This window comes from Abrus precatorius, unplaced genomic scaffold (assembly GCF_003935025.1).
Source record: "Abrus precatorius isolate BTA unplaced genomic scaffold, Abrus_2018 Scaffold11, whole genome shotgun sequence".
NCBI lineage: Eukaryota > Viridiplantae > Streptophyta > Magnoliopsida > Fabales > Fabaceae > Abrus > Abrus precatorius.
The window spans coordinates 9,438,878-9,500,404 of NW_020874303.1; the positions used below are offsets into that span (position 1 = coordinate 9,438,878).

At 35.2% G+C, this 61,527-nt stretch overlaps 2 protein-coding genes and 2 non-coding genes across 4 annotated transcripts; all 4 read left to right on the plus strand.

Annotated features, from left to right (window-relative positions):
* Nucleotides 1-2,576: 2,576 nt before the first annotated feature.
* On the plus strand, nt 2,577-2,683 carry LOC113856771. Its single transcript, XR_003503004.1, has one exon. It is a non-coding gene; the product is annotated as a small nucleolar RNA R71 (small nucleolar RNA).
* A 17,511-nt stretch (nt 2,684-20,194) lies between these two features.
* Nucleotides 20,195-21,442, plus strand: LOC113855601. The gene has a single exon (XM_027487232.1). It carries the CDS (start codon nt 20,195-20,197, stop codon nt 21,440-21,442), a length of 1,248 nt encoding a protein of 415 aa, XP_027343033.1.
* Nucleotides 21,443-35,010: 13,568 nt separating this feature from the next.
* Nucleotides 35,011-35,117, plus strand: LOC113856686. Its single transcript, XR_003502917.1, has one exon. It is a non-coding gene; the product is annotated as a small nucleolar RNA R71 (small nucleolar RNA).
* Nucleotides 35,118-45,332: 10,215 nt separating this feature from the next.
* On the plus strand, nt 45,333-46,978 carry LOC113856171. Its single transcript, XM_027487886.1, has one exon. It carries the CDS (start codon nt 45,578-45,580, stop codon nt 46,544-46,546), a length of 969 nt encoding a protein of 322 aa, XP_027343687.1. The 5' UTR covers nt 45,333-45,577; the 3' UTR covers nt 46,547-46,978.
* Nucleotides 46,979-61,527: the final 14,549 nt, after the last annotated feature.

Below are 61,527 nucleotides of genomic sequence, written 5' to 3' on the forward strand. Positions count from 1 at the left end.
AGACTCCAAATGGACATGTAAATGCAGTTTTCTCTTGATCCAAAGGATCCACAGCTATTTGATTATATCCTGAATACCCATCAAGAAAACAATAAAATGAATGTCCAGCAAGTCTTTCTAGCATTTGATCTGCAAATGGTAGTGAGAAATGGTCTTTTCTGGTTGCATTATTTAATTTCCTATAGTCTATGTACATTCTCCATCCAGTCACAGTCCTAGTAGGGACAAGTTCGTTCTTTTCATTAGGTACAACTGTCATACCACCTTTCTTTGGAACAACTTGGACTGGACTTACCCAATTGTTGTCAGAAATAGGGTATATTATTCCTGCATCTAACAGCTTTATGACCTCTTTTTTAACTACCTCTTTCATGGCTGGGTTTAACCTCCTTTGTGGCTGCACAACAGGCTTCAAATTCTCTTCAAATAAAATTCTGTGCTTACAAAATGAGGGATTTATACCTTTCAGATCTGCAATACTCCAGCCAATTGCAGATTTGTGTTCTCTTAAGATTCTTAACAATTTTTCCTCTTGTTCTTCCTTAAGTTCATTGTTGATGATGACCGGATTTTCATGTTTCTCATCCAGAAATGCATACCGCAGGTGTGAAGGGAGTTGTTTCAGTTCTAGCTTTTGCTTTTCCTCTTCTTTAGCGTCCTTTTTTAGCTCTTCTTTCACCAAATTTTCTGCAGGTTTTTGCATCGGTAGAGCTTCCAATTGCTGCTACATTTCCATGATATCTTCTTCATTCAGAGTTTCAGATTTGTCATTCCCTGCAGATATTATTGCTTCTAACACAGCAGTTTCATCAAATTCTTTCATATGGTGTTGTGTAATAAAAGCATCCAGTATATCTACCTTCATACATGTATTATCTTCAACTGGATATTTTAAAGCTTCAAACACATTAAATATTACCTTCTCATCTTGAACTCGAAGCATAAGTTCACCTTTTTGCACATCTATTAAAGCTCTCCCGGTTGCAAGAAATGGCCTCCCTAGGATCAAAGGAATGTTAGAATCCACTTCCATGTCCAGAATCACAAAATCTGCAGGAAAAATGAACTTGTCAACTTTAACTAATAAATCTTCAACAACTCCATATGGATAAGTGTATGATCTATCAGCTAGCTGCAGTGTAATGTTGGTAGGCTTCACTTCCTCTATGCCAAGTTTCTGCAGAACAGCTAATGGCATCAGATTTATGCTTGCTCCCAAGTCACACAATGCTCTTCCCACAGTGCAGTTTCCTATTTCACAAGGAATGCTAAATGATCCAAGATCTTTCAACTTTTGAGGAAGTTTTCTCTTAAGAATGGCACTACACTCCTTTGTCAAAGGTACTGTTTTGTCATGCTCTATCTTCCTTTTTCTGGAAAGTAGTTCTTTCATGAACTTTGCATATGAAGGCATTTGCTCCAAAGCTTCTGCAAAAGGAATGTTAATTTGTAATTTCTTAAAGACATTCATAAACCTTTCAAATTGTTCATCTTGTTTAGGATTTTGGACTCTTTGAGGATAAGGCAGCCTCTTGTATTTTTCTAGGTCTATTGGCTTACAACCTTCCTCAAAGAGTTGCTTTTTGGTTTTCCTTTCAGAATTCATAGGAACATCTACTTTTTCTTCTGAATGGTCTTTCTTCAATAGCTTAAAATTTCCTTGTTGCAGATCTTGTTCAATTTTTCTCTCTGCTGCATCATTCACTTTCTTTTCTGCTGGTTTAGGGCTTGCAACTACAGCTCCACTCCTTGTAGTTATGGCTTGACATTGCTCTTTAGGATTGATTACTGTATTGCTTGGAAATCTTCCTTCATCCCTGCTGGATAGTTGTTCAGCTAATTGTCCAATCTGTGTCTCTAGTTTCTTCATGGAAGCTTCTTGGTTTTTGAAGCTTGTTTGAGTCACCTTCATGAATTGCAACATAGTTTCTTCCATCTCAGTCAACCTCTAATTCATAGGTCTGGAAAATTTCTGATTTCCTTGAGATTGAGTGAATGAATTCCTCTGAAAATAAGGCTGTTGTGTTGCTGGACCTGCATTAGAAAAAGGAAAATTTGAGTTAGAATTCTTTGCAGCAGAATATTGATTAATCCAATTAGAATACTGCTGAGTTCCATTATTTGAAAATTGAAATCCAGGGGGATATGATGGCTATTGTCTCTGAAAATTATTCATATAATTTACTTGCTCTTGTGGTTCACTTGTGGATGCCTCACATGCACCATTCGCATGGTTTCCTTCACAAAAATCACAACTTAGCTGACTGGTAGGCATACTCCCTGTTTGCAGATTGTTGATTTGTTGTGTTAAGGCAACTAATTGTTCTGAAAACATTTGATTTTGTAGCTGATTTTGTGCAAGAAAAGTTTCCAGAACCTTAGCTTCATGACCAGAGTTTCTTCCTTGATTCCTTGAGTTTGAATTCTGATACATTGAAGATGCCATCATGTCAATAATCCTCTGAGCTTCTTCCAAGGACTTTGTATTTAATGAACCTTCAGCAGCAGCATCAACCATTGTTCTTGTTACTGCATTCATCCCATTATAAAAAGTTTCCAATTGCATCCAATCTGGAATACAATGATGTGGACACCTTCTTAGCAATTCTTTGTATCTTTCCCAGGCTTCATACAATGATTCTCCATCTTACTGAACAAAGGATGTAATTTCTCCTCTCAGCTTAGCAGCTTTGGATGGAGGGAAGTACTTGGTTAGAAACCTGTTCACAAGTTCTGTCCAAGTTGTAATGCTTCCTTGTGGTTGAGCTTGTAACCAGCATTTTGCTCTATCTCTCAAGGAAAAAGGAAATAGTCTCAGTTTGATGGCTTCTTCACTAACCCCATTTATTCTTATGGTGTCACATAGCTGTAGAAAATTTGAAATATGTAGGTTAGGATCATCAGAATTTCCACCAGAAAACTGATCTTGTTGGACTAAGTGTAATAAGGCAAGTTTAATCTCAAAATGGTTGGCTTGAATAGTTGGCCTGATTATAGAAGAGTTAAAACCTTGCATGTTAGGAATTGCATAGTTCCCTAATGTTCTAATTCTTCTTTGTTCTACCATCTCTATTTCTGAATTTAGTTGTCTCAAAGATGTAGGTGTTCTTTTCACTCTAGGATTATTTTGAAATTCTGGAGAATGGACAACTTCTAATTCACTATCACTCCCTATGACTTTTTCTGCTCTAGACTCTTTTCTCAATCTCCTTAAGGTTATGTCTATGTCAGGATCAAAGACTAGAGTTGATTTGTTTTTGTTTTTGCCACGCATATACAAATCAAAATGAAGCAAACGTAAACTACAAGTTAGTATTCAGAACTGCACCACGAAAATTATGCAGCAAATATCAGTAAAAGTAATTGAAACACAAGTTTAAAAGCTGCAGAATTATGCAGAATGGACAAAATGTCTAACTACAGACTAATACTACAGAAATTCAGAGAAACAAAATACTCAATCTATCTATTCTTATGTTACTAATGATATTGAAACTCAAATTCCCCGGCAACGGCGCCAAAAACTTGTTGTTTGCAATCTAAACACTAGCAAGTGCACTAGGATTGCAGCAAGTAATGAGTAAATTTAAGATCCGAGTATCGTCTCAACAGGGAATTAGGAACTCAATTATCACTTCACAGAAAAATAACCATTTGAACCATACGAATTTGGGAAGAGAGTTGTATCATATAAAAGCAATAATCAGAGCAATCAAAAGTAAAGAACTTGCAGAAAAACAGAGTATAAGATTTGTGATGAAATGAAATAGCAATGAAGGATAGTTAGGAATTTACTTCACAAGAATATCAATATCAATCCAATTAAATCCTCTGAACATTCAAGCAATTGAATAATTGACAATCAGTTTCACATATACCTAGCCAAAGGTTTATTCCTTAACTCATTGACCCTAACAATCCACTAAACCTCCCTAATCCCTTAGGTGAGATTCAATTTCAGGTTGCATTAAGAATTAGAACTATAAGATTGCAAAATTAGGTCTCCTTATCCCTAAGAAATCCCTAAAATCTGGTTGCCAATTCAGATCGGAGCAAACAATCCAATTCCCATTGGTAAAGATTCCTCTTGATTAATCAAATGAATTTCCATTCAAAGATTGCATGAAAAGCAGAATTAACAACTCAATTAATCCAAGAACTTAAAGTTCAGAAGATAAAGTCGAATCAATACATCAATTTGAGTTCCATAAACCCCTAACTATGGGAAATTAAGCACACATTGCAACAAAAACAGAGAAAGAAGAAGAAGAATGCAGAGCAGCCATCGCCACGAGCTCCAATCCGATCCCTCTTCTTGGAGCTTCAAGCTTCGACCCCAATCTTCTCTCCACTCTTTCTCAACGAGAATCTAACTAACAAAACAGAAAATGAGCAAAAGACCCCAAGTTTCGCGCTTCAATCATGTATTTATAGAAACCCCAGTTCTGCGCGTTGTCACTTTTCTTCACAAGAGTAACCACGCAGAAGCTTTATGTAGTGTGCGTGTTCACTTCCAAGAGCAAGAGTAACCACGCGCAACTTACAGAGTTGAAGGCTTCTCTGGAACATTCACTTTTATTCATAAGAGTGGCAACGCAGGAGATCAAGGGCTGAGTGTGATCACTTTCGTGAGTAATAGTAACCACGCGCAAGCTGTCCTGATACAAGTGCCTCGGGAACGCTCACTTTCGTTGGCGAAAGTGACAACGCGCAGCTCATCAGGAATGGAGTCTTCTCTGGAACGTTCACTTTCGTTGGCGAAAGTGATAACGCACATTGGCAACGCTCACTCTTATAAATAAAAGTGATTACGCACAAGCTCTTCTTCTCCTTTAGGCTCTGGAATGATCACTTTCACTAACAATAGTGATCACGCCCAGGCTGCATCCCATAATTCTTGTATTTTGGAGTCCGACATTGCCATTCTTCCTCTTCCTTTCCATTGATAATCTATTTCCATGACTTTTGCTCAGATTATTCCTTCAAAAACAAGATAAATTCCTTAAGAACTAAGCATAAATTCTACAAATGCGAAAATAACTACAAATTGAAATAAAACTTTCAATCATTCTCTTTTTCTGAGTTTTTCTGCTTTCTTCATATATTTTCCTTATTAAATGAGCTAGAATTATGCTAAAATATCAGTAAAAATATGGATTCATCAGCTTTATTTTTTTTCTTTCCTTTTCATTCATTCATCGTCATTTTTTTATGGACTTTGACAATAAATTTCTTCTTCAAATTCAAACTTTTTTTTGACATGTATTATTAACATGTATAATGTTCACCACCCCAAACTTAAGATTTTGCTTGTTCTCAAGCAACTACAGTCATAATCAGCACCCTAAACTTAGTTTCTTGCATTCATTCTTGATGTAATTCAAAAGAAATACCTCTTTTAAGATAAAAAAATTATTTTTGCAGACTAAGTTTGGCAAAAGAAGGAACGTGGAACAAGGGAAATTGGGTGCAAGGGTGTTCTAGGGTGGGTGGGTGTGTGCAAAGAAGGCCTCAATTATTTAGATGAAAAATTACACAATAAATATTTAATTAAGAAACAGGACAAGTTCTAGAAGATGAGCGCAAAAATACATATAAAGTGCACATAGAAAAGAGATTTAAGGCCCAATTCTCTACCATGGCAAAAGGTGATAATTATTAAGCAAAATGTGAGTGCAAGTCACCTTACAAGAAAATATGTGCAGTATGGTAGGAATGGTAAATATGTACAAAATAGAGAATGATCATGAGTTGAATGGAAAGTGTAATCAGAACATAAAATTAGAATTACAAAACTGAACTGAATTAAAAAGAGAAGAATGATGAACATATTTTTGTATTTTATCTGTAAAGTATGCAGGAAAATAAGACTAAAAACATGTGAAACAGAGGCAAAGAGATCACTTCCCTTTCATGGATGATGGCTCACAATTCAGAGATGAAATTCATGCTCCTCTTAATGGGACTGGAGGCATTCTCTACAGAAAGACGCACAATGGATTCAGCAAAAAAAAAATTATGGAAACTAAACAGATAATTATATATAAAAGTGAATGAAAGCGTCAAGTAACTAGTCAAAGATAAAGTAGTAAGGCAAAAGTAAAGCAAGAAAAGAAAAGTAATAAAGTGTAATAACTATTGGAAATGGTGGGTAATATGTACAAGGAAATGAAATAAAAATAAGTAAAGGGTAATTGAAATAAAAGAAACCAAAACTAAATCAGGTCTTCATTTGAGTTGGAGGAAGAAAAATTATCAGCTGTATCTGTCACACTTCAAAAGAGAAGTTAATTTGACTAGCAAGTGTACTAATGATGATGTAGCAAGTTATAAAAATGATAGAGCTGTGTTAGAGTCCCAAGTATCGTCCTCAGGGAATAGGCCACAATTAGTTGAGCTTCACAAATTTCAGATGGAGTTTGGAATTCAAATTGACAAATGTTGAACTCAGAAGAAAAATAGAACAATTAACATGCAAATGTGTGATTAACAGATGTTGAAAACATAGCTAGGGAGTTGTTTCACCAAAACTTCAATGTTGAATCAATAAAGTTCTGAACTTGCAAGTAATTGGAAAGAATGACAATCAGTTTCACGTTGTATTATTCAGAGGTTAATTCCTTAACTCAATGAACCTAACATTCAATCAAATCACTCTAATTCCTTAGATCTGGTTCAATTCAATGTTGCTTTAAGTGTAAGAAACCAGAAGATTGCAAGATCAAGTTCTCTTATTCCTAAGAAAGCTATAATCCTAGTAATTGATTCAGATCTGAGAAACAAATCCAATTTTCATTGATAAGAGTTTCTCTATAATTAGTTAATCAAATTTCTATTCAATCACTATGTAAAGTGCAAAATCAATCACTCAATCCATTCCAAAACTCAAAAGTTAGAACCAGAATCGATTCAACACATTCATTTTGGATCCATAATCCCTAACTATGAAGAATTTACGCAACCATTACAACAGAGAAAGAAAAAGAAAGAGAAGAGGAGAATGAATGCAGAAGAGTCATCTTCAATTGATCTTCAATCTGATTCCTCTAGGTTGAAGCTCGATGTTCGTCCCCACTCTCTCTCAGACTCTCTCCACACTAGAAAACTAAGTGGAAATGAAAAATGAACAAAAGATGCAAAAATTTTAGCGCTTCTGCAAATTATAAGTTTTCCCGCCTTCTGCGCGTTATCGCTTTTCTTCACAAGAGTAGCCACGCAGAGACTAATTGGGTGTTCTGGAAGACTGGAATGATCACTTTCATTCATAAAAGTGGCAACGCTAGAAGTCGAGTTGTGCGCGTGTTCACTTTCATGAGTAAAAGTGGCCACGCGCAACTTACCTTGCTACATGCCTCTCTGGAACAATCACTCTTGTTGGCGAGAGTGATGACGTGCTACTCGCTAAGACTGAGGATTCTCTGGAACATCCACTTTCACCAGCGAAAGTGATAACGCGCTATTCTGCTGTGATTGGAGTTCCTCTGAAATGCTTACTTTCACCAGCGAAAGTGATAACGCGCACTGTGTTGAGTCTGGAGCTTGTCTAAAACGTTCACTTTCACCAGAAATAGTGATCACGTCCAGCTCAAACTCCATTAAACTTTGTTCCTTGCATCCAGTTTTGCTACTTTTCTTTTATCTTTCCATTGATCTTCCATCTTTATGAACTTTGCTCAGATTTTCCTACAAAAACATTATTGAATTATTAATTTCTACACAAAAAATTCATAAATGCTAAAATAACAATGAATCTAAAAGAAAACCTTAACCATTCTATTTTTATGAGTTTTTCTGCTTTTTCCAACATATTTTCTTTATCAAATGGATTAAAGCTACAGTAAAATACTAGTCAAAATGTGGATTCATCACCACCCCAAACTTGAATTTTTGCTTGTCCTTAAGCAAATCAAACCAAACAAGGGTAAGTTCCTCCACTTTTCAAAAATCAACTAACATACTGCTTTTCTCAAAATTTCCAATTTCCAACTCTGTGTTCTTTTGATTTCTTATTTCAATCAAGTTATTCACCCATTCAGTCATCATGCTAATCACACTGTATTAATCATACTGCGAGCAATAATTGCTATCTGAGTTCATATATTTCAACAAAGTTCATGTGAGCAAAATTAAAAAACATAATCACAGCTCACTAGTAGTATTTCCCTCATCACTCAATAGTGTTTAGGCTCACTGTTTTATCTCTAAATCATCATTTTTACCACACTCTACCGTAGGCTTGCATATATTCTCAATCTCCTCTATTAAAATATAACAAATCACATATCAAGAGGACTTTTCAGGTAAAATAGAGGTTAAAGGATAGGTAGGTGTTCAATCAAATTGGAAAACAATATGGTTAATTTCAAACAGAAAAGATGCAATTCAAGTAGATAAAATTCAAAACTTAGAATGAGATTGCCTTCTCTTTTTCTTGCATTCAATTCTGCACAACATTTTATGATTTTTACAACATTTCAAGTGCTTTTCATGTATCAGTTTATGCAGAAATTTCTTTCTATTTTTCACACTTTCTATTTCTTTTTTTCAATTCTTAGCTTTTCATTTTTTTTTCTTTTCAAATGACTCAGATCTTTACTGTTACTTTTCTTTTTCAAATAACTCATAACTTTGCTATTACCCACCCTAAACTTAAAACTTTGCTTGTCCTCAAGCAATGTCATACAATATCAGAACACGCCACCCCAAACTTAATTCTGAAAATCATCTTTGATTAAACTTAAATTGCCTCTTTCTTATTTGGATAGGTCTTATGGTTTTTCAGGAAAGCTTATATTGAAGTTTTACCAAATGAAAGGTTAAAGACTCAAAAGGTGAACTAGGATTTTTAGCACAAGGGAGGTTTATTTAGGCTCTAAGCATGAACAAAGAAGGCCTCCATCATATATGCGAATTGTACATTTTACAAATTCAATCAAGAAACAATGCAACTTCTAGAGGTGCAGCAAAATATGAGATCAATTAGCACACAACAAGAAACGCATGGGGTTCCAGTCTCACCAAGGTTTTTTTTTTAGGTGAACATGTTAATCAATGAAGCTCACAATTCACTTTTTCAGAATTATATGTGCAGAATGGCAAGACTGCCTCGTTTTGAAAATTACAAGTGTGATCTCATTTTGAGAATGAGAAAAATAACTTAAAAAGAAAAATTTAATCAGAATTCACAGAATTGTCAAGTAGAATGTAGTTAATCCACAAAATGCAGCTCAATATCTATACTAATATTTTTGTGATTTTTCTAAAAATTTTGTAGTGAATGTGAAGCTAAACTCATGAACAAAAGGTAAAGAATTAACCCCCTTTTCATGGCAGCTTATGCAAGTGTCACAATCTGTTGTGTTTGAGTGTTGTGTGATAGTGACAGCTTCTACACAAAACACTAAAAATTTATCAATTATCAATCAAAATGCAGTTATCTTCAAACTAGAAGATATTTAAAACAGAAGTATTCATAACTAAAATTAAACCCCAAAAGTTTGAAACTTACTTACAACTATCTACAAAAATTCTAAATAACAGAAATTTAAAAATCCTAAGCTATTCATCTGCTTCATCCTCATCTGAGGTTTCTTCTTCCTCTAATTCTTCATCCTATTCTTCTTCTTCTTCTGCCTTCTCATCCACTTCAGCTGGCTGTGGAAAATGAGTTTTGTAAATTTGCAGGTCTTTGAAAACTGAAGAGCGCAGGCACTGAGCATTTTCTACCAAATCTGGTGTATGGTACATCTCATCCTTGGTCATTCCCATCTTTTGACCAACGTTCAGCAGAACATACTCCAGCAGAATAATTCCAGCTTTGACACTGTTGTGGAGTTCATTCTGCCTCTTAGCCAATTGGTTCTGCCTTTCAGCCATCAGATTTAGGGTGTCCTTCATCTTCATTAGCTTGTCTTTCTTATATTGAGAGGGGATGAGAGCTGTTGCAGTGCAAGAGGTGGTGGCATAAATCTCCTTCACCATTGCAACTGATATGGGGGCACAGCTCTGATCCTCTCTTAGTAGTCACCAAATTCTACCCCTGCATCCTCTCAAAGCACAGTTATTAAAGAAGGATAAGCTAGTGAATCTCTCTTTGTTTTCAGAATATTGAGAATGCATTCACTAATCACTTCTCCCACATCAATGTACATATCATTGACAATTACAAAAAGAAGTTGTGCTCTTTTTACTGCCAGTGTTGAACTATGCTTGACTGGCATGAAAGAGTTCAGGATAAATGTGCTCTAAACTTTAGCAAAAGGTAACAGATTTTTGGTGGTGATGCACTTAGGCTTCTTAGCCTGGTTCAACTGCCAAGTTGATCCTGGCCTTCCAATCCTCTGTAAAATTTTCACATAGTCCTTGTCAGGGCTATTCTTGAAGGTATTGAACTCCAGCTGTCCAGGTTGCTTCTCAGTGTTGATACCATTGTGTGAAATTTGGGGATTTGATCTCCCTTGAATCTCATGGCATTGGCATAGAATTCCTGTGTAATTTCTCTCCAGCCCATGCCAGCCATAGAGCAAAAGGAGTCCCATTCCCTTTTCTGGATTTCCTCCTTGTAGTTAGCGTACTTCTCTCCAGCAATTTCAAATGCTCTGTTTGGGACTATCTTCCTTCTCAGTATGTTGGCCCTGAAGTAGTTCTCATGGGCAAGGCTCCTAAATCTGGGATCATGCATTTCAATTGGCCTTGAAGCTGAGGCTCCTTCCATTCTACCCCTCTTTGATCTTAGAGCACCCCTTGAAGATCCTACTGGGGTGTTGTTGGATGTTCTTGCCATTTTCAAATTGCAGCTAAAAACCAATTTAACAAATTACATAAGTTAAAATGCATTCTGCTGTCAGGCTAATGCAATTATCCATACACATATGTGAAAATTATAGATGCACAACATTTAGCAATCACACTGAGATAGATTGTAATATTTGTTCCCAATTGTAATCTTAGAATGCACACTATCACAGAAAAACTAGGTAACGCAGAAGGACATTTTCAGGTTTTCAACTTTTCACAAAATTCTTCAATTCAACAAACAGACTTTTCATCAGAATAATGCAGAACTATTTGGCATGAAATTTGTCAAACATTTAATCTAGTACAGAGCATCAACTAATATTAGACAATCACATTAAAAAATTTCAAGTCAAACATTTTCACTAAAGTCCTTTAGGTCAACTCAAATTTTGTAGAAAGCCTGTTCAAATATATAGTAATGCAGGTTCGAATCTTTAAATAAGAACATCAACAATAAAGTGAAAACCTAGACACAGTATCTTTTCGTTCCATGTTTGAATTAAACAACTCAAAATATTTTCTCATTCACCCTATTCAAACATTTTCCAAAGCTTTCAAATGTACAGACCCCAACCCATAAATTTCAGAAATAATGAGAAGTGTACCTGGAATAGAGATGCAGAAATGTAGATTCACGTGTAGGGGAGAAGAATATTCTTCTGGGTCGATACACAGATGGTGAGTCAAAGGTAGGATCATAGTGTAGCTGCATATCCGGGAACTCAATGTAGATCACTGCTGTTGCGTCTATCATGTAGATCTGAGAATGAAACGGAAACTAAGTAGGGTGAGAATTTCTAAAAATTCTCAGTAGGGCTGTGTGTTTCTATGTGACATTGTTTTCATTCTCAGTTGCTTCAGTTTTTATTTAAATAAAGGGTTGTTAAACCAATAAGGAAATATTTCAATTATGATTACTAAAAACATGGCCTGAAGCAAAGTAAATTTATTGTCTAACATTTGCAATACACAGGATTATAATGATTATGATACACATATACCAGAATTTAAATAAATAATTAAAGGACTCAACATGAATCATACATGTGACATAATAGTACTTAAAGTTGTAATTGAAAGCAACATTGAAATGCATTAATATTAATTAAAATACTTTCAATCATATAATAAGGTACTTAATTCTCATATATGTTCCTATCCTTGGTCCCCTGGGAGTTCTTAGCCATAAGACTCCTGGGTAATAGTCTGCTTATCAAGATCAAGCTCGTTCCTATACAGGATTTGTCAGGTTTACTTTCCCCAACGCTCCCACCGACTTATTCCCCTTAACTTTTTATCCGAGGCTGGCCCAAGTGATATAGGACTTTCTTATAACTTTCAATCATCTTAAACTTTCATAACTTTCATATTGTATCTCACATATCTCTTTGAAATTTTTACAATTTATCCATAATTATTACAAAATTTGTGCAGCATAACGAATCATACTTGCTTTCCAATGAATAGTGCCAGCTAACAAATAATCATTCATATATCATAGCAAATAAATAAATAAATAAACAAAACCTTTAAATTCATAATTCTTTCCTTAAAGCGATAAATTTTTCCTTGTTTTATTTTTACTACGTTTATTGCGATATGACTTCAATAGATATGAAGTTTTTATATGTTGAAGCCCTATTTGTCTATTTTCAAACCTAAGGTTCCATTCAGTTTTGACAAATACAACTCAAGATTTTTGCTTTCTACTATGACCTCTCCTGTGATTAGCCAGAACAGCACTCAAAAATGTTAAAATCCACCAAAATTCGAATTCTAGGTGTATGACTGTGAAATTCATGTCATTTTAAAGTTAAGAAATCAAATTTTAATATCCAAAAAGTTTCATTTCATTTAGTTAAATATAATTCAAGTTATAAGGTTCTAAAGTTGGTTATTATAGATTGCTCTATTTATGACTCAATAGCACTAGGCTTAAATTTGAAAAAATTTGTGAACTGCTCAAAACGAATTGGACTTTGAAACTTTTATGGTATAAACTAATATATCTTATCTTTTTAAAAAAATTTGTTTCACCTCAATCCAAGTTATGTGGAACGAGTTATGTCTTACACAAGCTTACCTGCCCAAAATCAAAATCTAAAACTTAACCCAAACTTCAAAAATTCATAACTAATTCTATACTAATCCAATTTCTTAATAATTTATATGTATAGAAAGCTCTAGATGTCTAGTTTGAGTTACAAATATTTTAATAATATTTAAACCGCAAATAATTGGTCAACATAGTGTATTTTTACGGAAACCCTAGAAAATTCTGTTTTCAGACTTGCTGTTTTCTTTCTCTTCTTTGTTTTTCTACTTGATCTACCTTCAAACTAACCCAAACCACCATTAATCCAACTATACATTATAAAAAATATCACATATATCATGTATTAAAATATTTAAAACATAAAATAGATAGGTACACACATCCATACAAGCATATCAACATAGATAGAACCTTACCTCCTTTGAGCACCAATTTGATTCCAAAGATGTTTCTAAGTTACAAGTGTAGGTGAGCTTGAGAGAAAAGCTTATGGAGGTAAGAAAAGGAGAAAGATGGAGAAGAGAATGAGGGAGAGAAGTGATCAATTTTATAAAGAGATGAGGAGAAGCAAAATATCCAAGTGGCCATGATGAATGAAGTTACTTGGCAAATTTTGATTGATTCATAAATTTTGTAGTCTCAAATAAGCCACAATGTGGATTATGAACCATTGGATCAAGGTGTGGTGGATGGCTTCCCTACTGTTGGATCTAGGGCAAATAATATTATTTTATTCTGGTAATTTAAATTACTGAAATTATACCAGTCTCTTTCCTAAGAGAAAATTCTACTATAAATTTTTTAATTCTAGTCTACCTAATTAACGTAGATTTGAATTCTAATAAATATTCAATTAATATCTTATTAACTTATTCATATAAATTAATTGAGAAAATCAATTAATAGCATAAAACAGACATTTAAAATTTTGGACGTTACAAAATCATCGGTGGAAACACCTCTCACACGGGTTCTTGCCCTAAATACATGGAATAATCCATGAGAAATCAATAAGAATGAAGAAAGAGTAAAAATTGAAAACCCTAACTCAAAATACTCACCTCCAAACATTTTAAACAAGATTTCAATCTTCAATCTAGGGCACCAATGGCTTAAGGGGCAATTTAATCGGTGAAAAGGCTAGGGATTGAGAGAACCGACGAGAGAGAACAAAGAGAAAATGAAAAAATGCGTTTTCCCCAACCCTAAACCCCTTAAATACACAAGCTGTAGCGACATTCTCGCTACAATGAGATATTCTCGCTGCAGCAAGGTCCTCTCACTGACCTCGCTGCAGCGACACCCTCTCTCGCTACAGCAAAAATCTCAGAGGGAATTGCAGTTTGGTTTCTGCAGAATCTCACTACAGCAAGACTGCTCCCAGAATTGCACCCCAAACTGTTACTTTGTCGCTGAATCGAGGGACCTCTCGTTACAGCGAGAACACCCTAGTATTACACACTTAAACTATTTCTCAGCCCAATCAATGCAGTCCAATCATATACAAACACATTTATATGCATTCATATTCATCTCACGTATACGCATATATCCACCTCATGCATTCACACTGCCATCCAATAAACATCATCATCACATAATCAATCATACAAACACATGGAAAACCCCATATATATATATATATATATATATATATATTAAAATATTATTACAAAATTTGGAGTGTTCCACAAATCAATTGCCCATGAAAACTGCTTCAGGGCCAACATATTAAGGAGGCAAATAGTGCAGGATTGTAACTTCGAAATCTACGAGGTTAGCTACCTTCAATTTAAAGAAGAAATCCAGAAGAAAGGATGGGATCTCTTCACCGCATGTATTGGCAATAGGTGGAAAGAGATCACCCAGGAGTTTTATTGCAATGCAATGAGGGTCAAAGGAGACTCGCTCCCCTACAGACACACCATAGTGAAGGGGTGAAAATTGACTTCTCTCCCTCCAACTTTTAGAGGATCCTGAACATACCTGGTGTGGAGAGGTAGGCTGGGCAATTGGACTTTACCACTTTCAGCTACTTAGAAGAAAAGGACTACAGGCCAATCCTCCAAGCAATTTGCAAAGCTGGAGAAAACTAAGAGTTTGATATGAAGCTCCACCCCAAAAATCTAACCACCAAGCACCTTCTTCCACCAGTCAAAGTCTGGAGCATTTTTATCCTCAACTCCTTCATGCCAGTGTGCCACCCATCCACCTTAGCAGTGAAAAGGGCAGAACTCATATATGTCATCCTCACTAGCATGACCATCCATGTTGGCGACATCATGAGCAATGCCATCATGGACATCTTAGCTAGGAAGAGAGGTTACTTGGGCTTCCCCTCTATTATCACCATGCTCTGCCAAGATGTTGGGGTAAACATGGGAGACTACCAATAATGGGTCAGAGTAGCACCTCCTATCACCACAGCTATGGTGAAAGAGTTATTCTCTCCAAATAAGAGTGCTGATCCAGGCCTAACCCTCCTAGCTGAATACAGGAAAGCAACCCTAATGAAGATGAGGGACTAGGTGAAGAGCATTGCCATGAGGCAAGATGCTTTGCATCAGAATCAGAAGGCTATGCTTACCATGATGGAAACCATGTTGCTAAACATAAGGAAGGAACTGGGAATGACTCCAGACCAGCTTTATGACTCCCTTGCAGTGAATGCCTTTTTTCTCAAAACAACAGTCATGAATGACCTTGTTCCCTTCTATGTCACTGCCCACCACCTCAGGAGGCTGATGAAGATTATACCTCAAGCTCCTCAAAGGAAAAAAAAAAAGAAGAAAAAGAGGATGCAGACGATAGTCTTTCTTCCTCTAGCTCAAATGAAGACCTGATTTAGTTTTAGTTTCTTTTATGTCATTTATTTTTCAGTTACTTTTATTTCATTTCCTTGTACACCACTGACCTCCAAATGTTCATCCCTTGCAAGCATATGGGAGGCAATGACTCAAGTAACTCTTGACTATAAGGCTGCCAAACAATGTGAAAATTGAACAATAAGATTCATTAAAAAATAAACAATTGAAAATTTATAAAAGTTACTACAGTGTTTTAAATTAAATAAAACCTTGTCTCGTTTAAGACTATCAAGTTTATATCTATAATATGCGACATCTTTCTTCGTTTTTCTGGGCACCCAATTTACTAACCACATAAAAGTATACTAATTATATATAATAATTTATAAAACTACAAAAGTGTTAAAGTTGCATACCTAGCACTATACGGAAGATCATGCCGCAAATGTGGAAGATTGGGATGAGCCAAACACGGAAACCTATCCCACGCCCACAAGACCAATAATGGAGTCAAACCGCCAATGGCAACTCTGTTAATTTTTGTCGCCATGCATAATTCTCTATATAAAAAACTAAGAGTTGCTCCTCCCTAGCTATACTGTCCTGTGATTATGAAGTCCTAAAGTAAAGGCAAGCATCGAACTGTCACGCTGCTGTTGGGATGATCTGCTAACATAAACTCTCCAATCAGTCTCATAATATACGCTTTAGCAAATCTCGTTAGTTGAAGCTCGTTCTGATTATGCATAGCCACGTCAGTAAAATGTCGGTCTAACCAACTAAGCTTCAAGTTGCTCCCCACAAAAGCCTCTGGTGGTGGCCTGACACGTAGACTGTCTTCAACTATTTGTGGCCAATTTACCTCCAGTAGCGGCAAATACTGGAAGCCCACCAACCCAAAGACCTATCTGTATAGCTATATCTTGAAGCGTTATAGTGCATTCTCCTGGTGGCATATGAAAATTGTGTGTCTCAGGCCTCCATCTTTCAACCAATGTGGTGATTAAATGCCTATCCAATGAAAAAAATGTTAGTATTATTGATGAATGAAATATTTTCTCATTTGCAAAAAGATTTGTCGTGAACCTTCATCAAAATATGCAGAAAAATTTATGTAGTCTAGGATGCAAGCCTAGATCGTCTCCCATGAATCATTGGACAAGTGACCAAATATCAAACATGTAGTGTGCAATGTATTTAGAAAGCAAGTAAAAAAGGGGGGGTTTTGTGATTTCAAGTTCAATCAACTTAAGTAGAAAATTAAATTGCAAAGTTCAATCGATAAAATGTAGTAATCCCTAGTTCATTCATATAAACTCTATCCCTATTCCTCTCAAGATTTAATACTCTTCCTCTCCTCCCAGAATTAGGTTGATTTAAGCTTGTTAAATCAACCTTATGTTTTCATATGAATTAAGCAATCCAATGAACTCCAATCTCTCATTCCTTGATTACGCAATCTTGGAATTAAACAAGAATTAAGCAATTCAAATTTAGAATTTCCTTAAAATGAATTAGGGTTCATTACGCAATGCTCCCCTCATTCAACCATTAATTCAATTCAGGAGTTTGGGAGGAAGAAATTCATGGAAGAAAAAGATTTGCATTAACATTCAAAAAACAAGAATTCAAGAATTCATATGAACTCACTAGAGATTACAAGAAAATTAACCCTTCATGAGGATGGGTCTCACAATTGCAAAATGAAAGTAAAGAGAAATCAATAACATCAATACAAAAATCAAAGAGAAGTAAGGAGAAAATGGAAATTAAACCCTAGGTTGGACCATTGGCTGTCACCTAAGGCCACCTTAGGCTCTCCAAGTGTCCTAAATTTAGTAAAGAAGAGAAAAGGTACAAAAAGTGTAAGAACTCCCTACCCTAATTTGGTAAAAATCTATTTATACTAAAGCTGGCACCGCCCAAAGTAATTACTCTCATTCTTTCATAGTAACCACGCGCAGCATCAGTTGGGTTTTTCCTCTCTGGAGTGATTACTATGAATATTCATAGTAGTTACGCGCAGCACTGGGACATTTTGGGTCTCTGGAGTGATTACTATGAATATTCATAGTAGTTACGCGCAGCACCTTCAATTTTTGCATGCTCTGAAGTGATTACTATGAATATTCATAGTAACCACGCGCAGGTTTGGTTGATTCTGGGCTGCTGTAGTTGTCACTTTAAGCTTTGGAAGTGATCACTTTGGTCCCTTTGTTGGAAGTGACTTGCTGTAGTTGTCACTATCAATATTGAAAGTAGTTACTTTCACCTCAAATTCCTCAAAATCCAATAATTCTTCAAAATAAGCTTGGGGATTCCTGCCATATTATTCAAATGATCAAAATATGTAAAATAAACTATCTAAATTCATGTAAATTAACAAAAAACTAAGAAACCTATATTATTTAGCCTAATTGGAATATTCATCTTATTTACACTATCTAAGTCTATTCTTTTCTATAAAAAGTAATAAATGATGTATAAAAATGTAGTAAAATATGGATTCATCAATTATTAACATAATAAACATGACAGTCAATTGATAAAATTAATAATTAAATGATTTAAAAACACTACTACGAATTTAGTTAATCAAGTTACATAATAATGGTAAATATACATAATCATAATAATAATTGTTTATAATATTACATATTCATATTCAATATTATTTTAATTTTATATTTATACAAACTATAAATTTATTATGTAATTACTGCAAATTAGCATTCATATAAAAATTCTTCTTATTTGCATTCAAATTTTATTATAGCCGTACTAGTTTAATATTTATGTATGACAATACAATTATTAATTTACGTAAATTATTTGTTCAATATTTCTATTAAATCTTCTATTTTTAATATACCAGAATTCAATTAATGTTATTTAACTAAATTCTTACTTTATTATATTTATTTATTTCATGTGATATTATAAAGTTCTTTCGTAACAAATAATTAATATTAATCTATTTTCCTATCTCATTTTATAATTTTTTTCACTATATATTATTATATTATAGAAGTCAAGTTCAAAAGTTTTACAAAAAATACGTATAAATATAATTTTACATAATTACATTTTTTTAAATAAATGTTACCAATATAAATTCTATTTTACTCTACAATAACCTAAAATTGAAATTTTTTAACGTATTATAAATATAATTCTAATAAATTATGTTTTTTTTTCTATCTATAATAAATTTTTTAAGTAAATATTATTTTTAACGATATTACAATTTTATTATTTTAGATCTTTATATATTTTATTTCAATTATTTTTTAAATTTCCTCTACATAGTGTCATTAAATATTAATTTATTTTTAAATTTTATAATTTCTAATTTATTGGTAACAAGTTTTAAATTACTGATTATTATTTTTTGAATTTCTTCACCTAAACTTTTGTTTTACTCAACTCAAAATTATTCTACATTTTAAATATTTTTTATTATATTATATTTTTAATACCTTTAATTTACCATTCTAACTAATGTTAACAATAATAAAGTTTATTACAAACTTTATTTAATTTTTAATATTTTATTATGCAATTTTAGTTTTTCCAATTTCACTAATTATCTATTTTTTTTTATCTCAACCAACTTAATATATTATTATACTGTAATTATACACTACTGTAATTTAAATTTACTATTTTATAAAACACTCAACCAAATTTTTATTTTATTCACAATTACAAAAAAAAAATTCATCTATTTTTACTGACCTTACGAAATTTTTTACACGAAATTTATCATTTTTAAAATTATTGCACTTAAACCTAAACATATTACAAACTTTACAAACATATCATTATTGCTAAACTTCAGGATTCAATATAACAACAATTAATCAACTTCTAAATCTATTTTTTAACTACGAAAATTAATTCAAACATTTTCAATTATTTTTACATTAAATTACAGAAAATATATATAAACACTTAAATAAATTATAAAAAATTATATATAAAATTTCTATTCATCCCTAACCTCTTAGTTACCGATTAAAAATGGGTTCCACTTCTATACTCTTCGGCACCGACAGCTACAAAAATAGAAAACATAACAAACTGTTATTTTTTTCTACAAATAAAACTGTACTGGAGAAGGAATCAACTCGGTCCCACCTATAGGAAAAGGAAACCGAGCACCGATTCGGCATACTAGGCCGGGTACCCGTCATCAGGATTAAAAGGTAAATAACCCAATTAAGAGTAATAATCAAAGTATTATTTAAACCAGAAAAATGGGCCACAGTATAAAGGCTGACTCAACAGGCCCATCAGCCTAATAAAATGCCTATAAAAGGAAGGTAGGAAATACAGGTGAGGGGTTGACTTCTCATTATTAAATAACATTTATTGCTCAGAACCGAATCCTGACTTTACCATCGGAATGCCTTTTGTAGGTACCCTCCCACATCAGCAATTGTCAGAAGGACGCTAGACCAGAGGTTTCTCCAGTAAGAACATTTTAGCGCCCACCGTGGGGCCCGATTAACTTCATTTTTCAGGAATAAGCATGGTAATGACGAGAAGCCAACAAGAAGGAACCTCTCGGCAACAAATGGAGGGCGTCACACCAGAGGAACCAATACCTGAAGTGGTGATACAGGGAGGAACAGAGGAAAGCATTCTAGCTGTACTGAGGCAGCTTAAGGCAGAAATGACGGAGATGAAGAAGGAGCGAGAAAGAGATGCACTGGAACTCTCGGCCCTAAGAAGGGAAAATGCCGCCTTAAGGGAGGAGATAAGGACACATGTCCCCTCCCAAACTACACCCGTCATCCAAGATCAAGGGGAATCCTCAGCGTTGCAAGAGAAATCAAGACAGGTCTATCAATCGGTAACCAGAAATGGCTGGGACGATCTTGTGAACCGGAGCCCATTTGTTCACCATATTCTGGAGGCTAAGCTGCCCGATAATTGGAGAGGGTTGGCAATAGACAAATACGATGACACATCTGACCCTGGAGAACACGTGGATGTCTTTACAACACAAGTCGGTCTGTACACAGAAAACGACGCCTTATGGTGTAGAATTTTTCCTACTTCACTCAGAGGACCTGCACTCAGTTGGTTCACCCGACTCCTCCCTTTATCCATCGACTCTTTTGAAACACTCACAAGACATTTCAACTTGCAGTTCGCCACAAGCTGGCCTCATCCCTTAACATCCTTGGCCCTAGTCAATATTCGCCAAGAAAAAGGAGAATCACTTAGAGCTTTCATGGAATGCTTTGGTAGAGTGACTCTTTCAATCCATAACTTGGAACCAGCAGTGGCTATGCACCACCTCACAACAGCGTTAAAGCCAGGACCCTTCGTTAATAGCATGTGCAAAAAACCCCCCATTGACCTAGACGAGTTAAGGAGTCAGGCTGCGAAGTATATGCAGATGGAAGAATTATCCGAATACCGGAACCAGGTACGGACGGACCAAGGAGCCAACTCAAAAAATGTAGAAAAAAGGGAGGCTTTTAAAGCAAGGCAGGAAAACGAGAGAAGAAATGAACTTGAACGACCACCTCGGGGACCTAAATATCCTTCCTACACTACGCTCAACACTAACCGGTCCAGAGTACTTGATCAAGCGTTGGCCACAGAAATATTGAGAATGCCTAGACGCGCCAACACTCCTCCTCGGGCAGATAAAAGTAAGTCTTGCCGATACCATCAGAACAGGGGTCACACTACCGAGAAGTGTACAGCACTGAGAGACAAAATTGAAAAATTAATTAAGGACAGATATTTAAAAGATTTCATATAGACAAATCCCATGAGGCAACCTAACAAAGGAAGAGATCGTCACCTTGAATCACCAAGGAGATTTGACGGCAAAAAATTTGAAAGACATAGGAGCAGGTACAGGGAACCTCCAGCTAGAAGATACGAGCAAGAGAAGTATCCGAAAAGGGTCATTAACACCATAGCCGGAGGGTTTGCTGGTGGAGGACCTACCCATTCGGCTAGAAAAAGGCATCTCAGGCATGTCCGTTCGGTTAATAATGTTTCATTGGACAGTAGAATCCGGATCCCGCCTATTACGTTCACTGACGATGACTTTCAAGGAGTCGATCCGGTGCAGGATGATCCCATGGTAATTAATGTAGACATATTTAACTGCACTGTTCGGAAAACACTACTTGACCAGGGAAGCTCGGCCGACATCCTGTATTGGAATACATTTAACCAATTAAGCATCTCGGAAGAAGAGCACAAAGAATATCACGAACCGTTGGTCGGTTTTTCTAAGGAGCGAGTAGAAACTAAAGGGTGTATTGACTTGTATACCTTGTTTGGGTCAGAGCACGAGGGAAAACGTATAAGAGTTACCTATCTTGTAGTACATGCGAACACATCTTATAATATACTACTTGGCAGACCATCCCTGAATAAACTGAAGGCCATAGTGTCCACTCCGTACTTGGCCATGAAATTTCCATCTGAAAGAGGCCGAATTGTTACCGTCCATGCTGATCAAAAGACGGCCAGAGAATGCTACTTTGCAAGCTTACGTCTTAAACCCTTTCATGAGAATAACCGAGATGTCAATATTGTATCCCCTCAGTTAAGAGAAGAGTTAGATGTTGAACTTGATCCTAGAATGGATGAGGAATATCGGGTCGAGCCTAATGAAAACAAGCAACCCTTCCAACTAGGAGCAAAGCCAGAACAAGTTGCTTATTTAGGGGTCGGTTTGAATGCACAAGAAAAGCAAATCCTCCAAGGGATGCTATTAGATAACGCCGATTTGTTTACTTGGACAGCATCAGATATGCCTGACATTGATCCAGCATTTCTTTGTCACCACTTATCGGTCTACAAAGGGGCCAAGCCGGTAGCTCAAAAGAAAAGAAAAATTGGTGGTGATAGAGCAAAGGCAGTAGAAGAAGAAACCAACAAACTAATACAGGCTGGCTTTATACGAGAAGTCAGGTATTCAACATGGTTAGCCAACATCGTTATGGTTAAAAAAGCCAACGGCAAATGGCAAATGTGCACGGACTTCACGGACCTCAACAAAGCATGCCCAAAAGACGTATACCCCCTACCAAACATTGATACCTTGGTCGATGGTGCAGCCGGTCATAAAATACTGAGTTTTTTGGATGCTTATTCTGGGTATAATCAAATACGAATGTATCCCCCAGATGAGGAAAAAATGGCATTCATCACAAATTCTGCAAATTTATGTTATCGAGTGATGCCATTCGGTTTGAAGAATGCAGGAGCAACATACCAGCGACTCATGAATAAAATTTTTGAAAAACAAGTGGGAAAATGCATGGAGGTGTATGTAGACGACATGGTAATTAAATCCCTCACATCGAAGCAACATCTTAACCACTTAGAGGAGGTATTCGGAGAAGCCAGAAAGCATGGTATGAGGTTCAATCCTAAAAAATGCACATTTGGTGTAGCTGGCGGTAAATTCTTGGGTTTCTGTTGTTCGCAATCTAACACTAGCAAGTGCACTAGGATTGCAGCAAGTGATGAGTAAATTTAAGATCAGAATATCGTCTCCACAGGGAATTTAGGTTTCAAGTACCACTTCACAGAATTATAACCATTTGAGCCATACAAATTTTTGAAGGAGATTTGTAACATATAACAGCAATAAACCAAAGCAATTAAAGCAAAGAACTTGCAGAGAAACAGAGTATAAGATTTGTGATGAAATAAAATAGCAATGAAGGATAGTTAGGAATTTACTTCACAAGAATATCAATATCAATCCAATTAAATCCTCTGAACATTCAAGCAATTGAATAATTGACAATCAGTTTCACATATATCTAGCCAAAGGTTAATTCCTTAACTCATTGACCCTAACAATCCACTAAACTTCCATAATCCCTTAGGTGAGATTCAATTTCAGGTTGCATTAAGAATTAGAACTATAAGATTGCAGAATTAGGTCTCCTTATCCCTAAGAAATCCCTAAACTCTGGTTGCCAATTCAGATCGGAGCAAACAATCCAATTCCCATTGGTAAAGATTCCTCTTGATTAATCAAATGAATTTCCATTCAGAGATTGCATGAAAAGCAGAATTAACAACTCAATTAATCCAAGAACTTAAAGTTCAGAAGATAAAGTCGAATAAATACATCAATTCGAGTTCCATAAACCCCTAACTATGGGAAATTAAGCACACATTGCAACAAAAACAGAGAAAGAAGAAGAAGAAGATGAAGAAGAATGCAGAGCAGCCATGGCCACGAGCTCCAATCCGATCCCTCTTCTTGGAGCTTCAAGCTTCAACCCCAATCTTCTCTCCACTCTCTCTCAACGAGACTCTAACTAACAAAACAGAAAATGAGCAAAAAGATCCCAGTTTCGCGCTTCAATCATGTATTTATAGAAACCCAGTTTTGCGCGTTGTCACTTTTCTTCACAAGAGTAACCACGCAGAAGCTTTATGTAGTGTGCGTGTTCACTTTCAAGAGCAAGAGTAACCACGCGCAACTTGCAGAGTTGAAGGCTCCTCTGGAACATTCACTTTTATTCATAATAGTGGCAACGCAGGAGGTCAAGGGCTGCGCGTGATCACTTTCGAGATCAAGAGTAACCACGCGCAAGCTGTCCTGATACAAATCCCTCTGGAACGCTCACTTTCATTGGCGAAAGTGACAACGCGCAGCTCCTCAGGAATGGAGTCTTCTCTGGAACGTTCACTTTCGCTGGCAAAAGTGATAACGCACACTGGCAACGCTCACTCTTGTAAATAAAAGTGATTACGCAAGGCTCTTCTTCTCCTTTAGGCTCTGGAATGATCACTTTCACTAACAATAGTGATCACGCCCAAACTGCAACCCTTAATTCTTGTATTTTGGAGTCCAACATTGCCATTCTTCCTCTTCCTTTCCATTGATTCTCCATTTCCATGACTTTTGCTCAGCTTATTCCTTGAAAACAAGATAAATTCCTTAAGAACTAAGCATAAATTCTACAAATGCGAAAATAACTACAAATTGAAATAAAACTTTCAATCATTCTCTTTTTCTGAGTTTTTCTGCTTTCTTCATATATTTTTCTTATTAAATGAGCTAGAATTATGCTAAAATATCAGTAAAAATATGGATTCATCACCACCCCAAACCTGAATTTTTTCTTGTCCTCAAGCAAATCAAACTAAACCAAGGGTAAGTTCCTCCATTTTCAAATTCAGTTCATAAACTGCTTATTTCAGATTTTTCTAATTTCTAATTCTGTGTTTTCTGCAAAATTTTCAATCAAGTTGTTCATCCAAATACTCATCATGATATTTCTACTGCATAATCATCATTGAGTAAAAATTGCTACCTAAGTTCATATATTTCATCAAAATTCATGTGAGTACAATTAATCAACATGATCACAGCTCACTTGGAAGTGTTTCTCTCATCATTCAACAGTGTTTAGGTGCTGTTTTCACTCTAAATCATCAATTTCACTACACTCTACCATATGCTTGCCCAATTTCTCCATCTCCTCTGCTTAGTACAATTAATCACACATCTAGAGGACTTTTTCAGGTTATAACAAGGCTAAGGTTAAGGTAGGTATCAAAGAAAATGGAAAACAATACATGCAGTTTCAAAAGATCAGAGGCATTTTGAGTGATTTGTTTTAAAACTAGCCTGGATCTACATTATTCCTCCTTAATTCTCTCACTTATGTAGCAAACATAATTTTTCTTACAGCAGATTTTTCATCTCTTTTCTTCTTTTCTTACTTTCAGTCACTATCTTCTTTTCGTTGATATTCTTTTTCTTTTTCTGCAGCACTTTGCTGCACTTCTTTTCTTTTGAAATCACATTTTTGTTCTTTTCACAGCTTTGCTTCATAAATTTTTCATTTTACTGCAGCACTTTTGTTCTTTCTTTCTGGCTTGTTGAACTCAAACTTAGATAGCATGCTATTTCCCACCCCAAACTTAGAACATTGCTTGTCCTCAAGCAATTAAAATCTGGATGCCACCCCAAACTTAGTTTTAAAACTCATTCTTGATTAAACTCATTATGCCTTTGATCTTTTGAATGGTAAAAATTGGTTTTTCAGTCAGGGCTTTATAATGAGGTAATTTCAAGAAAGGGGATATTAAGCTCAAAAGGGTGAACTAAGATATTCAATCATAAAGGAAGGCCTTTAGGCTGACTAGGTATAATCAAACATGGCCTCTATCATGTGGGTGAAAACTGTAGCATGCACATTCAATTAAGAACAAGGGCAAGTTCTAGAGAATACAGCCAAATATGATTAATCACACAAGAAAAGAATTAGACAGCTCAAATCTCACTAGGTATTATAAGTGATCATGTGGATTAATGAAAACACAATGCACTTTTCAGAAATTTATGCACCTAGTGGCAACTGCCTCATTTTTGAAAATACAAGTGTGATCTCATTTTGAGAATGGGAAAAACAACTTAAAAAAAAAATTCACACAAAATTCACAAAATTGTCACTCATCTTGCAGTTAATTTGCAGAAAACAGCTCATAACCTAGACTATTATCAGTAAATTTTCAGTGTATTGTGTAGCTAACACATGAATCAAGAGGTAAGGAATAACCCCCCCTTTCATGGCAGCTTGTGCAAGTGTCATCAGCCAATGTGTGTGAGTGTTGTGTAAGTGTGACATTTTCTGCACAAAACACCAAAAAATTTGTCAATTAGCAAGTGAAAAAGGGATTGAATTCTGCATAATTAATGTGTGTTCAAAACATAATTGTTCAGAATTAGCATGAAACCAAAATATACTAAGTGTGCAAATTACAAACCCAAATTCTAAAATGAAACCAAAAAGTTTGAAACTTAATTACAAAACCATCAAGAGAAAATTTGAATTAACAGAAAAGAAAATAAAAATCCTAAGCTAGTCATCTTGAGCATCCTCCTCATCAGAAATTTCATCTTCATCTTCTTCCTCATCCTCCTCATCTTCTTCTTCCTCCACCACTTCTTCAGTTGGCTGTGGAAAATGAGTCTTGTATATTGGCAAGTCTTTAAAAACTGATGAGCGTAGACATTGAGCATTCTCAGCCAAGTCTGGTGTGTGATAAAGTTCATCTTTGGTCATTCCCATCTTCTGACCAAGATTCATCAACACACATTCCACTAGCATAGTTCCTGCCTTCAAACTGTTGTGGAGCTCAGTTTGTCGTTCAGCCAATTGATTTTGCCTTTCAACCAAAAGATGTAGGATGTCCTTCATCTTCATTGGTTTCTCCTTTCTGAACTGAGTAGGGATAGGTGCAGCTGAAGTGCAGGAGGTGGTGGCATAGATTTCCTTTACCATTGAGACAGAGATAGGGGGAGCAGATCTGATTTTCTCTTGGTCGTCTCCAACTTCAACCCCTGCATCCTCACAAAGTAAAGTGATTAATGAGGGAAAGGCTAGTGAATCTCTTTTTGTTTTCAGAATATTTAAGATACATTCACTAATTACTTCCCCTGCATCAATGTACATATCATTAACAATAGCAAACAATAATTCAGCCCTCTTTACTGCCAGGGTTGAACTATGCTTGACTGGCATGAAAGAATTCAATAGAAAGGTACTCCAGACTTTAGCAAATGGTAGTAGGTTCTTGGTGGTGTTGCACTTGGGTTTCTGGGCGAGGTTCAGCTGCCAAGTTGTGCCTGGCCTTCCAATTCTGTGCAGGATTTCAATATAATCCTTGTCTTGACTATTCTTAAAGTCAGTGAAGTCCATCTGCCCAGGTTGTCTTTCAGTGTAAATTTCCAACACTCGATTGATGTTGGCAGCAGTGAAATTCACCCTCATACCCTTGACCATTGTGTGAAATTTGGGAATTTGGTCTCCCTTGAACCGCATTGCATTTCCATAAAACTTCTGTGTAATTTCTCTCCAACCATTATCAGCCAAGGAGCAGAAGTTGTCCCATCCCCTTTTCTGAATTTCTTCTGAGTACTCAGGGTAGTTTCCTTCAGCAATTTCAAAGGCTCTATCTGGGACAATCTTCCTCCTCAGAATATTTGCCTTGAAATAATTTTCGTGAGCTATTATACTCCTGAACCTTGGATCATGATCAGTATAGGTAGAGGTAGAAGGAGCATTTCTTCTGGTCGGCTGAGGTGGTGAAGAGGTTGCAGGTGTGGTTACACTTGGCTGAGGAGGGTCAGCGATTTCAATGGGTGAGGAAGGTGAGACACCATCAGTTCTTGCTCTTTTAGTGGTTGAATAATTCCTGGCTGTTCCAGCTTGCATATTCCTGATAGATCTCCTTCTTGGAGTGTTTCTGGCAGATCCAGCTTTTGTCTTCTTAGAAGGTCCAACTGGTGTATTTAAAGAAGTTCTGACCATTTTGTAGTGGCTGCAAAAACAAGCAAGTAATTTGACAGTTTAAAATTCATGACACAGAATTATGACAGTATACATCTCTGTACTAGATAAATTCAATCAATCCATGTGCAGAATTCTAACTTGCAGTATGTATCTATTTACAATCAGTTGCTGTCATGAAAATGTAATCATATCAACACACAAGCATTATTGTAAATTACTAAGCAATCACAGTCAAAATTGGTTAAACCTTTAAATTTGTAGTTTAGAGTGCACACTCTCAAAGCACATCAGGTTAACACAGAGATGTTATTATAGGTCATCAACATATTTTTTTTTACATGCTCTCTTGACTTTTCAGATACACCAGAACTTAGGTACAAAATTCATCAAACCATATTCAGGGGATTTTAAACTGGCCTTCATAATTTGTTCCCTCAAAGTTCACAATTTCACCAAGAATGCAGAAAAAGAATCACAATTTTCAACCAAATTTCAACTACTAATGATTCCTAAAAGAAATTTTCTTCTGACAGTGAAATTCATCCAGAATATTGCCTATTGTTTCTTTGAATCACATACAATTAGGACAGTGCACTCCTTCATTATCATCAAAGACTAAATATCAGCTTAATGCAGGACTTATCAATATGGTATCTGTACAATCATGCAGTGCAATATACAGCAGTAACTCATTCCATACAACTCAGTTCAGACATCAACATTCAAATATTGCATGCAAGGAGTATTTTCGTTGATGGCAACTGGAATATTTCTATTTCTTTCAAAGTCATTTTCAGATTTTTTCGCATAATGCAGATGTGCATATGTTAACAGAGGAGATTGAATGACTTTGAAAACCTATTCACAATATTTAAAGTTCCTTAAATCGAATACGCTCAAGATATTTCCCTTTTGCCATTTTTGACATTTTTCCAGAGTTGCAGCAAAGAAAAACCCTAAATACAATTTCAGAGAATGCAGAGAACGTACCTGGAGCTTCAAAAATGTGAATGACAATGAAAAAGAAGGAACAATTGCTTGTTGGTTGCTTCACGAAAGATTGAAAGTCAGAGGAATTTCAGAGGGAAATGGGGATTTAGGTTTAAATGGATGTGAGCGTGGTTCCTTTATATGGAGTTTGGGGTCACGCGTGTGCACGTGCCCACTTTTTAAGTGAGAAGTGAACGTTCCCTTTTAGAAAAAATTCTGCGTTGTCACTCTTGTCGAACAGAGTGAGTGTTCCAGAGAACTTGAAAATTTTGAATGCAATGCGCGTTATCACTATTGCTAGGCAAAGTGATAACGCGCAAGCTTATTGCTTGAGCGTAGGTACTTTTATCAGTAAAAGGAGTAACGCGCTATGAAATATTCTATACTTACCTGCGCGTGGTCACTCTTGACAAGGAAAGGAAGTGATCCAGAGAGTGTGTTTTTCCCATCTGCCTCTGCGTTATCACTCTCATCAGCGAGAGTGATTGTTCCAGAGAGCTGTGTTTCCCAGTCAGTTTCTGCGTTATCACTCTCATCAGCGAGAGTGATTGTTCCAGAGGGAAAATCTCAGAATTCCATCTCTACGTGATTGCTTTCCTGTAAAAGAGTGATTCCTTTCATCAATTCAAGTTCTCCAAACTTTAATTGGCTCACTTAACAAATCAAAATCATTCCAATACACACTTACCATATAAAATACCTACTTCCCTCATCATGTTCACCTTTAATTACATATGCAACATTCATCCAAGGCTGAATTCTGCAGAATTTCTACTTAACATATTCACAATGCAATCTGACTTTTCCATAACACATTATAATATGAAGTCCAATTGCATTTATCAGATTTGCCACAAATGACAGATTTAGCATGCTTCAAAATTTATCTTTTGCATCAAAATTACAGAATATGATGAGTATGATGCAGAACCTTGTATTTTGCAGAGAATTTGCAGAATTTGATAACTATTATTCAGACTATACAAGAACTTTAAGCATTCTAATTAATTCCAATCTGCATTCTTGTTTCAGCCACCAGATTTATTCCAAACATCAAATTCAGCAAGGTAACCAAGATGAAAAGTGCAGACTTTTGACTTCTTATGAACACTGTTAATTCAAAATTAATGCAGAAAAGTTAAATTGGGTTAGAAATGTGAGTTGCCTCTCACAAAGCGCTTCTTTAATGTCACTAGCTTGACATTAAATGTTTCTCACTCAAGAGAAACCAGTTTCATGCATGACATGTTCCTTGTAAACTCCTCTCCATGATAGATCTTCAATCTTTGGCCATTGACCTTGAATTCTCTCCCTGTTTTCAGATCTTCTATAAGAATTGCTCCAAAGGGAGAAGTTTCCTTGATTAAAAACGGTCCAGACCATCTAGATTTCAGTTTCCCTGGAAACAATTTTAATCTTGAATTGAATAATAGTACTTGCTGGCCAGGTCTGAAATCTTTTTGCAGAATAAATTTGTCATGGATCCTCTTGGTTCTTTCTTTGTACAACTTTGCATTTTCATAAGCTTGTTGTCTGAATTCTTCCAATTCATGCAACTGTAAAACTCTCTTCTTTCCAGCACTTGATAAATCAAAGTTAAGCCACTTGGTAGTCCAATATGCTCTGTGCTCCAGCTCTAGAGGTAAGTGACAGGCCTTTCCAAATACTAGCTGATATGGAGACATACCAATTGGAGTTTTAAAAGCAGTTCTATATGCTCACAGTGAGTCATCCAGTTTCTTTGACCAATCCTTCTTTGAACTGTTCACTACTTTCTCTAGAATTTGTTTGATCTCTCTATTTGAAACCTTCACTTGTCCACTTGTTTGTGGATGGTATGGAGTAGCAACCTTATGCTTCACACCATATTTCATTAATACAGCTTCAAGATACTTATTGCAGAAGTGAGTACCTCCATCACTTATCAGCACTCTAGGCACCCCAAATCTTGAAAAAATGTTCTTTCTTATAAAAGAAATCACTACCTTTGCATCATTTGATCTGGTGGGAATTGCTTCTACCCATTTAGACACATAATCCACTGCAACTAGAATGTATTCGTGTGAGAATGATGGGGGAAATGGTCCCATGAAATCAATCCCCCATACATCAAATGGTTTGACTTCTAGGATGTTGGTTAATGGCAGCTCATGTCTTCTTGAAATATTTCCAGTTCTTTGGCATTTATCACAGTTTTCCACATACTTCTTGGCATCTTTGAAGAGTGTAGGCCAAAAGAAACCTGCTTGCAAAACTTTTACAGCAGTCCTTGAACTTGCATGGTGGCCTCCATATTCTGAATTGTGACAATGCCATAGTATCTCAGCTTGCTCACTTTGTGGAATGCATCTTCTAATTAACCCATCTACTCCAATTTTGAACAGGTATGGGTCTTCCCACACATAGAATTTGCTGTCATGTAAGAACTTCTTCTTTTGCTGCCAAGTAAACCTCTTTGGAATGAATTGAGTGGCTTTAAAATTTGCAATGTCAGCAAACCAAGGCATGTTTTCCACTGCAAACAGCTTTTCATCTGGAAATTCTTCATCTATTTCCAATGATTCAGTGGTTAAACTCTCCAAAGGAAGTCTGGACAAGTGGTCAGCAACACTGTTTTCTTTCCCTTTCTTGTCTTTGATTTCTAGCTGAAATTCTTGGAGGAGTAGAATCCATCTTAATAATCTGGGCTTTGCATCCTGTTTTGTCAAAAGATATTTAAGAGCAGCATAATTAGTGTATACAATCACTTTTGAACCCATTAAATATGATCTGAACTTATCAAAAGCATATACAACAGCTAAAAGTTCTTTTTCTGTTGTTGTGTAATTCACTTGTGTAGGATTTAACACTTTGCTTGAATAATATATAGCATGTAATTTCCTATCTTTCCTCTGTCCTAAAACAGCACCTACTGCACTATCACTTGCATCACACATGAGTTCAAAAGGTAATTTCCAATCTGGTTTTGCAAGAATAGGTGCAGAAATCAGTTTCTCTTTTAAAACAGAAAATGCATGCAAACAATTATCATCAAATATGAAATCTGCATCTTTTACAAGTAAATTACTCAAAGCAATCTTGGAAAAATCTTTTATGAATCTTCTATAAAAACCAGCATGTCCTAAAATACTTCTAACTCCCTTAACATTGACAGGTGGAGGCAATTTACTAATGACTTCTATTTTAGCTTGGTCCACCTCCATTCCTTTCTCTGAAATTTTATGACCAAGGACAATGCCTTCTTGTACCATGAAATGGCACTTCTCCCAATTTAACATAAGGTTAGTATCTTGACATCTCTGCAAAATAGTGGATATATTAGCTAAACAATCATCAAAAGAATCACCAAAAATGGAGAAATCGTCCATGAACACTTCTATGATGTTTTCTACCATATCAGAAAAAATAGAAAGCATGCATCTTTGGAAAGTGGCAGGGGCATTACACAAACCAAATGGCATTCTCCTATATGCAAAGACTCCAAATGGACATGTAAATGCAGTTTTCTCTTGATCTAAAGGATCTACAGCTATTTGATTATATCCTGAATACCCATCAAGAAAAACAATAAAATGAATGTCCAGCAAGTCTTTCTAACATTTGATCTGCAAATGGTAGAGGGAAATGGTCTTTTCTGGTTGCATCATTTAATTTTCTATAGTCTATGCACATTCTCCATCCAGTCACAGTCCTAGTAGGGACAAGTTCATTCTTTTCATTAGGTACCACTGTCATACCACCTTTCTTTGTAACAACTTAGACTGGACTTACCCAATTGCTGTCAGAAATTGGGTATATTATTCCTGCATCTAACAGCTTTATGACCTCTTTTTTAACTACCTCTTTCATGGCTGGGTTTAACCTCCTTTGTGGCTGCACAACAGCTTTGAAATTCTCTTCAAATAAAATTCTGTGCTTACAAAATGAAGGATTTATACCTTTTAGGTCTGCAATACTCCAGCCAATTGCAGATTTGTGTTCTCTCAAAATTCTGAGCAACTTTTCCTCTTGTTCTTCCTTAAGTTCATTATTGATGATGACTGGATTTTCATGATTCTCATCCAGAAATGCATACCGCAAGTGTGAAGGGAGTTGTTTCAGTTCTAGCCTTTGCCTTTCCTCTTCTTTATCATCCTTTTTCAGCTCTTCTTTCACTATATTTTCTGCAGGTTTTTGGATTGGCAGAGCTTCTAGTTGCTGCTGCACTTCCATGATATCTTCTTCATTCAGAGTTTCAGATTTGTCATTCCCTACAGATATTATCTCTTCTAACATAGCAGTTTCATCAAAATCTTTCATATGGTGTTGTGTAATGAAAGTATCCAGTATATCTATCTTCATACATGTATTATCTTCAACTAGATATTTTAAAGCTTCAAACACATTAAATATTACCTTCTCATCTTGAACTCGAATCATAAGTTCACCTTTTTGCACGTCTATTAAAGCTCTTCCAGTTGCAAGAAATGGCCTCCCTAGGATCAAAGGAATGTTAGAATCCACCTCCATGTCCAGAATTACAAAATCTGCAGGAAAAATGAACTTATCAACTTTAACTAATAAATCTTCAACAACTCCATATGGATAAGTGTATGATCTATCAGCTAGCTGCAGTGTAATGTTGGTAGGCTTCACTTCCTCTATTCCAAGTTTCTGCAGAACAGCTAATGGCATCAGATTTATGCTTGCTCCCAAGTCACACAATGCTCTTCCTACAGTGCAGTTTCCTATTTCACAAGAAATGCTAAATGATCCAGGATCTTTCAACTTTTGAGGAAGCTTTCTCTTAAGAATGGCATTGCACTCCTCTGTCAAAGGTACTATTTTGTCATGCTCTAGCTTCCTTTTTCTAGAAAGTAGTTCTTTCATGAACTTTGCATATGAAGGCATTTGCTCCAAAGCTTCTGCAAAAGGAATGTTAATTTGTAATTTCTTAAAGACATTCATAAACCTTTCAAATTGTTCCTCTTGTTTAGGATTTTGGACTCTTTGAGGATAGGGTAGCCTCTTGTATTTCTCTGGGTCTATTGGCTTACAAGCTTCCTCAAAGAGTTGCTTTTTGGTTTTCCTTTCAGAATTCATAGGAACTTTTTCTTTTTCTTCTGAATGGTCTTTCTTCAATAGTTTAAAATTTCCTTGTTGTAGATCTTGTTCAATATTTCTTTCTACTACATCATTCACTTTCTTTTCTGCTGGTTTAGGGCTTGCAACTACAGCTCCACTCCTTGTAGTTATGGCTTGACATTGCTCTTTAGGATTGATTACTGTATTGCTTGGAAATCTTCCTTCATCCCTGCTGGATAATTGTTCAGCTAATTGTCCAATCTGTGTCTCTAGTTTCTTCATGGAAGCTTCTTGGTTTTTGAAGCTTGTTTGAGTCACCTTCATGAATTGCAGCATAGTCTCTTCCATCTCAGTCAACCTCTCATTCATAGGTCTGGAAAATTTCTGATTTCCTTGAGGTTGAGTGGATGAATTCCTCTGAAAATAAGGCTGTTGTGTTGCTGGACCTGCATTAGAAAAAGGCAAATTTGAATTAGAATTCTTTGCAGCAGAATATTGATTATTCCAATTAGAATACTGCTGAGTTCTATTATTCAAAAATTGAAATCTAGGGGGATATGATGGTTGTTGTCTCTGAAAATTATTCATATAATTCACTTGCTCTTGTGGTTCACTTGTGGATGCCTCACATGCACCATTTGCATGGTTTCCTCCACAAAAATCACAACTTAGCTGACTGGCAGGCACACTCCCTGTTTGCAGATTGTTGATTTGTTGTGTTAAGGCAGCTAATTGTTCTGAAAACATTTGATTTTGTAGCTGATTTTGTGCAAGAAAAGTTTTCAGAACTTTAGCTTCATGACCAGAGTTTCTTCCTTGATTCCTTGAGTTTGAATTCTGATACATTGAAGATGCCATCATGTCAATAATCCTTTAAGCTTCTTCCAAGGACTTTGTATTTAATGAACCTCCAGCAGCAGCATCAACCATTGTTCTTGTTACTGCATTCATCCCATTATAAAAAGTTTCCAATTGCATCCAATCTGGAATACAATGATGTGGACACCTTCTAAGCAGTTCTTTGTATCTTTCCCAAGCTTCATACAATGATTCTCCTTCTTGCTGCACAAAGGATGTAATTTCTCCTCTCAACTTAGCAGCTTTGGATGGAGGGAAGTACTTGGTTAAAAACTTATTCACAAGTTCTGTCCAGGTTGTGATGCTTCCTTGTGGTTGAGCTTGTAACCAGCATTTTGCTCTATCTCTCAAGGAAAAAGGAAATAGTCTCAGTCTGATGGCTTCTTCACTAACCCCATTTATTCTTATAGTGTCACATAGCTGTAGAAAATTTGAAATATGTAAGTTAGGATCATCAGAATTTTCACCAGAAAACTGATCTTGTTGGACTAAGTGTAATAAAGCAGGTTTAATCTCAAAATGGTTGGCTTGAATAGTTGGCCTGATTATAGAAGAGTTAAAACCTTGCATGTTAGGAATTGCATAGTCCCCTAATGTTCTAATTCTATTTTGTTCTGCCATCTCTATTTCTGAATTTAGTTGTCTCAAAGATGTAGGTGTTCTTTTCACTCTAGGATTACTCTGAGATTCTGGAGAATGGACAGCTTCTAAATCACTATCACTCCCTATGGCTTTTTCTGCTCTAGACTCTTTTCTCAATCTTCTTAAGGTTATGTCTATGTCAGGATCAAAGACTAGAGTTGATTTGTTTTTGTTTTTGCCACGCATATACAATTCAAAATGAAGCAAAAGTAAACTACAAGTTAGTATTCAGAACTGCACCACGAAAATTATGCAGTAATTATCAGTAAAAGTAATTGAAACACAAGTTTAAAAGTTGCAGAATTATGCAGAATGGACAAAATGTCTAACTACAGACTACTACTACAGAAATTCAGAGAACAAAATACTCAATCTAGCTATTCTTATGTTACTAATGCTATTGAAACTCTAATTTCCCCGGCAACGGCGCCAAAAACTTGCTGTTCGCAATCTAACACTAGCAAGTGCACTAGGGTTGCAGCAAGTGATGAGTAAATTTAAGATCAGAATATCGTCTCCACAGGGAATTTAGGTTTCAAGTACCACTTCACAGAATTATAACCATTTGAGCCATACGAATTTTTGAAGGAGATTTGTAACATATAACAGCAATAAACCAAAGCAATTAAAGCAAAGAACTTGCAGAGAAACAGAGTATAAGATTTGTGATGAAATGAAATAGCAATGAAGGATAGTTAGGAATTTACTTCACAAGAATATCAATATCAATCCAATTAAATCCTCTGAACATTCAAGCAATTGAATAATTGACAATCAGTTTCACATATATCTAGCCAAAGGTTAATTCCTTAACTCATTGACCCTAACAATCCACTAAACCTCCATAATCCCTTAGGTGAAATTCAATTTCAGGTTGCATTAAGAATTAGAACTATAAGATTGCAGAATTAGGTCTCCTTATCCCTAAGAAATCCCTAAACTCTGGTTGCCAATTCAGATCGGAGCAAACAATCCAATTCCCATTGGTAAAGATTCCTCTTGATTAATCAAATGAATTTCCATTCAGAGATTGCATGAAAAGCAGAATTAACAACTCAATTAATCCAAGAACTTAAAGTTCAGAAGATAAAGTCGAATCAATACATCAATTCGAGTTCCATAAACCCCTAACTATGGGAAATTAAGCACACATTGCAACAAAAACAGAGAAAGAAGAAGAAGAAGATGAAGAAGAATGCAGAGCAGCCATGGCCACGAGCTCCAATCCGATCCCTCTTCTTGGAGCTTCAAGCTTCGACCCCAATCTTCTCTCCACTCTCTCTCAACGAGACTCTAACTAACAAAACAGAAAATGAGCAAAAAGATCCCAGTTTCGCGCTTCAATCATGTATTTATAGAAACCCAGTTTTGCGCGTTGTCACTTTTCTTCACAAGAGTAACCACGCAGAAGCTTTATGTAGTGTGCGTGTTCACTTTCAAGAGCAAGAGTAACCACGCGCAACTTGCAAAGTTGAAGGCTCCTCTGGAACATTCACTTTTATTCATAATAGTGGCAACGCAGGAGGTCAAGGGCTGCGCGTGATCACTTTCGAGATCAAGAGTAACCATGCGCAAGCTGTCCTGATACAAATCCCTCTGGAACGCTCACTTTCATTGGCGAAAGTGACAACGCGCAGCTCCTTAGGAATGGAGTCTTCTCTGGAATGTTCACTTTCGCTGGCGAAAGTGATAACGCACACTGGCAACGCTCACTCTTGTAAATAAAAGTGATTACGCAAGGCTCTTCTTCTCCTTTAGGCTCTGGAATGATCACTTTCACTAACAATAGTGATCACGCCCAAGCTGCAACCCTTAATTCTTGTATTTTGGAGTCCAACATTGCCATTCTTCCTCTTCCTTTCCATTGATTCTCCATTTCCATGACTTTTGCTCAGCTTATTCCTTGAAAACAAGATAAATTCCTTAAGAACTAAGCATAAATTCTACAAATGCGAAAATAACTACAAATTGAAATAAAACTTTCAATCATTCTCTTTTTCTGAGTTTTTCTGCTTTCTTCATATATTTTTCTTATTAAATGAGCTAGAATTATGCTAAAATATCAGTAAAAATATGGATTCATCAGTTTCATGTTGTCTGAAAGGGGGATTGAGGCAAACCCCGACAAATGTAGAGCCATCATCGACATGGCCAGCCCTCGAAATGTCAAGGACGTTCAATGACTGGCCGGACGGATTGCAGCCCTCGCTAGATTCTTGCCAATAATGGCAGAAAGGTCTTGGCCTTTCATTGAATTACTGAAGAAATCCCAAAAATTTGCTTGGTCCAATGAATGTGAGGATGCCTTCGTACAATACAAACATATGCTAGCGGCGCCACCTGTGTTAATTAAACCGAAACCTAATCAGGAAATGATTGTTTATTTGGTCGTGTCCGATCACGCCATCAGTTCGATTTTACTTCAAGAAACACCTGAACCGAATCCCGTATATGTCGTCAGTAAAACACTCCAAGGTCCTGAATCCCGGTATCAATTAATGGAGAAAGTGGTACTTGCCTTAGTCCACACAGCTCGTTGGTTAAAACACTACTTTCAGAGTCATCGGATGGTGGTACGTACAGATTGTCCAATGGCCAAAATTATGAGGAAACCAGGTTGGCTGGTCGGTTGGTAGCATGGACAATTGAATTATCTCAATTTGATATTCATTTCGAGAACCGACGCCCCCTTAAAGCTCAGGTGTTAGCCGACTTCATCAATGAATTCACTACACAACAACATACCACTTCAGACATGTGGAATTTGCACGTTGATGGATCATCAAACCAATTAGGCAGTGGAGTTGGGGTCATTCTTGAAGGACTGAATGCATTCGCTATTGAACAGTCTATCTGGTTCAGATTTAAGGCCTCCAACAATCAAGCCGAATATGAAGCTTTACTTGCCGATCTCAGGCTAGCAAAGGAGATGGGAGTTAAACGCATTACTGGTTGGATGAAATACGTGAATCATTGTATGAAGAGGAATCGGCTAATGAAGAGGCTCTGGCTGTCAACTTGGACTTAATCGATGAAATACGTGACCAAGCTGTCATTATGATCGAGGCTAGCAGAAGAATGATGGCTAGAAAATTCAACTCCAAAATCAGTCCACGACAATTTTATAAAAATTACCTAGTATGGCGGGTAACCGGAGATGCACGCAGAGATCGGTGAGAAGGGAAGCTGGCAGCTAATTGGGAAGGCCCCTTTCGGATAACAGCAAGATTAAATAACGGAGCATACAGGTTGGAAACATTGGAAGGAAAACTAATACCGAGGACCTGGAATGTCACACATTTGAAGCATTATTATAGTTAAAGCCTTGTAATGCATAAACAGATGTACTCTTTTCCTATCCCAGGTTTTATCCTCTTAAAAGAAAGTGAAAAAGGGTTTTCCTGGAAAGGTTTTTAACGAGGCACCTTATCAATAAAATTCTTCTTTTTCACCTATACGATTTTTTATGCACCAGGGTTATATTTCAAGCACCATTTATTTCCCTCCCGAGTACCCCCACTCGGTTAAGGATGAATCAATTATATTTTCCTCCCAAGTATCACTTGGCTAAGGTCGAATTATTTCCCTCCCGAGTACCCCTACTCGGTTAAGAATGAATCAATTATATTTCCCTCCCAAGTATCACTTGGCTAAGGTCGAATTATCTCCCTCCCGAGTACCCCCACTCGATCAAGGATGAATGGATTACAAGTCCCTCCCAGGTATCACTTGGCTAAGGTCGAATTATTTCCCTCTCGAGTACCCCCACTCGGTTAAGGACGAATTATTTAAATTTTCCCTCCCGAGTACTCCTACTCGGCTAAGGACGAATTATTTAATTTTTCCCTCCCACTCCGCTAACCAAGGTTGAGTCACCATTGAAACTTAAAATCTTTTTTTAAGTACCTAAAGATGAATTAGTTTAATTCCTTCCCGTGTACCCTACTCGGCTAAAGACGATTACATTAAGCATATCATATATTAGTACAAGTTATATGACCAAGATACAAGACATAAGAGAAGGAGAGACAAAATTCCATTTCAAAGTTACTAATTACAAAATTTGGGCACTAATGACCCACGAATACAAAATTTTGGCACTAATGACCCACGAATACAAAATAAAAATAATCTAACTTTCTTCCCTTTTCGCCGCATCGGGACCGGCTGCTTCAGGATTCGCAGCGTCCTCAATGATGCGTCTAGGCACTTCGGCGTCAGGCTCTCATCGTCATCAACCTCAGTGTAAGAAATGAACCTCCCGCCAAAAAAGTCCTTTGTAATGTCAAAATGAAAATCTGCCGGTACTTGACAGATCCCATGACACTGGCGAATAGCGTGGTTAAAACCGGCTTCATGTTCGTAAGATACTTGCTGAGAACACTTCTCAGCGAAGGTTCTCATCTCGGTTTCAGCCTTTTTCTTTTCCAACGCCAAGGCTTCTTCCATCTCAGTAGATTTGGCCCGTAAAGCCTCCTCCATTTGATAGGACTTTGCCCTTAACGCCTCCATTTCCTCCCCCTTGATCCTCGCCGCCTCCTCGGCTGCATGCACCCAGTTTTCCATTATCCGGAAATGTTCTTTATATTGGTTAACCTGACCTTGCAGGGATTGAACGGTCTCGTCCAGACTAGCTTGAATCTCTCTACTCTCTGCCAAAGCTTCCTCAGAAGCCGAATAGGCAGCTTTTAACTTCTTAACTTTAATGATAGGATCCCCAACTAGCTTTCGGAGCATTGTTGTTGACCGTACATGAAGTTCTGCATAGTAGCGGCAGAGTGATTCGTAGTCCAAGCTATCGACCAATTCTTTCCTTGCATCAGATAACAAGTTGGGAGCAGCGAGCCGGCCGACATGTGTCCCGCTTGCCAAGAAGCCCTTGGCAAGCATGTCCAAAGGAACCACAGGGAAGAGGAACTGCTTCCTTCCGCAGCAGCCACCACTCGGGTTTGCTTCCGAGCCCCTTGTGCGCCGCTAGGCTCACCCGAATGGGCATGCCTTCTCTTTCTCTTCCTATCGGGTTCCTTGCCTTTACCCTTGTCCTTGCGTTTCTTGGAAGGGCCTTCAGCCGGAACAACATCTCGGGGCGGAGGGAGAGGTTCTGCCACTTCGGGAAGTTGATCAATTTGAGGATGGCGATGCTCCTCAACAGGCGTTCCCTCCGGCATCCTTTGCTTCAGATTGCGCCGGAAAGTCAGCAGGTCAACACCTCGCTGAGCCATTAAGCCTGCATTAAAAATAGCAAGTCAAATCAATATAGCTCAATTCCAAATACAAGTTAGAAACGAAATGACACATACCCTGCATATCCCAGCGAGGACGCGGAGACTTGAGCACGAGGATTACATGTCGGGCAGGAAGGTCTCGGGGAAGGGACTTCAGGAATTGCAAATCTGACAGCTCCCTAGCCGATAACATGTCCTCAGAGAATATGTCGTATCGGCGCGACACCCGAGTCCAGTGAAAAGGAAAGAGAGGATTATTCTCGCTATCAAAAAAATAGTTCCTACCTACAGGGTCCACGGTCACCTTGAAGAAACCGGTTTTGAAACCTTTGAATGACAAAGCATATGGTTTAAATAAGGGCAACTCGGGTTGCCTTATTAGAGAGACCCACCTCGCTAGGTCAGATGGACGTGTACAAAAAAAATGAAGAAAAAGACCTACACTAGGCTCTATGTAATGGAATTTACAAAGTATCCTAAAGGCTTGAACTGTCGCCCACCCATTCGGGTGTAGTTGTGTTGGCGCTACATTCAATACCCTCAAAACCCCCATTTGGAAATCGTCGAAGGGTAGCCTGATACCTAATTCCCTAAACATGTACTCATACATGAAGAAAGTGTCGGCCATCCCGACACCTCCCAGGAAAACAAAGTCTGGGTTCTCGCCCTCGTCCCCTTTACAGGGGTCAAGGTGTATAGGATACGGGTCACAAGCCTCCCACAAAGAAATATCACAATTATCTACAAAGAGTTAAAGACTTTTATTTCTTCTAAAATGAGAAAAGTACTCGGCCACTTCACCGTGCACCCACTTATAACCAGGTATCGAACAGGGAGGAAACACCTGTCTTTCCCTAGGAGGACTAGTACTCAGTAAGGGTTCAGAAGCGTCAGTATCACTGGAAGCTGACGTCTCGGCTTCGTTGCTGCATTCCCTGACCTGTGCTTCTTCAGCCCTCCTATTTGAAATAGACGAAACCTCGCCACTCCCCTCAATTCTGTTCATAATGTCTACCTCAACAGTACTCGGCCCCGAGGCATCCGACAGGGAATCCTCCCACTTAATACTATCAGCCATGAAAGAAAAAAGTGAAAAAATGAAACGCACCTTACAAGTAGTCGGTAGGGAAGAAAAGCTTAAGATCTCTGAACACTCTTCGGTTTGGAGCAACGGTATGCAGGTTTCGGCACAGAGCAAAAGAGTAGAAAATGGACGCAGGGACCACCACATATTTATAAGGGATCTGATGTCGGGCAAATGAAAAGACGCCCTTTCGTTTTGAACCGTCAGATCCCTTCCAGATCAACGGATGAGGTGAGGCACCCTTTCGTTTCATATACCCGTTGACAAACCCTAAAAACCAACATTCTAGAAAATTCCTTCGTAAATTTATTATTTTTATATACTATAATTTCCTACCTCGGCCTGTATCGCTTTGTTACTAAACCGATTACCTCTTAGTATAAACCTAACACATTGTTTAAATATTCCCATCACTCAAGACCGGATACCCGCCTCGATATATTGCAGCTTACCCTAACCAAATAAACCCCTCGGTATAGTCAAAAACACCTTGACCGACTACCTATTGCAACCTTACCACTAGCATTTAAAAAGCCCTCTCTTTGCAACTCTTCGGGCTTGTGGGGCTAGTGTACTGGAGAAGGAATCAACTCGGTCCCACCTATAGGAAAAGGAAACCGAGCACCGATTCGGCATACTAGGCTGGGTACCCCTCGTCAAGATTAAAAGGTAAATAACCCAATTAAGGGTAATAATCAAAGTATTATTTAAACCAGGAAAATAGGCCACAGTATAAAGGCTGACTCAAAAGGCCCATCAGCCCAATAAAATGCCTATAAAAGGAAGGTAGGAAATACAGGTGAGGGGTTGACTTCCCATTATTAAATAACATTTATTGCTTAGAACCGAATCCTGACTTTACTATCAGAGTGCCTTTTGCAGATACCCTCCCACATCAGCAATTCTCAGAAGGACGCCAGACCAGAGGTTTCTCCAGCAGGAACAACAACAAATATTTTTTTTCATAAAATATTTCTACCTTTCGATTTTGCACAAAATAACACTGCCAAAATTAAAAATGGTTCCCAAATATTTCACACCAATAATACACAAAATGTTACACATCGGCGTTAATGGAAGACAGCGCAGGAGCGGAACAAGAAGCCATTTTGCAGCACCCCTTTCGAGAATTTTGCTTGTCCTAATTACAATCAATATTGCCATAGATGCTTTGATAGCGCAGTCGAGAAGGCAAAATCGATACTAGATTGAATTTGAACATGTGTCCCAATTCTCCCTAGACGTTGATTTTAAACGTTATCCTCGCTATTCAGACTATACAAATGGTTATTCAAGACGTGGCGTTTATTGCCTTTAATTGTCTGGTACTATAAAATTATTTATTTATATTTAATTTTTTTATCTAAATTTAACCCGATCACTATGGATGGTAATGGATAAAGTACCTGATGAGTATCCACAAAATTTACCCACAATGGGTAGGATATTTACCCGTTATACGGGTACGGGTATGAGTGTAGGTAAAAAGCCGCAAATTTTAATGGGGATGGGTGCAGGTATGGATATCTAAGTACCAACCCTGCCCCATACCTGTATATATATATATATGCTTAAACTTTATTTTATAATTATGCATTGAATTTTTGTATTATTATATTACTTATGTGAAATTATATAAGATCAAATATTAAAATATATTTAATAATAAAGTAAACCTAAAAATTTATTTTAGTTTATATTTTTAATAAAAAAATTTATTTACTATTTTATATCATTTAATTAGGCTAATACAATTTAATTATTACATAGTTAATATGAGATTGACTTTTTTTAAAATATTATTTATATATGACACACATAAAATATTTTTTACACAAATATTTTTGTTAATAAAATTATATTGATGTTTAAATCATAAAGTGAATGATAAATAATAAATATATTGTAAATATTTTATAAATTTTACAATCACCTACTATTACCGTAAACTTATTATTTATCAATAATATTTAAATTTTATTTTTATATTTTAATTTAAATAATATTTTTCTATGTAACATATGTATTACAAGTACAACTATAATCTATTGAATCTAAATAATATTATTTTTACTATTTATTCACGTTCAAAGAAGTTTTTGAAAAGATATAAATATAAAAAATTATTGTTAATTTTTATTTGTTAATTTTTTCAGATAAAAAAGTATAATTTTTTTAATATACACGTATATTTCTTTATTATAAAATTTTATTGTAACTATTTATCTTTTATTCAAATTCTTTCTTTTAAAATTTATATACATTATAAATATTTAATTCATTAAAATAATTTTTCAAAAATTTGTATTTTTGATAAAATACTTTCGTATAGTATATGAGCTAAAAATACTAGTATTAATATATATATATATATATATATATATATATATTACTTTAATTAAATCTATTATTTTTCTTACAAATTTAAATTTAAAAGTTAAAAACAATATTTTATGTATTCACTTACTGTTATTAGTATTGAACTTCTCTACTATAACGTTATTCTCATTCTCAATGTTTGTCTCATTAAAACCTAACAACTATGAAATATTATTTATTAGAGTTAGTTGTCAATATCGTTACAATAGGTCACCAAGTGATCCCACACGAAGGGACAATCATTGTACAAATCTATTTCGTTGTCGCTCTAACATTACCAATCGATCAAATCTCACACAAGATAGGGTTATCACTGACAAATAACTTATGTATTTACTTTTGCTTATTGTTTCTAAAAATTTTAGTTTAAAAAATTATTATATTAAGATACATTTAACATTTATGATATTTGAATATTTGTTTTTATCTATGTTTGTACCTTGTTCGGCAACTACATATTGAATTTTTGTATTATTATGCTATTTAGGTAAAATTATATAAACATATTTTTCTTTATAAATATTTTTTCTCAAACAAGCACGAGTAATGGGTACAAAATGGGTATGCAAGTACCCAGAAGGTACAGGTACGAGAATTAATATTCATACCCACGCGGGTATGGAACCGAGTACGGATATTTTTTTAAAATACGGGTATAGAGATAGATACTATAATACCCTACTCGTTGTCATCCCTACCGATCACATGTTCATAGTTAAACTAGTATCGGTTGCCTCTAAACGATAATGTATTAAAAAAATTACTACAGCACATGCACATGCAATATAGGTGCTGATATGTCCAAAATTAACACCTAACAGAAAATTTGTTTCCAAAAATACTTATATTAAGAATTTGTTTTTAAATTAACATTATTTAAATAAATTTGCCATGCATTTCTCAAGTATATCTCAAAAAAATTAAAAATGGTGAACATTGTGCAACAAGTTGCATCCATTAAAACATGGCACTTGGCAGTGGCAGTATAGTAAACTCAAAAAAAGTGATAATTGCACACTGCGATACCGAACTATACTGTGATTCTACTTTCCTCAAACCCTACGAACCCGATTCTTCTTATCTGATGAACACAATCAAATTCAACCGTCCAATTCACCAAAACTCAAATCTAACCGTTGATGCTCTCTTTCTCATTCTCTCTCCCTTCGTCATCACAAGTTTTCTCCTTTCGGTTACGAATCCTCAGACACCATTTTCCACCCACTCCGCGCCAACAACAATTAATCTCCAAAACATTTAAAAAAAAAAAAAACAAAAACGAAACCTCTTTTCTTTTTCAGGGTTTTTCTTTTCGCCTTAATTTTTCTCTCTCATTTTCCCGTGAAATTTAGGAGGTTTTTTTATTCATGAACGACCTACCCCCAATGATGGCTCAGTCTCAGATCTTGCAAGGCCACCAAAACTACGTCGTTTGGACGCATCCCCCGCCGGCACCTTACACGCCGGAAAACGCTTCCGTGTACCCTCGCCCGCCAGCGTTTAACCCCCATCCGGGTCGGGTCAACCGAAAGGGAAGCGTTCAAAATAAATTTCACCGAACCGGTTCGGGTCCAAGCCACGGGTTCAAACCCGCTAATCCAAACCCGAACGAATTTCACCTGCCGACGGCCAACCGGTCTGGCGGGAAGGGTCGCCGGTTTCACCACCCGAAGAGGAAGTATGGCGACGAACGGCTCGACGTGCCTTTGGCGCCACACAACACGACGACGTTCCTAATCCGGGCGAAGAAGTCCGGCGGCATCGCGTTGGTGTCGCCGTGTCCGATGACGCCAGCGATCACGCCGACGATGTTGCCGGCGGGGGAGTTAGTGGTGGAGATGGCGAAGGAGCAGTGGGTGGTCGACGGCTACGGGTCCATGAAAGGCCTGATCCGACTCCGGCATGAGAAGAACGACTCCGGAGAGAATTCCGGCGAAGATTCCGGCGACGTCAGCGATAGTGTGGCGGTGGAGAAGCGGTTGGACCACGACTTGAGCAGGTTCGAGATGATATACCCCAATTCTGGCGAAGAACAGAAGTTGGAGAATAGGGTTGATGAACAAGACACGCAAATTGCACACCTTGAAGAAGAGAATTTGACCCTCAAAGAGAAGCTTTTTCTCATGGAAAGGGAATTGGGTGAGTTGAGGAGAAGGGTTCGGTGCTTGGAGACTGACGGAATCGGCACCGTGGCACGAGATGGCAATGAGGCGGAGAATTTCGCCGGTGATGCCGATGATTGCTCTGAGAAGAGTGTCGGAAATGATGTTGGTGACAGTGGTGGTTGTAACTATAGTGATAGTGGTAACAATGGTAGCAACCATGACCGTGTTTGAGTCAACTATCTTTAGTTATTCACCATTGCTTGGGTTGCAAGTTTCTCTTTTTATTTTTCTTTGCTTTCCCTTGTAAATAAATGATTGTAGATATTTTATTACCTTGATAGATGGAGGACTAGCTATAGTTTAGCTTAGTTTAGTCAGGGTTGTTAAATTCTCGTTTGTAAACTAACTCTTTGGATGAATCAACTTGGGTTGTGCCTTGTGAGTTTATTTAGGAGTTAGGACCCTGAAACTCACTTGAATAAAAAATGGACAGTGTTTTGCATCGGCATAGTTAGAACTAGAGATTAGGGAATTTGTTTGTCTTGTTAGTTTCTTTGGTAACTAGCTAATCAATTTCTTTAGAACGCTTTTGATAAATGTTGCAATTAATGTTGAGAGGGGAGTAAAGGGGCTCTAGTGCTTTTGGCCATATGTGGCTGTGGTTCTTTTTGCCAAAAGGAGAATGATTTTGGTTCTTAGTTGCTATTTGATTTTCCTTCTTGTGTCATGGAAAACTAAATAACTTTGTATGTGGACAGCACACAGAAGCAGGGGAAGTCAAACAGTAGCAGGATCTGCATATTATTGCTTTGTTTCGATAATTCTTGTTTTTAATGTGGGATCCATTTAGTTCGACAAAGTTTCATTATTTTGAAATAGCATTGATCCCTCTTCACTCTTCAGCAAGCAATATGGGATCCAAATCTGAATTATCTATGGGGTTTGGTTTGTTGTCCACTGCGCCCTGTTACGTACATCATCAAATGATCGATCATGTAATTGTGGTTTTGTGCTTGTTATCTACTCCCACGAATTGAAATGCCTTTCACAGTTAGGGTTTTTTTACTTAAATAATGTCATTTTAAAATCAATTTCTTAAAATAGGTATATTTTAAAATTAATTCTGGTATTTTTTTTGCCAACTCAGCAGTAGTATCGTAGACGATAATAAATTTTTATTATTATTTTAATAAATTATTGTTCCAGTATTGTCGATATTACACCAAAAATTGACACGTGTCAAATCATATGTATATAGGACAAAATGAAATGATAATATATTTTTATTATTATTTTAATACACTATCGTTATATAATATCTGATACTCTTATTTTTTTAATCAATTTTAATACTATCATTACACAATAATCGATACTTATTTTTATTTTTTTTTAAAAATCTATCATCTTGAATTCTTCGGTACTCAATTTTTTATTTTAACAAAATTTGATCGCTACTCTTACATCAATGATTCATTAACTCTTATTTAAGTAAAAAAGCCTCGATCCTATATCCTAGAAAATGATTCATTAACACTTAATAAAGTGACAGATTCTGAGCTAGTGAGAATGTATCAAAATACCTAGTCATCTTTGAATAGATTACGCTTTCTTGTCTCAGCAGCTAATAATATTTTTGTTAGTTTAAATATGATTTTGATTTATTTTACATGACGCTTGATTATAATCAAAGAACAACCCACAAAATGCTATCGCAATTTATACTATACACGATTACAGTACCCTCATTGATGCAAAAATAACGATCAAATTTTGTTAAAATAAAAAATTGAGTATAGGAGAGTTTAAGATGATAAATTTTTAAAATAATAAAAAAAAACAAGTATAAGTTAATGTGTAACGATAGTATTAAAATTGATTAAAAAAATAAGAGTATCGGATATTATATGACAATAATATATTAAAATAATAATAAAAATGTATTATCGTTTCATTTTGTCCGATATACATATGATTTTGACATGTGTCAATTTTCTGTGTAGTATCAGCAATACTACTGCTGAATTGGCAAAAAAAAGTACCAGAAATTAATTTTAAAATATACTTATTTTAAGAAATTATTTTTAAAATGACATTATTTAAATAAAAAAGCCCACGGTTAGTTCATATTTTTCTTTTATTTTTGAGTATTTTTAATAAACCCATTGCCTTATAAAATTGACTTCTAAAATAAATGAGTTATTCAGCGTTGATAAATAGGTAGAGTTTGTGAAATACTAGAAGGTTGTTTGGCCCACGACAAAATGGTAGAATAAAATAATATTATATTTTATCTTATTTTCAATTAAGATAATAGGATAGAATAATTTATTATATTCTTTTATTATATTTCAAATTTTTATCTTAAGAAAGTGTTAGGTCAGAAATTATTAAGATGAGATAATTTTTTATTACGTTTTTATTCATATTTTATATCTTTTTTTATTATTTTATAAAAATAATTATTTAAAAAATATATAATTTTAATATATTTTAAAAAATTATATGAGAATTTTCAATAAAAATATTTTTAAAAATTATATAGATTTTAAAAATATAATAATTATTTTAAAAAAATTATATTTTAAAAAATATTTTAATCAGTTTATAAAATACATTTTAAAACTTTTTATATTTATTATAATTTTTTCCTAAAAATAAATTTTAATCGTAAAAAATGAATAAAATTATTATAATTTAATATTATATTTTCATATTATATGCAAGTGAAAATATTTTTTTGAAAATTATTTTTAATAAAAGATATTTTTATTTATAATATTATTCTACTATTTTTTATTTATTTATCTCAACTCCTAATGCATATCAAATATAAGATAAAATAAAAGCTTATCTTTATCTTATAATATTTTATTTTTGTCTATTTCTTTATCTTATCCTATCATTTTCTTATACCATCACGCATCACGTTAACCAAATAGGTCTTAACAGTATATTTGGGTTGGGTGACATGTATGCTTCAGGGTCTTGTTGTTCCGTACAAATAAGCACCAATTAACGTTAAGAATTGATACAGTTCAGAGTAAATCCTAAAGTAGTTTAAATTTTTATTTCATTTTAACTCTATAAAATTTATTTATTTATTTTAACTCTTTTTATTAAAATGATTAGAGATCGAAGTGATCTTTACAAATTCTAAAGATTTATATAATTTTCCTTACTAAATTTATATATTTTTTATTTAGATTAATCAAAATGGTCTTTATTATACTTTTGCCTTTGCAATATTGTAGTATAATTAGTGTTTATCTTTTAAAAATAAAAATTAAATAATTACTATATGATATTATCATAATAAAAAATATATTTAGATTTATTTTGTATCTACAGCTCTACATATAACTTGTTCATGGTCTGTGTAATGTACATATGCTTTATTTTAAATTTTTAATAAAAATAATTATAAAATAATTTTTCTTCATGATAAATTGTATTTTAAATAATATATGTAAATGCTGCTTTTATTAAATCTTTTTAAGAATTTGTAGTTTATAATCGCTCTGTAATGTATACATTTAGAATTTATATTAGTGAACTTTTTGTGCGTTACGTAGATATCAATAATTAAAGACAAATTTTTTAATAAAAACTAAAAGTATATTTATTACATGATTTTTTAAATTTAATAAAATTTTAAAAAATAAATAATTTTTTTCATAATTATTGATATTTTATATTAAATAAGACTAAATCAAAGAGATATTAATGTTTTACAATAAAAATAAAAATTAAATTAAAATATTCATATTAAATATAAGATAAATCACATGCTATAATTTTAAATATAATAATCCTTAATAAAAAGCGCTTTCATGTGAGATAATTTTTATACATGAGTTGTACACAATATTTTACTGTTTAGTAGGAGGATGATGTAATTTTCTTAGAGAGTGCATGTTATATGTATGAAATGTACAATTCTAAATGTAATATTTTATCATTCAACTTTAAAATTTGAATAAATTTATTTCACACTTTTAAAATTTTTTAATTTAATATTAAAAAATAGACTATTATACATAATTACTGAAATTTTAAAAATTTAATAATTGAAATTTATTATTTTATATTGAAAATAAATTACTGTATGCGATAGAACATAAACAATTAATAAACTTGCATGCTCTCTGTGAGGAGTGAGCATGAGAAAAAGTGAATTCACATTTACCTCACTTTCAATAGTTATAAAAAACAAAATTCACAATAGAGTGAAGTAAATTTAGTCTCTTTGCTTTAACTTATATGTAAGAGAAACAGTTACTTATAAAATAAAAAAAAACCAGTTATAAGCACTTAATTGTTTTTACTATTTATTTATTTATATACATTTGATGTTTTTGTTTTCGTTGATAGCCGTTAGTGAAAATCCAGGGATATATGATTTTGTGGCCGAAGAGACAGCTGCAATTAGAATCATAAGGTTCGCTTTCCGTGGGTTACATTTAACGTTACCGGTATGGGGTACGTTTGTTTCCGAGAATGAAAGTAATAAATGAGATAATTGAATATGAATTTATGTAAAAGCAAATAATAATTAGCACTCATAGAGGTTATTTAATTAATTTAATTTTTGATAGATTTAATTCATATCTTGTTACAAGTCTCAATAGAACAAGTTCAGCTCCCTTATAAATTCATGTGATTCAATCTAAGAAATTAAGTATGGAATAAAACATAATGCTTGTCCTACATTTTATATATTTAAGGTGAAAAAATGTGAAAGTTCTATGTAAGAGTAGCTTTAACATGGTTTCTTTCTTTCTTTCTTTCTTTTTTTTTTCTTCATGATTTCCTAAATAAAATGATCAACAAGTGTTGGAACGGTTGCTTCTGTGAGCAATGAATTTTTAAGTCAAAAAAGAAAACGAGAAAAAAAAGAAGCATAAAGATACTTGTTTTTCTATTATTTAGTCTGATTGTGAGAAGAGAAAAAAGAACCTTTACTTGCATCAATAAGATTATTCTAAATAAGTAAGAGTTTGTCTAAGTCATCACATAAAGTGAGTAATTTCATTTTAAATAAGTTAACAAAATTAAATATTGTATTAAAAATTATATATATATATATATATTTTGATAAAATGTCATTAGATAATATACAAATATAATTGTTGAAAAAAAATCGTTAAGCAGTGTTTCTGAATGGAAAAGTATACTAAAGAAAAAAAAAAAAATACTTTACGAAAATAATGAAAAAAATAATATACCAATTAGAGTTACTTTTTTTCCTTTATGTACTTCTAAAGCGTGAAAGCTTGGATAAGTTGCTTTAAAGGTAACTAGGAAGTTTCCTAGGAGGCTGCAACTAGCCAAATAGTCTTGTATCACTTGATGCTCGGTGCAAATGGACTTTTGTGGGTACCATGCATGAATCCAAAAGAATATATATATATATATATATTAATCACAATTCCATTCTCTAGTTGTTAAAAGATATGTTGTACAAGTTCCAAATAATTATATATGAATTTTTTCTTTTGTACATAGTGAGTGGATTTCAGCCCCTGTGGTGTTGAGGGACGAGAGCCATGTAACGTTGCGACTTCAGTGCCACCTGCATTAGTCTAGCATCTTACACAGTATAAAGGAAAATATTTTATTAGCACTGTACATGTCACCTTCAAGATAAAAAGAAAAGTGATTTTGCTGAGCTTTGTGCGGGGAATAAATTAATTTCAAACTAGAAAAATAAGAAAATGTAGTTATATTATTCACGCGCTGAGTCTAACTTTAAAAATCGCAAAATTCACGAGTATATTTATATGAAAATACCTAATAACATAACTCAAAGCTTATATATTAGTCGTAGTTTCCGTGACATGCATTGATTAATTGCATATTTATTCATAAGTTGGAGGTCTAGCATATACTTGAATGTTTCAAGAAAGGGTCGTAATTGGTCACAATTCTCGTAAAATAGTAAAAGTAGTATTTATTTTATTTTATTTTTCCTTTGATATCATTACGCCACAAGTTATAAATAAAGCTTTAATTTTTATAAATAAAACTCGCTCAACTCATAAATCTATTAGTTGTCCAAAGTCTTTTGTAAGTTCTTTTAGTCTCTTTTACGTATATAGGTTCTATTTGTCTTTTATGCTTTTTTCATCTCTTCTGCGCTTATAAATTGTTCTTTTTTTATATTTATAGGTTTGTCTTTTTTATGTATGTAGGTTTTCTTCGTCTTTTATATTTTCTTCATCTTCTCTACGCTAATAAATTGTTCTTTTTCACAGTTCTCTCCATTGTTTCTTTCTTTCTTTTTCTCTTTATTAATAGTAAATCATCTTACTAATTTGTTCTCTTTTCTCTGCTTACTTGTGTTTGGTTCATGCAAATGTGGATTGTTTGGTTAACACATCGCATAAACTTAAGATTCAATTTTGGCTTGTGATAAAAATGAAGAAATTTTGATGTCAAACCTATAAATTAAAATTTAAACATAATAATAAATTAATTTTATTTGCAACATATGTAGAAAGCTCACAAAGAAATACATTTCAAATTTTAAATTCGTGGTTTACACTCATACTTTGGAGAGTGGTTCTGCATGGAACTGCTCTCTAACATTTGAGAGCGGTTTAAACAACGCTCTCTTAAATCTAACACATTGGATAATGCGGGATTTTATAGAAGTTATAAACGCTCTCTAATTTAAAACGGAATCGCTCTCATAGACGTAATGTAAGAAAGGGAGATAAGGCCTCAAGGGAAGGATAACAAAATAATAGCTCTAGAAAAAAGAATGTATATGGCATATGCAAGAAGTGAAGACAATTGAAGGGAGATAAGGCCTCAAGAGAAGGATAACAAAATAATAGCTCTAGAGAAAGGAATGTTGACGTATCCCTCCAAATGAATGAACGCTAAATCTTCTGGAGATAATAGAGACAACCCTTAGGCAACAAGGTTGTCATCATAAGGTAAATAGGAATGAAATCTAAAACTGACTTGGATAAAGTCACTCTTGCAACGAAAAAGAGCTGCATTGCTTGCCAAGTTTAGCCTTGTCAATCAAGTGTTGGAAATTAACATTTTCAAGGATATGTTCATAATGGGGAAGTCCAAATATTTTTCAAGACTAAAGGAGGGTTGGAAGCCAAATTTCTCAAGTAAGTTTCTACATAAAGAGGTAGGGACATTCTTGGAAAAGTAGATCCTACTCTTTTCAACATTTACCTTTTCACCAAACATTGTGCAAAATTTATGAAGCACTTACAAAACATTATCAAGATGAGTGGGAAAGGCCTTACCAAAAAAGAGCAAATCATCCATGAACATTAAGTGCGATATGCTGGGACCATTCTTACCAAGTCAAAGAGGACACCCAAAACCAACCTGAATAGCCTCTTCAATAAGATAACTAAGCTTGTCTATACACATCACAAAAACATAAAGGGACATGTTATCCCTTTGATGAATTCCTTTCTTTGTCAAAAAAATAATCAACTTTCTCCCCAAAGGCAAATCACATTGGTCTGAACACAAGAAATACACTTCATAATGACATTAGTTAAATCATCTAGCAAGTCAATTTTCTGAAGAACCCCACTGATGAGGCTATTTAAGCGCATCATCGGCTCTGGACAAATATATTTTAATGGCAAAAAATAAAAATATTCTTATCCCTCATCTTATTAAGTGTGTGAACACACTTATATGCAACAATTATATTTTCATAAATAGACCTGTGAGGGATAAAGTCTTTTAAAAAGGGTAAACAATGGAAGATATATGAGGCTTAAGCCTATTCACAATAATCTTGGTTAGGACTTTGTAAGAAATGTTGCAGAGGGAAATAAACCTGAATTGCATCACTTCTTGCACATTATGAATCTTTGAAACAAAACAAATATCAGTACAATTAATCTAAAGAATAAGATGGGGGGTGTCAGATTGATGTATTTTTTTATATATATTATTTCTTTTGAATTATGTTGTGTATACTTGAAGTGTATGAATTTTCATACGTTGGAATATGAATACGAAAGTTATATGATTGTTGATTTAAGAGCTGAGTAATTGCAGTATAGAGTGGTTGTTGTGTTTGTTGGGATTTTTCCTTAAAAACACGGCAAGTGTACCGGGTTTATTACAAGTAATGATCGATGAAGTACTCGAATATCGTCTTCAGAGAACAAGTTAAAATATATTAATTGTTTAGATAATTGAGCTTATATACAATAAAATTGATTGATGATTTTCATAAAATTTGAGTGACAATTATAATATAAAATAATGATGTAAATGTAGTAAATATCAAATTATAGAAACTGAGATTGAATTTCGTATATCTCCCTTTCTATATTTCAGTAATTCAGTGATAAACATCGCAACCATTTCTAATGATATTGATGTAGAATACAAAATTCATATATCTTAATTCCTTGAAAATATATTTCTAAGATAATTTCTTAAATGTTGATCCCTTAATTAGTTAACAAACTATCCAACATTATAATAAAAAATTTTAAAAAAAATCAATAACTTAAACTCTATTTCTAGAATAACCAGTTATCGAGTAATCTCAATCAAATCAGGATCTAAGTAATATCTTTTTAGATATAACTCATATTTGAGCCCAAGAAGCTATCAGTTACATACATTCAAGCATTAACACGGATTGAAATCACCAAATCATAAAAAATGAAGAAGAAACAACAATATTTATAAAAGTTACTGAATATACATCAAGTTTGAAGATTTACATCCAATCCTACAAAAGTTTAGTTACTCATTACAACTATAGTAACAAGAAAAGAGATACAAACAATGTAAAACATAAGAAAATGAGTATTACTACTCTTCCTCTAAGCTCTTTACCGCTCTCTCTCTCTAAGAACAAGAATGGAACAATAACCCTTTTTAGAAACACAACAGTTGCGTTTTATACTGGTCTAGACGAAGCTTCTCTCGCTACAGCAATGTTTCTCTCACTTTCTTCAATGAATTCCTTAGGTTTTAACTTTGCTCTTTGCTTCCCATCAAACTAGGTACACACAAAGACATGGATCATAGGGTCTTTCAAAAAGGTTGTAATGTGGCTAGGCTTACAAATGAGTCATTGTTTTTTTGGGATTCAAAGTGAGTTAGAGCATTAGTGCAATCAAGATCACCATTTATTTTGCTGATTTCAATCTCTATTATTCCCCACTCTAATTAACACCACATTTTTGTTGATTTTTGCACATCCCCTTCTAATTTCAACATTTTTACTCTCTTTTGCTACATCAAATTTCATTCTTTTTATTGTACATTTTCTTCTTTTATTTTTCTAGAAAGGAACTTCCATCATTCATTCATTTTTCATGTGCAACCAACTCACATCTTTGCCAAATAGCCTTCAAAACCTTTCATGCCCAAATGCTCCACCTCAAGGTATAGGAAATAAAAACTCACATGTAAAGGCTTAAGGTGCATACATTTTCTAAAAATTTTGCTTTTTAGGCTTAATGACTTCCAAAAATTGGGTAAATCTTGAATATGGGTTGGTTTCTTTTTTGGCTCTAGTTATGAAACTATATTTACAAACTATGTCCTAACCATTTCCATAACTTAATAGCAATTAGAAGCTTGAGCAAAGTTGACCGATGTAATACCTTATTTATTTTAATTCATTTTCCAATAAAATGTTTTCATAATTGAAAGAGATAATGGAAATTTCATTTCAAATAGTTTCAAGTACAGTGTTCAATAGAGTATTTCAAAATATGGGATGAGTTACAAATTTTAATCAAAATAAATGCTACAGAACTTATTTAGTATAACCCAAAATTTGAAATAAATTCTAAGTCTTATAGCAGTGTCATCCATCCCATTCACTGAGCTTGGTGTTGATCGTCTTGGTCACCTGAAAAATAAAATCTAAAGGTGAGTCCTCTACACTATCACATACACAACATGGAGACTCACCTTGCATATTCAAACATTTCACCATATAAATAAGCCATACATTAAGCAAGCATCAACTAATTCTTTCTAACAGTACACTACTACAACAATTCAAGCACACGAACGGTTGCGGTCACTGCACAATCATCCCACAGACCAACATCACACGTCAAACATACAAAGGTGTGCTCACTGCACCTTCACCCAAATCCACACGCATACGTACGCTCATTGCAAGCTAGCCACGCTTACTGTGGCATTGTGATCACAGTTTCCTGATGCTCTCAACCTTAGGGACTTACTCAATTTTATATCATGAATGGTCGCCAGTTAGCCCCTGTCTCACGGATACAATGTGTGCAGTCACGGGTCCCTTAGCAAAGATATTGGTCAGAGGCCGAGTCAGGAGAAGAGTATGTGGCCCGTAGTGCACCCACGCTCACTGTTGGTGTCACCACCACCCTCTTTTCCCCAAGGTATTTCTATCGCCCCCATCTTCCACACCCCCAGTGCATTGCTGTAACTATTCATAGTTTTGAACCATTACAAACACACCACAATCAAAATCAACATGCCATTCACACACATATTTGCCCACATTCTCAATCGTCTCATAACATTCATTCTCAAACATGGCACGTATATACATATTCAACCATTTCATTACACACATTACTCAATATCTACCACATCATGCTCAACGTAAAATTTCCATCAAAACACGCCTCTTCCTATGTTCTACCTCTACCACATTCCAATGTCTAGCAACATAAACAAAATTTAAAAATAAAAAGATAGGGTAGAGTCCCCCTTACCTTGGAATAAAGATCCACAACACAATCAATGATAGAAGGGTTCCCCACATGGATTTTCGTCCTTCAAATGTCCAAAACACGACCACAACCTTCAATCTGAGACACAAACAGCCTTAGAGGTATTTCAATTGGTGAAATAGGGCTAGAGGTCTAGAGAATTGAAAGAGAGATGGAAGGAAAAGTGGGAAATACATTTTCCTCAATCCTAAAACCCTTAAATACCCTAAGAGTCACGACTCTCGCTACAGCGAGACCTCTCTCGCTGTAGCGAGTCATCTTTCGCTGGAGCGAAAATATCAGACAAAATTGCACTGGTTTTCTGCATAATATCGCTACAACTACCCTTTCTCGCTACAATGAGATAAAACCCAAAATTTACTTCCCTTTGTTGCCCTTTTGCTGTGGCAAGAATCCTCTCGCTACAGTGAGAACGCCACAAAGACCCTTTTCTTCTCTGCACCCTTCTTGCTACAGCAAGAATGTCCCTGCAGCACACTGTCAATGCTCAACTTATATTTTTCAAGCACCTTCAGCCTACCCACAAGTCAACATCCACATTTTAAATCACAACTTACATATACGCTTATATTTATTTATATACATTTATATACATAGATATCCACATCAACAACATAAATCAAAATGTACATCTAAATACAACATACATACTTATATTAATAATCAAAATAAATTCTAAGTCTTATAGCAGTTCATCCTTCATTCACTAAGTCCGGTGCTGATCATCTTGGTTACCTGAAAAATGAATGTAAGGGTGAGTACTCTACACTGTCCCACACACACATGCATAACATAGAGACTTACCTTGCATAACTATAGGTATTCTAATATATTTTACTCAAGTCTAGGTAATCATAAACAACATTTCATTCCAGTTCATAATCGATGCACTCATGGCACTTAAACAGTTTACACACGTGCACTTATTGCACCTAGCTACGCTCTCCTTGGCACTGTGATCACAGATTTATATCATGAATGGTCGCCGGTTACCCCACCTCACAGATACTATGTGGGCAGTTACAGGTCACTCAGCAAAGGTAGTGGTTAGAGGTCTAGTCAGGACGAGAATGTGTGGCCCGTGGTGTACCCGCTCCCATTGTCGGTATCACCACCACTCCCTCTTCCCCAAGGTATTTCTACCGTTCTCATCTTTCGCACCCCCAATGTATCGCTGAACCATTCATAGCACGTTAATCATGCCCCATTCACACACATTGCAATATTCATTCTCAGTATACAGCATAAAGCCCACAGTCATGCATAATACACGACACTAGGCCCTTATTCATTTTATAGTACACGACACAAAGCCTATATTCATTCATATTACAAGACCCCTGGGCCCACAGTTGTTCATAATATTCATTCAAATATACGGCACAAGTGCCTACATGCATTTACAACATAATTCATTTCAACCACACACATAATATTCACCATTCACAGCACACGACACAATTATTCATTCACATTCCATTCAACATACCATTAAGTCACTCAAGCATACATAATTTAACCATTTTGGCACACATAATACTAACTGACCTCCACCACTCAATGTCCAACATAATAAATTTGTCAAAGCACACATATTCTCACATTCCATTTTAGCCAAATTATAATGCATAGAGAATAAATGAATTTCTAAACAAAATGAGATAGGGTAGAGTCCCCCTTACCTCAAATGAAGACCCACACACAAAATCGACAATGAGAAGGCTCCCCACATGGACTTCGTCCTAAATACACGAAAGAATTCCATGAAAACCCAGGTAAATCACGAAAAAAGGGAAAGGGGAGGAAAAATGAAAACCCTAACCATTAAAACTTACCTCTAAGCATTCTTTACATGGATTCAACCTTCAATCTTGCTCCGGAACGGCTTTGGAGGAAATTTAATCGATAGAATAGAGTTTTGGGTCGAGAGAATTGAAAAGATTTGGAAGGGAAATAGGGAAATGAAATCCCAATCCCTAAACCCCTTTTTAAAACCTCTTTGGTCGCGACACTCTCGTTATAGTGAGATATTCTCGTTGCATCAAGGTCCCCTCACTTCAGCAACTCCCTCCCTCACTACGGTGAAAAACCTAGACAAAACTGTATTCTGGTTTCTGCAGAATCTCGCTATAACGAGACCCTTTCACTATAACGAGACTGCACCTAGAAATGTAGCCAAAACTGTGGCTTTGTCGCTACAGCGAGAGACCTCTTGCTACAACGACAAGGCGACGGTTTCATCCTTCTCTGCCAGTGCTCTCTCGCTACAGCGAGAAAGGCACATTTTCATGCCTCACGCCTAGGGGCCTCTCGCTACAGCGAGAATGCCCTACAGCAACATCCATACTTAGCCTGTTTTTTAGCCCAATCAATCCAATCCAATTATATATATATATATATATATATATATATATATATATAGATATAGATATTTATATACACACATCCATAAACATCATACCCACAACATCATCATTACGCATTCAAATGCAAATTACATCTTTCACATTTACATGAACATATCAACACGTATACATATATCAATAATAATTAATATTACAAAAATTCAGGACGTTACAATTTAACTACAGTTTTCAAGAATGTAATTGTTATACAAAACTTTGTATTTTGAGCTCCATGCAAAGCAACTATTGTAAATGTATATGCTTATATAATTTTGGATTATATGAATATGCCATTAGGGCTTTGTTATTTTATTGATTTAGATGTTGAAGTTTTAATTTTTGAAAGTTATATTATTTATACTATACGTGTATTATCTTATTAATGAATTTGAATTAGGAATAGTACTTCAGGATGTCATTGACATTTTTCCAAAAAGGGGTCATAACATTAAGCAGTATCAGAGCATGGTTTAAGTAAACCTAGGGGGCTTTAGTTGTGTACTCAGAGCAGAGAGTCTTAGAGGACTTGCTAAGCTGTATGTCAGAGAGATTGTTAAGTTACATGAAGTACCTTCTAGCATCATCTCTGATAGGGACTATTCTTTCACTTCCTAGTTCTGGCAGAGTTTTCAAGAAGCTTTGGGTACCTAGTTGAGGCTGAGTTCAACATATTACCCACAAATTGATAGTCAGTTGGAGTGAACCATTCATACCTTAGAGGACTTGTTACTGATTTATGTTATTGATAAGAAGGGTGACTGGGAAGATATGCTTCCTTTGGTAGAATTCACTTATAATAACAGTTACCATTCGAGCATAGGCATGGTTCCTTTTAAGGCCTTGTATGGCAGGAGATGTCAAACACCTGTCTGTTGGTTTCAAGACAAAGTTCATTTGATGGTTAGACCCGAGATGCTTAAGAAAAACTATGGAACAAGTTGAGCTCATCCAGAAGAGACTAAGAGTAACTCAAAGTCGTCACAAGTCTTATGTTGATGGACACCAGAGACCTTTGGAATTTGAGGTGGGTGATCATGTGTACTTGAAAGTATCACGAACTACAAGTGTAGGACGAGCCTTGAAAATGAAAAAGTTGACATCTAAGTTCATTAGGCCATATTAGATATTGCATTGTAAGGGGAAAGTAGCCCACTAGTTAGCGTCACCACCTTAGTTCGCAAGGCTGCATAAAATCTTTCATGTATTGTTGTTGAGGAAGTATGTTCCAGATCCAACTCACGTGATCAAACCTCATGCAGTGCAGAGACGAGATGACTTATCGGTTGAGCTTCTAGCTGCCATGTTGAAGACACTAGAGTTAAGGAAGTCAGAGGCAAGTCAATTCGACTAGTGCAAGTCGATCGGGATCCAGTTGCGAGAGCAACACCCCTATCTTTTCTATGATGAGTAAATTTTTTAGAAAAAAAAATTATTTTTAGAGGGAGAATTGTTAGATTGGTGTATTTTCATATATGTATTATTTCTTTTGAATTATATTGTCTGATAAATCCACATTTTACTATATTTTTAGTATAATTTTTGTTAATAAATAAGTAGTAAAGTACCAAATAAACTTGAAAATACCATAAAAATTGCATTAATATTCATAATTGTGTAAATAGTTTAGAATTTTAGATTTTATTCCAATTTTGAACAATTTGACTTAAAAAGATTTAATTTTTGTGCAGAAGCTTGAACTAAGAATTTGAAGTTGATACTGAAGTTGAAAAAGTAAAAGAATTGAGCCTAAAAGAGCAAGAATCAAATAATAAGTGTTGGGTGTAACCACTTTTGAGTGCATAGAGTTAACATTTTGAAAAAGAAAATCCATGAAGATCAAGTGAGTAGTGTCAGGCTAGAGATTTATTATTGAGTAATCTATAATATTTTATACTTATTCAATGTTAATTGAAGGATTATTTGGTACTGGAATAGATTTAGATGGAGTTTGAAACTATTTAAAAAAAAATAAAATAAAAAAAATAATAAAATAAAATAAAAAAGTGAACAGTACCGTATGAACAGTGTCAGATGAACAGTAAAACCGCCTATGAACAGTGCA

Coding starts and splice junctions, on each gene's coding strand:
- LOC113855601 (XM_027487232.1), top strand. CDS start 20,195: ATGGTAATGACGAGAAGCCAACAAGAAGGAACCTCTCGGCAACAAATG.
- LOC113856171 (XM_027487886.1), top strand. CDS start 45,578: ATGAACGACCTACCCCCAATGATGGCTCAGTCTCAGATCTTGCAAGGC.